Consider the following 72,089-nt stretch of genomic DNA (forward strand, 5'->3'; position numbering starts at 1 on the left):
GGATTTCTCACTGGAGAACTGTGTCTCCAAGACTGTGACAGGTGGGTACAAGCTGTGCTGGGCCGTGTGACTCCATGAGTTGGGGCTCTGCACCCCTGAAGTGGGGGTGGGGGCTTGTGTGCAGCCAGTCTAGGGGTTCTGAGCCCCAGGTCTGATGGAAGCTGGCACAAGGTGCCTCTTTTCAAGGTAGCCTTTGGGTTGACATGGCTTCTCTCAAGTCCTAGATTGAGGAAGTTTTGGGTGGTAAGGAGGGAAGTGTTGGGGTGCCATGTACTCACATGGTTCCTCTGCCTATCCCATGTGATGGGACAGTGGGAAGCAAGGGGACCAAGGGCTGGAAAAGGCTCCAATAGGGGTCTGAGGTCAATTTTACCCTGGTCCTGTGGGTGGGCAGGGAGTGTGGGGACAGATGTTGCTGGTGGACTGTGTGAGACTTATGCATTTGTGCGTGGATGTTTGTCCTCGATAGCAATTTGAGAGCAAGTGATAAATTGTGATTATTTATTCCCATATTACAAGGCATGCACAAAATTATACATACCATGCATTTCACATACATTTCCTAGGAATATTGGTCAGTTGGTTCGATCAGACCTCAGGTAAACTCAGCTTGGATTCATGACCCTGGGGTGGAGGGAGCAGCTCCTGAGGCCTCGCTCTAGATCCTGTCTGCTGGTCCATGCTACTGCCAGCCCTCCTGGGCACACCCCAGACCGTGTGTCTGTGCTTGGGTAATGACCTTCCCCTGAGCTGGGCTGAGATGCCCCCAACATGAGGACTTCATAGACCCTGACACTGACCATTTCCTTACCACCACATGATAGGAGAAATGTGACCATTGTCCCTTTCATAGAGGGTCATTTCCTCCATTGTCCATCGTCCAGGTGCAGAATTCCAGCTCAGCAATATATGAAGATTTACAAAGTTTCAGGGCTCCAAAGAAACTCCAGAAGATAGTCTGGCCAACTCCAGATTTCATCTCAGAGAAAAGGATTTCTTGCAGAGACCAAATTTCAAACAAAATGTGTAACATTGGGAGTCTGCCATGGGAAGAACTACAGTTCAGGAACCTGCAATGACCCCAGCCCAAACTTCCATGTTGTTCTTCCTGTGTCATCTGTGGTACTCAACACAAAATCCTAGAAGAAAATATAAAAATACAAGGTTTCTCAAGAGAAGCCATCTGCATTTTGGCCTTTGCTGAGGGACAGAGAAAGATCTTGAGACTTTCCCTCAAATTAAACCTGACCTTGAGAGCCCCATTCTGTGTCTCAGACCCTGACTCTCTGAGGAGGAAGTCTGGAGGATCAGCATCCCTGTCATCTCCTCATCCGGCATAGCTGCCTCCCCCTCAGTTTTCTGTCAGATTCAGGATGTGGTTGTCACACTGTGTCTCTCGCACAGTAATACACAGCCGTGTCCTCAGTGCTCAACCTGCTCAGTTCTATGTAGGCTGTCTTTGGACTTGTCTGCAGTGAGTTTGAGTCTGCCCTGGAACTTTGATATGTAGTATGTACTACCACTGTTAGGGTGTATCCTTCCCATCCACTCGAGCCCTTGTCCCGGGGCCTGCCGCACCCAGCTCATATCGTAGTTACTGAAGGTATATCGGGACGCCTTGCAGGAGGACTTCACTGATGTCCCAGGTTTTCCCACCTCAGCCCCTGACTACACCAGCTGTACCTGGGAGTTGACACCTGTGGAAAGTAGACAGGAGTGGGTGGACTACACTTGACTGGCCCCGTTCCCTCAGCCCAAGGAATGGGGATGCTTACCTGCAGCCACTGCCACGAGGATGAGTATTTTCCAGGTCCAGTCCATGGTGGGGACCGTGCACTCACGGGCTTCTGAAGGTGTGGGTGTGCTTGCTGTGTGGGGTTGTCAGGACACAGACACATCTGTATTTAACTCAGTGTCCCTCGTGTAATTTGCATATTCATGAGGAGGTAGAATTCATAGCTGAAGGCCTGGTCCAACCTGAGAAGGGGCTGCTGGAGGCCACCGGGCCCATCCTCAACGGGAGGGAAGAGGTCCACGTTCAGATCTTTGTTTGAGGAGATGAGACCTGCCCTGTCCCTGGATTCTGTGCAAACAGAGCTCCCCTTCCGGAGGGCCAAGCCCTTTCAGAATCTTCCTGTCAGGGCCCCCAACATCTGTATGGCCTGGACACATCTGGACACATCAGGGCTCTGAGGTATCAACTCCCAGATACTACAATGAGACTACGAAACCATCCTAATGCCCTAGTGGTTTCCATTGGAGATATTAAGAAGTCCAGAAACACCAACCACATACAGGTTTTATGGCTTATCAATGAATAAATATTCTTCTCTAAATGATAAGTGTGCCCAATTTAACCTTCTGTGTCCTGTACATATTTTAATGTTGGTTTTCTTGATAAATCAAAATTTAGTTTTATTGAAGAAGAAAACCCATTCTGAGGAGATTTCTGCCTCTCTGTACCTTTTTCTCCCATCTCTGCGCCCCTTCTGACATCTAGATGCTCTTGGGACTTGGCGCCCCCTGCAGCCAGATCTCCACCCTGCAGGGAGAGCCTCTGGGCTCTCAGGGGTTTTAACCTCTTGGCGACTCTAATACAGGATTGAATCCTGGGACTTCACTTCAGAAGCCTTGTTTACGAGTCATATTCTCTTATGGGACTTTTGATTTGGTTTTTAGCCACACCCAACATTTCTGAGGGCTTTTTCCTGACTCTGTGTTCAGGAATTGTTCAGGTAGATGCATCCTAGGAAAATATTGGCAAATCAAGTAGTTATATATATATATATTTATTTATACATATTTATACATATATAATAATTAAAAGGTGACACTGAGTTTTCTTTGCTAAGATTATGTAAAAGTAATACAATAAAAAATTAATTCTCTCAAAAAATAGTAAAAACCGTCAAATTCAAAGAGGATTTAAGTCTTTAAGATTGTAACATAAAAGTATATTATATTTGTTAAATTAACAAAGTCATTTATTTAAAAATTAATTTTTAGTTTTTTAAACAAAACTGTTCACAATAAAAATATATCAGTGCTTATTATTATTAGTGGAATTAAAACCCATTGTTGCAAACCATGATTAATTCACTCACTGTGCAAACATTAATTGAACTTACCTACTGTGTGTTAGTAAAGTTCTATATACAGGAAACAAAGGATAAATAAAATAATTTCTATCCGGTAAAAAATTACAAACTACTGATTTAAGCATTTGTGCGTCTATCTAGCCATGTAAACTGTCCATGAATAGTAATTGAGGGCAGTAGTAGAAGAGAAAATGGTGTGGATTGACTTATTAAAAGTCAATTCAACAACCTAGAATGCCTATCTCATAAAATTTTGAGACAACAACTTTGTTGCAGAAAGTAATTCTGAAAGAAGAGTGAAGGTGGGTTGTGAGTGAGCTGGAGAGTAAGACTACGCAGCAACAACAACAATGTCAAAGAGGCCATCAGTGTAGCAAACAGGATCTCTGAAATTTGCATGTAATGCTTCCAGAGATACTTACTTAAAAGAAATGGAGGCTGGGGCATCTTTTTTCCTAAGTCCAGTTTGCTTTTGATTGAAAGGTGCCTCTGAGCTCTATTCTGGACCCCCTTCTTCTCAAACCAATGTAGATTTATTAAGCTGTCCTAGCACTGAAATAGACCTGGACAGACACAGTACAGGAGCTAAGGCACTTGCCTTGCATCACGCAAACCACAGTTTGAATCCCTGGCACCACAAATGGCCTCAGGAATATAACTAAGGTTCACTCCTGACCATAGGGCTAGGAATAGACCCCGCGTACCAACAAGTGTGGCCAAACGAAAGCAAAATGAAATGAATTGGAGGATTCCTCACTGGAGTTGCCCATATTCCAGCTGGAAAGAATTTAATTTTTCTCTTTCATATTTCCTTAAACAAAACTATTTACCTAAAAGAAAAAAAAGACTGTAGGGGCTGTGCTATGTGAGTAGGGCATTTGCCTTGCATGGGGCCTACCCGGGTTCAATTCCCAGCAACCCATATGGTCCCCTGAGCACCGCCAGGAGTAATTCCTGAGTGCAAAGCCGAAAGTAAACCCTGTGCATCTCTGGGTGTGATGTAATCATTCAATAAATCAACAAAGAAAAATAAGACTTTAGATTTTTGTTTTTATTTTTAGTGCCACACCCCACAGTGCCCATAAAATATTCTAACACCAATCTCACATCCCTCAACTTCCCACCACCGTTATTTCAAATTTTCCCACCCCCATCCAAGCCTGCCCTGATGGCAGATCCTGAATAATTTATTTATTTATTCATTCATTTAATAAATTTTCCCCAGTTCTCCACTCAGCCAGGAGCAGCGGGGCAAGGGGCAGCGGGCTGTGGGAAGCGTTAGCAGGGTGAGTCCGTGGGCCAGCTGAGAGAAGCCTGACTCCACGATGCCCACCTGCGTTTCTGAGAACGGGTCCGGTCCCCAATTGCAGTCAACCAGCACAGAAGCACAGCCGATTCTTTTTGTCTGTTTGTTTTTGGTTTGGGGCCAAACCTGGCAGTGCTCAGGGCTCACTCCTATCTCTGTGCTCAAGGGCCACTTCAGGTGGGCCCTGGATTGATCAAACCTAGTTCAGCTGTGTGCAAGGCAAGGGTCTGAATGCCTGAGCTACATGCTAGCCCCGTAATGGTCATAGAGGGGGTCTTGGTCACACTCACTCTCCCTGGTGCACTACTCTGGCCTGACACGAGACACTCTGGGTGTTACTCTGAAGCCAGACAGACAGAGAAGGGTAGATAAGGGGAAGTATTTAATGCAGAGCCAGCCCTTCCTCTCTGAAATGTTTGCTCACAAGGAACAACTGATTAGGACTAGGCCTCTTCCACCCAGATCCCCCATTTTCTAGTAGCTAAGCAGTCACACCTAGAAACTGCCCCTGGCACCTGCCATGTAATCCCATCAACAGCCAACATTCAGAGACTATGAAACCAAACATTTGAGGCCCCTTGACATCTTATAGCCTAGTTCTCCCTCTCAGAGAACCTGGCAAGCTACCAAGAGTTTACTGCCTGCACGTGAGAGCCTGGCAGGCTCTCCATAGCATATTCATATTCCAAATACAGTAACAATGATGGGACTCATTCCCCTGACCCCGAAGAGTCTCTAATGTGCCACCGTTGGGAAGGATGAGTGAAGAGAGGCTGCTAAAATCTCAGGGCTAGAATGAATGGAGACCTCACTGGGCCCACTCAAGCAAATTGACAATCAACGGGATGACAGTGACAGTGAAATTAATAGAGTTTTTAAAAAACTAGGTATGAGTCCAACACAGCTGCTAACAAGTGTATTATATAACTGCAGTAGTAGGGTGACTATAAGTAAGTCAGAAATGTCACTTGTCACTTGTCACTTGTCACTTCACCTCAGGATTTCCTCTTGGCCCATGTTATTTCTCCTTCCACACCTCACCCCGCACACAGGCTCCCAGAGTGCATCCTGTGTGTTTGGTTCAGAGGAGACTGACCCTCAGTGGGCTTCCCTCTATGGAGGAATTTTTCTGTTTGTTTATTCATGCCCGGAGGGGGGAGTCTTGGATTAACTTCAGCCCAGAACTTTAACAAATAAGGTCACGCTAGCATTGTAGAAGGGTAGAACCGAGTAAAAGTTGCTCTAGAATTTTACAGAAATCAGAACGAGAAGAAAGCTAGAAACTGAAAAGTTTCGATGAACCTTCAACCCATCAGGAAGTTGGAGTCCTGGGCTTCCCTCAACACTGAAACATGGCAAGTCAGGGCCTGGGTGAGTTTCCAAGTTCCTGACTTTGTTGTCAGGAAAGGCTGAAGCTGAGTCCACACTCTCCGTCCTCCCTGTCCTCCTGCAGCTGTTTCAGGGTGTCACACAACCTAGAGGACAGTGACGGGGTCGTGTGGAGGGACTGAGCCAGCAACTCAGGGAGCCTGAGCCTGAGTCTCTGAAGGTTTCAGGTGACTTTTCCTCAGGGAATCCATCCTCCCAGCAAGAATGACAGGCCAGCTCAGATGTAATGTTGTTACAGACCCCTGAGCCATCAGAGACACACACCGGGCAAAGCGGCAATTATAGCTAATGGAAAGTAGCCTGACTCGGGGAGTGAGCACCATCCAGCAGAGTCTCATCTGGGATGCAAGGGAAGGGCCTGTTCTATCACTCAGGGAATAAGTTTGAAGCTCCTATAGGAGCCCTTGAGCCCCTCAGAGTGTGGCCCTGATGGGAGGCACTTCCTGTGTCTCCCAGAGGAGCAGGGAAGGGGCTGGTTCCTGGAGGGGCTACAGAGACTTTCCCTCAGCACCACTTCTGCCCTAGCCCACAGTCCATCATCCCCAACAGGGAAGGGATGAACGCCCTCGGCAGTGCAGAGGCCTATCCAGGTCCACCCAGGCTACGACATTTCTCAGGAAAAAGCAACTAATTTTTCTATGAGTCTATAATGTGCGGTTTGTTGAGGGCAAATGTCCCATGGCAATAACTCAAGTATGGTCCCACAATCTGCCTGAGAAGAGAAGACTCTGTCGAGTTCTTAGAGTTCCCTTCCCTCAGACAGGGATGGATTTAGGGTGGACAGGAGAACTGCTGTGCGCTGAGCAAAGCTTTGTAATTTCAAGATCATAGTATCATGACCAAGAGAATGAGACCCTGTGTCGGATTCAGGGATCTTGGAAAGTGCAAATCGTTCAGGATCTTGAGCTTGAAAGTTGCAGCCAATTCTTACAGGCCAATTAAACAGAGCCCCACAATATTAATAGACAAACTAAAAACCATCCTCTATGACAGGAAATACAGCATCATGTGAGAACCCAGGCCACCCCCTGCTGGACCCAAGGGAAGGGAAAGGCTGTGGGACAGCCCCACAGGAGGAGTCCCAGAGGGGAAGGACCCTGAGGCACTTGTATCTGGATAGTTTCCCTGACATCACACTCTCCTGCCGAGCCATGGAGGGATCTCACTTTACACACAGGAACGTTACCTGACTGGGCCTCACTGAAACCTGAGCTGAAGGAACTCGGGTGAAAGCAGAGATTCCTGAACCATAATGAAGACCAAGGATGGTGCAGTGCGGGGGATGTGATGGAAAGAACAGAAAGGGGCATGTATGGAGAAAAAACAGAGACACAGAAACAGCTCAAGAAGTGATGGGCTGAGTTTGTGTGGTGGACGGACAGATGAGCTGGAGCGTGTGGGTCAGTGAAGGACAGAGGCAGCTGCATGAACCAGCTCTGAGAGGGTCTGATGGGGGGTGAGTGTTGGGGGAAGAGAGTCGGGGGCTGAGATGTGAGGGTGTCACTGAACATGGAGCCGCTCTGAGGGAGCGATGGGGAAGGGTCCTGGTACAGACGCTGGATCCAGCCTGACTCATTAAGGCTGGGTGGTAACAGGTTGTAGGAAGTGTGAGAAGCTTGAACAAAGTTGGCACAATGATCCTTGCAGGGGGGGTGCAAATGGACCTGCGCAAAGACTGAGTGATGGCAGGGCAGGGACCCGAGGTCACTCTGAATACAGCACGGATTAGTTATTATGGTATTCTGATTCTCCTGGTGGACTTTACCTCCTCCTAGTCCCCGTGCCCCTTTCAGTCCTGAGCGCCCTCTGGTGGCCCTGGAGATCCCGGCAGGCCAGTCTGTCTCCGCAGGTTTGTGTCTGGTCTCACCCGGCCTTCCCCCTCACTATGTCTCTCCACCACCAATGATCCCAGTATCCCTCCCACCATCCCCACCCCATCCCTCACCCCACCCCGCCTCTGTGGCAGGGCATTCCCTTTTGCTCTCTCTCTCCTTTTCTGTGTTGTGGTTTGCAATAAAGGTATTGTGTGGCCATCGTGTTCGGTCTGTTGTCTACTTTCAGCACTCATCTTCCATCCCAAGTGGATCCTCCAAGCACCCCTTGCTTGGTGTTACCTTCTCTATCTGGGCTGCCTTTCCCCCAGCATGTGAGGCCGGCTTCCAAGCCACGGAGCAAACCTCCTGGTATTTATCTCAACTATTCTTTCATGTTAGTCTCCCATTCTGTTAATTTATATTCCAGAGATGAGTGCAGTCATTCTATGCCTGTCTCTCTCTTTCTGACTCATTTCACTTAGCATGATACTGTTCATGTTGATCCACTTGTATTCAAATTTAATAACTTTATCTTCTCTAACCGCTGCATAGTATTCCATTGTGTATATGTATCAAAGTTTCTTTAACCAGTCATCTGTTCTCAGGCGCTTGGGTTTTTTCCAGATTCGGCTATTGTAAACAGTGCTAAAATGAACATATAAGCACAGGTGTCATTTCGACTGTATTGTTTTGCCTCTTTGGGATATATTTCCAGAAGTGGTATTGCTGGGTCAAATAGGAGCTCAATTTCTAATTTTTCTGAGCAGCATCCATATTGTTTTCCAAAAGGACTGGACAAGTCGGCATTCCCACCAGCAGTGAAGGAGAGTCCCTTTTTCTCCACATCCATGCCAACAGCGGTTGCTTTTGTTTTTTGGATGTGTGTCAATCTCTGTGGTGTGAGGTGATATCTCATAGTTGTTTTGATCTGTAATTCCCTGATGGTTAGTGATGAAGAGCAATTTTTCATGTGCCTTTTGGCCATTCGGATATCTTCCTTGAGTAAGTGTCTGCTCATTTCATCGCCCCATTTTCTGATGGGGTTGGATCTTTTCTTCTTGTAGAGTTCAATCAGTGCCTTATATACCCTTGATATCAACCCCTTTATCAGATGGGTATTGGTTGAATATCCTTTCCCATTTTTTAGATTGTTTTTGTATTCTGGTCTCTATATCTTTTGTGGTGCAGAAGCTTCTTAGTTTAATATAGTCCCATTTGGTTATCTCTGTTTCCACTTGGTTGGTCAGTGGCATTTCATCTTTGAAGATACATTTAGCTTCAATATAGTGGAGAGTTTTGCCGACCTTGTCTTCAATGTACCTAGTGGATTCTGGTCTGATGTTGAGTTCTTTAATCCATTTTGATTTCTAACTCTTGTGCATGGTGCCTGTGCCTTAGGTGGCCTGGCCCAGAGCCACCTCCCCACCTCCCCAGGCCTCCCCACACAAGGGGGAGAGGGGAGTGCACAGCCAGATGTTGAAAATAGTACATTCAATGCAGAGTTGTTAGCATACTTACAGAACATCTGTCTGAAGTAGGGTTGAGGTAAGGACATAGGTGTGACAGATCATTTACATAGATAAACATTGGACAGAGGAAATTATCTTGGGAGATTAACTCAAGAAGACACTCTGTCTCCCAGGGACATCTACATTGCTTTTATCTCTCCCTCTAGCTGCATATGTTATCAATACTTGCAGATGTTTGGATAAGCACAGTAAGAGACAAAGATCCTAATACTTAGTTCTCTAGGCCCTGAGAACAAGCAAGCCTTTTACTATAAGTACGAGAATAAGTCTTCAGGCCAGTTCATCTTGTCCTTCCCCATGGGGGGCCTGTCTCTTAAGTTTTATTAGTTTGCATCAAGGCCATGCATTTTTGATTTCTAGAGTGTCCTGTTTTGATACCAAGGTAGCTTTGCCACTCACCCGGGCCCATCCCAGTCCCAAGGTGGGACCTCCCTTTTGGGGTGTTAGGAAACACAGCAACTAAAGTTTGAGTCAAGTAAATATCACCGCATAATTATGCCTAGAAGTAGATATATTTCGAATTCAATCAACTCCCAAATATTAGGAGCATATCATTAATGGTCTTTCTGTGTTTAACCAAAGAACATTGCTCTATAGTAAAATATAAAATGATATAGGGGAAATAGAAAAACAGGTACAAATACACAGCACATCAAATACAAAGCAGTACAAATACAGTGTTCAGAATTAACAGAAAGCTTTGCCTCATAAGTAATCAAGAGTAACTTGGGGAACTGAGACAAAGATAGGTCAATTAAAGGAAAGGTTAAAGATAAATTTTAACCGAATCAGGGATGCTAGCAAGCTTCTCAAGGAGGAGGAAAGGGGCAATTCACCAATGAAGCCTAAAACACAACACTTAGGAGAGTTCCATAGCTTAAGAGCAGGACTCGGATATTCACACAGCTCTGGTCCTGGGGTGATCACTCAACCAGCAATCACATTTAAAGCATAACTGCCATGATGGTAATTTCCTACTCTCTTCTTGCCTGGAGCACAGCCCTGAGAGTTTTCTAATCTTACTTGCTTTAGAATCCTTTTAGTTAGTCCTATAATACTCAGAGAACCACCCCAACTTTGGGCTCATTATTAAGGGGGCAGTGTCCCACTGGATACCTGGAGGTGTTGCAGTTCTCCCTGGCACAGCCCCTTGGCCACTAGAGGACATTGGACTTGTAGAGAGTTCCCCAGGCCCCAACTTGTGACATTTCTAAGAATAACATAGATTAATTGGCCTTGATTTGCTGGTGCCCAATTTTGTAAACACACGCAAAAAAGAGGGCAGCATGGGGCACACGGGAAGTGGCACTCTATCTCTCCCGCCACCTGCTTTCAGTAGTCTCCAGCCGCTTCCCCCATCCCAGGGAGGTTGATGGCAATGATAAAGCAGGCAAAGGAATGAGGGCTAGGCTGGTTGGTCTCAGTTGCAGTTTATTCCAATCTCCTCTCTATACACTCCTGTCTCTCTCTCTGCTTCTTCTTCCCCCATGCTACTTCATTCTCCTCCTCTGGATCTGGATCTGGATCTGGCTTCTCCAGATCTGCCTCCGTCATTTGCCCCTGAGCCCACTCTTACAGCCAAGTTAAATCACCAAGAATGAGAGGTCGGGGCTTACACATAGGTGTGGTCACAATCAATAGGGGTAAAATTCTTTCCCTCAGTGGATGCTTCTTCTAGGACAGAGTCTCTTTCAGCAGGATGACCCGCCCAAGAGCAGAGTCCCATGGGTGTGTTTCTCCTCTCCTTGTCCAACTAACATATATAAGCATTCATAATATTAATCATTGTGTATGGACACAGCAAGAGATGCATTAAACTTATAGAAATGTTCTCCTGGGATCATGTCAATCTCAGACTACAATGCTCAGGCCTGATTAGTTTTTCTTCTCCCTAGCAGGGTCCTAGTCTCGTCATTGCTTTTGGATCATGACAGCATTTGTCCATGATCAAGCTCTTAACTTATAGTTAAGCATTAGGCACTTTGGCCAGGCCCTTTTCGATGCCAGGGTAGCACATAACTCACTGCTTGCCCTGGGTCTGTCCCGTCCCTCGTCGGGACTCTGCCTTTGGGGTGCTAGGAACTAAAGGCAACTGAGGCTTAAGTCGAGAAAGCAGATGCCCAGGAATGAATAATATTCAAAGCCAATTGAATCCCAAGTTATAAAAGCATATTAACAACTGTCTTTCTTTGCCCATACAACAAGGACATTGCTTTTAAGTAAGCTATTAAAAAGACACAAGGAGAGGAGAAAAGCAATATTAACTTACAATACAAGTTCAGTATCCTTGAAAGAGCTGACCTTACAAATTAACAGAGTCTGATTAGGGGGAAAAACTGATTAACTGGTTGGGGAAGAGAGCAGAGAGAAGTGGTTACAGATAGACAAAGGAATGACAGTGACTCGGGAGCACTTTGATGGGTTTGACCCGATAAACCTAAGTTCCTTGTGGTGAGGGGAACAGGACATACCAATGTTGTCTAAAAATGTCTACAGAATATTACCAGATAAACCCAAACTCTTTGTAACAAGGGAGAAAGGACAAACCAATGATATAATATACCCAATGGCTTAAGACTTGGGAAACAGACAACTTTGACGTCAGCAAAACTTCAACCTCACCTCTGCATTTGAGTGTCAAGGCCAGTGCTCCAGCAGCTTCTTAAAGTCAAAACAATACTCTCCTTCTCTCTGCCACCTGCTCCTTAGTGCACTCAGGCATTCTCCATCAGCCTCTATAGACCATTGTTCTCCTAATAAACTCTGTCACATGACGAAGGGTCTATGACTCATGTGGGTGGCTATGTCCCGGCCATGCTTCACTCATAAATCTTTGAGCATCTACTGCCAAAGACAGACGAACCATCTCCTTGTTCGCAGAGTCCCTGTGGTTATGAATAACCACATGCAGGGAGACAGGGGTCCAAGCATTTGATCAATGGCCTCTGCAAAGGGGACGTTTCCCCAGTCCCACGGTGATGCTCCTCACTTCATGCTGAAAACTCATCAGGGAAGACAGGGCATGGATCGAACTATCTGGTATTTTTTGACTCAAAACCTTTGAAAGGAGAGAATTTTCCTGAGAATCAAGGAAGGGCACAATACATGTCCCCAGCGTCAGTCAAAACATTTCCTTTCTTCCCATCATTTCCAATGTCACCTGAGGGTCTTCTGCAGAGATGCTGAACACAGGAGCTTGTGTGCCTTGGGCCTCCCCAGAACAGGAAACTGAAAGTCTCCTCAGGGACAGAGTGAGGGGAACTGAGTTTCCTGTCTGTTCAGGACAGAGGAGGATCTTTAGACCTGTGTCAGGCTAGGAACTTCCCACACTTCTACTCACCAGGGAGCAATTCCTGCCCCAGTGCCCTCTCTGTGTGCAGCTGGGACAGTCATTTTGTGCACCTGGCACATGGTGCAGGGCCTTGGAGATTGAAACAGGTTCAAGACTTGGAGTTCAGGGAATAGAATGCTGTGAGGGTTCAGAGGTTGAAGTCAGGGTTAAAGCCCATACCCCCCAAAACATTCAACTGTGTGGATCAGTTCTCCTATTGTGCTGCTCTTGTTGCTACCTTGCTGTGTATCCTTTAAGCCCCATATGATGAGACAGATATCTGTATAATTCCCTTTCATGTGGACTGATTCACTCAGCATGATATCCTCTAGTTTTTTCTGTATTGCAGAAAGTTGAGTGATTTTCAACTCAGGAAGCACAGTAAGGCCCACAGAGAATAGACAGGATTAGGACTCTCTGTAGGGTTCTTCATGTATGTGAAATTTATGAGTAAGATGCCTCAGGGCAATGCCCCGGACTTTCTATTCAGTTGGACATGTGTAACACTAGGAGAGTGATATGAGAAGTGATATTGATATGAGAAGGTGGCATTCCTAGGTGTCACTTGGAGTTGTCACTATACAAGTAGGACAGTGGGGAGACTGAGAACAGTCTGACCTCTCCAGACTGTAGGTAGCAGTTCAGTCCCCAAGAAGTCCTATCTTGGCGCCTTCTCTGTGCAGAGGCAGGACAGGTGCATTGAGAACAATCCTCAAGTTCTGATTTCTGGACTGCCCTGTCCCAGGAATCAGTCAGTGCCTTTCTGCTCTACCACATTGACAATCCAGGCTGGCCTTCAGGTCGGGCCCCTGCTTCTGAGTTCTGCATTAATCTTGGTTGGAACTTTCACCCATATTGTGCTCATTGTGCCTTCAGAGACTGAAGGGTCATCCTTATTCATGTATGTTCAATGATCTCCTAGGGGAGGGAAAGAAAATACTCTCACATCAGATATGAGAAATTTCCCTGTCATTTTTGGGAAAGGTTTTGTTCCCTTTTTGTAAATTGACCATTTGATAAATTTGGTAACATATTTCAAAGTGAAAGTATGATTATTGGATTCTGCATAAGAAGTAAAAGTAAAGTTCAACTACTGGATCATGTATATTCTCAGTAATACTGTGTTCTGCATGACTGATCACCATCACATAGTTATACTATCTGAGGCTTCTCTAGTATGTGCATTTGTGAATGGATACAGGTCCTCAATATCAATTGAGAGAAAGTGATATATTTTAAACATTTTTTCCCAGATTGCAAGTCATGCACAGGATTAATGTCTCACTCAATACCATATATTTCCCAGGAATATTGGTCAGCTGTTCAATCATGTCATCCTGCATAGGATTGACAGAACACTAGACGAAGGACAACCATGCAAGCAAGCAAGGTTCCTAAAAGGAATCAGCATGATCTACCAAATCCACACAGTGACAAAGCTCATTGAGTTTTCTCAACAGTTCAAGATGCCACTCAGTCTAATGTTCATTGATTTAAAGAAGGCCTTCGATTTTGTTGAGACTGAAGCGGTCATCGAAGCCCTAGACAAATAGGGCACTCAAATCCAGTACATCAGGATTCTCCATGAGCTGTATTATGGATTCACTACCAGAATCTCACCATTCTACAAGGAAGTGATCATCAACTTTAAGAGAGGGTTTGAAAAAAAAAAACAGAGGGTTTTGGCAGGGTAATACCATTTCACCAAAACTCTTCAGTGCCACCCTTGAGAACATCATGTGACAATTTGAATGAAAGGGAATGGGAGTGAAGATAGATGATCGCCAACGACACCACCTCCACAACACTGATGAAATTGATCTAATAACACCATAAATCATCCAAGCGGCAAGAACACTGGCTGACTTTGACCGCGAGCATGGAAAGGTTGGACTGCAGCTGAGTCTCCCAGACAATGTTTATGAAAAATGGTCTACTTCCTGATGTTCCATTTGTTCTCAACGGAATGATCATCTCCAAATGCAGCAGTTATGTGTGCCTAGGTGAAGAACTCAACATTAAGAACGACCTGGCACCTGAGTTATGTAGGAGGAACAGAGTGGTGTGGAATGCCTTAAAGAACGAAGAAGAAATAGCTAAGAGGATGAAGAACTTCCAGCACCAGGCACATCTCTTTGACTCCACCATTCTTCCTGCACTAACATACTCCTCAGAGACCTGGGCCCTATGAAAACAGGATGAGAACGCTGTTCGGGTCTCCCAAAGAGGAATTGAAATAGCTATGCTTGGAGTATCACGTGTCACTCAAGTGAGAGAAGGAATCTAAAGTTCTGACCTCAGTCGATGATTAAGAATCAGAGATGCTGTCTCATTTGCCAAGGAGTCAAAAATCAGATGGGCCAGAAACGTAATGCAATTTGGAGATGACCGCTGAATTAGAGCCATTACTGACTGGATTCTATGGGACGTCAAAGGAACATGTGGCTGCCCAACTACAAGATGGTCAGACATCTTTGTCAAGACCCTGAAAAAATGATTTTGTACTCTTCGTGTTCCTGGAGTGAGCAGAAGACATTGGGCTACACTGGCACTGGACAGGGATGAACGGAGATGTTAATGGCACTCGCTCAAGCAAATAGATGATCAAGTGATATCAAGTGATCAAGTGATTGGTCAATTGTTGAGATCAGACCCCAGGTAAACTCAACTTGGATGCATGACCCTGAGGTGGAGGGAGCAGCACCAGAGGTCTCCCTCTAGATCCTGTCTGCTGGTCCATGCTACTGCCAGCCCTCCAGGGCACACCCCAGACCGTGTGTCTGTGCTTGGGTAACGACCCTCCCCTGAGCTGGGCTGAGATGCCCCAACATCAAGACTGCACAGACCCTGACACTGACCATTTTCTTACTACCACATTGCCAAAAACCAATGCCTGGGAACCGCCAGGAATCAAATCCAGGAAACCAATATGTCGGTACAGCCTGACCTGTAACTAAGGAACAACCATTTCTTGGGGAAAATATCAAAGTACCTTTTGAAGGTTGCAGAACAATGCCCAGAGGAATTGCCATCAGGGCTCACATCCAGTTTCATTAAATTTTGCATTCTTTGCTATTCCCCCATTCTGCCCTCTTCCTCATATAATCAACTATAAAAAGCTATCTTAAGAGAATCCAAATAAGAGATTGCTCCCATTCTTCTTCTGTCTGTCTCATTCTTCTTCTGTCTATCTACTTTTCACTCTCGCACCCTCTCCAGGCCACCCACGTAGACCAATTTCCACGGGACTGGACACAACATGATAGGAGAAATGTGACTGTGGTCCCTTTCATAGAGGGTCCTCTCATCCACTGTCCCTTGAACAATGGCAGGATTTCAGTTCAGGACTATGGAGATACAAACATGCACAGAGGGGCAGGGCTCCAAAAAACTCCAGAAAGGGGTCTGGACCACACCAGGATTTCAGCTCAGAGAAAAGGATTTCTTGCAGAGACACAGAATTTCAAACAAAATGTGAAACATTGTGAGTCTGCCATGGGTAGACCTTCAGTTCAGGAAACTGCAATGACACCAACCCAAACTTCTACGTGATTCTTCCTGTACCATCTGTGGTGCTCCACACAAAATGCTAGAAGAAAATATGAGTGACACCAGGTGTTCTAGAGAGAGGTGGCCTTCGTCTTGCCTGTTTATGACAGACAAAGAGAGATCCTGAGTCTTTCCCTCAAATGAAGCCTGGCCCTGTGAGCCCCATTTTGTGTCTCAGACCCTGACTCTCTGAGGAGGAAGTCAGGAAGATCAGCGTCCCGGTCATCTCCTCACCCGGCACAGCTGCCTCTCCCTCAGTTTTCTGACACACTCAGGATGTTGTTGTCACACTGTGCCTCTCGCACAGTAATACACGGCCGTGTCCTCAGTGCTCAGTCTGCTCAGTTCCATGTAGGCTGTGTCCTTGGACTTGTCTGCAGTGAGTGTGAGTCTGCCCTGGAACTTCTGTGCGTAGTTTGTATTATCATTGTAAGGGCTTACCCTTCCCATCCACTCGAGCCCTTGTTCCGGGACCTGCAGCACACAGTGCATATAGTAGCTGGTGAAGGTGTATCCGGACGCCTTGCAGGACATCTTCACTGATGTCCCAGGTTTTCCCACCTCAGCCCCTGACTGCACCAGCTGTACCTGGGAGTTCACACCTGTGGACAGCAGACAGGAGTGGGTGGACTCCACTTGACTGGCCCCGTTCCCTCAGCCCAAGGAATTGGGACGCTTACCTGCAGCCACTGCCACCAGGAAGAGAATTCTCCAGGCCCAGTCCATGGTGGGGACCGTCACTCAGGGGCTTCTGAAGGTGTGGGTGTGGCTGCTGTGTGGGGTTGTCAGGACACAGACACATCTGTATTTAACTCAGTGTCCCTCGTGTAATTTGCATATTCATGAGGAGGTAGAATTCATAGCTGAAGACCTGGTCCAACCTGAGACGGGGCTGGTAGAAGCCACTGGGTCCATCCTTAAGGGGAGTGAAGAAGTCCATGATCTCATCCTTGTTTGAGGAGATGGCACCTGCCCTGTCCCAAGACTCTGTGCACACAGAGCTTCCCCTGCAGAGGGCCAAGCCCTTTCAGGACCTTCCCCTGAGGGCCCCCACATCTGTATGGCCTGGACACATCTGGACATACCTGGGCTCTGAGGTTATTTCTGAGATCCTGGAACTCCCCAAGGGATACTACAGGGAGACTACAAAACCACCCTAATGCTCCAGTGATTTTCATCGGAGATATTAAGTCCAAAAGCACCACCTGAATACAGGTTTAACTACTTATCAATTAATAAATGTTCCTCCCCAAAAGATAAGTGTGCACAATTTAACTTTCTGTGTCCTGTACTTAATTTAATTCTGTTTTTGCAAGAGTGCAAACTTTAGGTTTTTCTAAAATTTATTATTATTATTATTATTATTATTATTGAATCACTGTGAGATGCAACCTTACAAAACTGTTCATGATTCGATTTCAGTCATAGTTTCTGAAGAAAAATCCCTCTCACCTCTGAACCCACTTCAGGCCTGCAAGTCTCTGATCCTGGGACTTGGCGCCCCCTGCAGCCCGTTCCCACCCTGCAGGGAGAGCCTCTGGGCTCTCAGGGGCTTTAACCTCTTGGTGTCTCAAATACAGGATTGAATCCTGGGACTTCCCTTCAGAAGCCTTGTTCACGAGTCATATTCTTTTATGGGCCTTTTGTTCTTGTTTTGAGCCACACCTGGCAGTTCTGAGGACTTACTCCTAGCTCTGTGCTCAGGAATCGCTCAGGTCCATGCATCCTAGGAAAACATTGGAAAATAAAATAGTTATATATATATATATATATATATATGTACACACACATATATAACAATTACAAGGTGACACTGCGTGTTCTTTGATGAAATTATGTAAAAGGAATACAATCAATATTTCTCTCAAAAATGATAAACTCTCAATCTAATAGAGGATTTAACTATGTAACTACAGACTTAAAATATATCATATTAAATTTGCTAAAAAATTGGAGATTTCAAAAACCTTGCATGAGTCAAACACTGCTGCCAACATATTTATTACATATCAGCATCATTTTAACAAATATAAGTAAACACAAAATGAGTAGAATAAAATAAATAAAGCTTTATGGCACGTATTACTTGAACTCTACTTTTTTCAGTGATGCAAAGATTGCAAATATTTAAAGAAATTTACTCAGAAAAATGCAAGTGCAGAGAAAGAGTGAGCCGTGTTCCTGAGAATACATGGGCTTCTCCAAATGGGAAAAATACTTGAGTTCTGATTTCTGGTCAGACATGTTAGAAATCTGGAAACATCTTTCCAACCAGCACAAGTGAAAACCTGAGCAACTGAAACTCAGAGATTCACTTTCAGTCTCTCTGTGAATAATAGAAAAAGGGATATGGAGAAAGAAGGAAAATAGTATCACTTGTATCACTTGTCATCTGGTTGATCTTCGATTTGCTTGATCGGTCACTTGTAATGTCTCCATTCGTCCCTGTCACGTGCTAATATAGCCCAGTGATATCTGCTTGCTCCAGGAATACAAAGAGCCTCAAACCGTTCATTCAGGGATTTGATGAAGAAGTCTGACCATCTCGTAGGTGGGCGGCCACGCAGTCTTTTGATGTCCCATGGAATCCAGTCTGTAACAGCTCTAGTCCATAGGTCATCTCTGAATTGAATTACATGTGCAGCCCATCTGGTTTTTGATGCCTTGGCAAACAAGACAGCGTCCCTGATTCTTGATCGTTGATGGAGGTCGGAACTCTGGTTTCCTTCTCTCACTTGAGTGAAACATGATACTCCAAGCAAAGCTCTTTCAATTCCTCTTTGGGATACCCAAATAACGTTCTCATCCTGTTTTTCTAGGGCCCAGTTCTCTGAGGCATATGTTAATGCAGGAAGAATGGTGGAGACGAAAAGATGTGCCCAGAGCCAGAGGTTTTTTGTCCTCTTAACCACTTCTACAACGCTCTTGAAGGCATTCCACACTTCTCTCTTCCCCCTGCTCAGTTGTGGTGCCAAGTGGTTCTTCATGTTGAGTTCTCTACCCAGGTACACATAGCTGCTGCATTTGGAGATGTTTGTTCCATTGAGAGCAAATGGAAAATAGATAAAATAGTATTATCTAAATAAATTTACTTAGAGAAATGCAAGCAGAGAGAGATAAAGATAGAGATAGAGATAGAGAGAGATAGAGAGAAAGAGAGAGAGAGAGAGAGAGAGAGAGATGCAATCCTGTCACAGGATTGTGAGAGGAAGGACAGTCCAAACACAGAATCTGGTCATCATCACTTGAGCCATCTTCTCCTTTATTGAACCCTAGGGTCCTCTATGGGTCCTCTCTCTCTCTCTCTCTCTCTCTCTCTCCTCTTTATATTGCAATAAGACACCGAAAGGTTATCATGTATATCCTTTTTACTACTATCAAAACTCAGTTCTTGTCCTGAGTGATCATATCTAACTATTCCTGTCATACTGTTCCTTCTCTGTCCTTCACCCCCCACACAATTGTAGCAAGCTTAAAATTATTGACCTGTCCTTCTCGCACCCACGTTTCCTGGCATTGAATATTAATCTCATAAAAAAAGTTTAAATCCCACAGGACAGTAAAATTATTCTATCTGTCCCTCTCCTTCTGACTCTTTTCACTCACCCTGATATTCTCCATATCCCTTCATTTGTATGTGAATTTCATGATATAATTTTTTCTAGTGGCTACATGGTATCCCATCGTGTATACTCCATTCCAGTTATCTGTTCTCAGATACTCAAGTTGTTTCAGATTTGGCTATTGTGAATACAATATTGTGATGCATTAAACATGGGCATACACATATATTTCCAAATTAGTATTTTGTGTCCATTGGGGTCAATGCCAAGAGTGGAATTTCTGTGTCATGTGGAACCCTCAATTCTTAGTATATTGTCTAGTAGCCAAGTCTTTTTTGAAAGAGGTCAATCTGTTTGATATTCCCACCAGCAGAGAATGAGGATTGAATGTCCCTCACATCTAGGCTAACACAGAATATTTTGGTTCTTTGTGAGATGTGACTTTTTCCCTGGTAGGAGGTGATATATCATTATTGTTTAAATTTGCATTTCTCTGTAAGTGACAGGGATAATTTGTTCCAACATTTCTTTGTCTCACAGTTGCCTTTAAGGATGTATCTTTTCCAAACCCCCATTTCAGATGGGGTATATATTTTTTGTTGTTAAATTATACAAGTGTTTTATATTGTATATGATTTATTAATCCTGCATCAGATGAAGGACAGGCAGATATTTTCCTGCAGTTTTTTTGCTTGTATTTTGATTCTGGTCAACATTTCATTTACATTGATTAGGCCATTTAAAACAGAGAGACTGACAAAGTATGAAATGGGCGAAAATTTTGGCTCCACTTTGATCCCAAAATAATTAGTTAATGGGAGGGAAATTGAAACAAGATGACAAAGAACTATGTAGTTAAACTCAGCTAAGAGTAACCACTTGTTGTTCATACAAAACGTTTGTCACGGGCTGACCACAATTACAAACACAAATTCACCTTCAATGTGGGATGCACAATCAGCCAAGAGAGTCGGTGAGTCCTCAGGTGGAATTGTGACCAATGTGGGTGGTCATTGCAGGTTCAGAGTTGGGACACACTTCAAGTGTCTTCACAGCACAGGGTCTCACTCAGGTCTCACTCAGCCTCTGTGCACACAGCAAGGTCCTAGGATGTAGTTCCTCCTTCCACAAGCACCGGGTGAAACAAACTACTCTGGCCTCACTCCCACTGCCTTCTCAGAGAGTCACCAGGGCTCAGCACTTCCCCTTCAGACTAAGATGAGCCTCGGGCACTTACTGTGTCTCCTGGAAAACCAAATGCATTCACTAGTGGAGATGATCATAGTCGTGTTCACGGCAGCACCAAGTGCAGTAGCCAAGATGCACACATAACACACAATTGCAGCATTCAGTTCTGTCTGTTTCGTCATTCAGCCATGGAGGCCATTCTTTCTCTCCTTCGGTTCTGTTTGAAGGACAGTGATCATTGTTCCCTTCCTTCTCTCACTGAGATTCCTGAGTCTCCCTGTCAGTGTTTTCTTCAGGTCAGACAACACCGAGAGGATTGTTGCTCTCCGCACATGCACAGAGCATTGGATGTTCTGATGTTTTGACCTGGATTCATATTCACTGAAACAAGAGAATCATTTTTTTCATTGTTCTTTTTGTGCAAACAGTGTGAGTGCCCTGTGGTCTGAGCATGGATTTGGTGAAGTTTCTCACTCTATTCAGCTAGGTCTGTGGCTCTAGTAACTTCTGGCAGCCACAAAGCCTGTGCTGTTTTCTCAGTGGGACTGGGAGAGCCAGAGGTCGGTGGCAGGAATAACTGTGGATTCTGGTGTTGACGGGGCCTCACTGAGACCAGGGATGTCCCTTGGGGATAGAATTTAAATAATACCATGAAGCTATAGAAATTAAACCATGAGTTTCAGGAATATAAACGCTCTGTCCAACTGCATAGAAATGGAAGCCCAGAATAAATCCTTAGATTTTTTATGGTGAAGCTTTGGAAAAGGATTCCAGCCTATGGAGTGAAGCAAGGAAAATCTCTTCAACAAATGTGTTGGGAAAGCAACACCACATACAAAAACAACAATAGAAGATAGAATCAAATCCATATATCACACCAGATACAGAATATAATTAAAAGTGGACTTATGGTCCAGCGTTGACATCAGAATCCTTAAAATACACAGAGAAAAATCTTGGCCAGTCTCTCCATGACACTGATCTTAGAGGGATCATTTCACTCCATTGTCAGAGATAAGATAAACTAAAATAAATAAACGGGACTAAATCAGTTAAAAGATTTTAATGGTAATGTAAACAACAATAAAATTATGATGCCCTAATTAATGGGAGAAAATGTGTACCCACTGAAGCTCAGATCTAAGCTGAGCTTAGATACAACACATCAAACCTTAGCTCTAAGATAATCATAGAACTCACAAAACTCAGCATCAGAACAAATCACTCATCATTATATGGTGTGGGAAATAAACAGATTCTTTCCTACTGCAACATTCCAATGGGCTGTAGGCATATGAAAAGGTGTTTATCAACACTTACTATGAGGGAAATGTTAATATAAAGGACAATGGAACCATCTCTCCCCAGTGAGAATGGCTTATATGAAAAATACTGGAAACAAGCAGTGTTGGAACATTGTCAAAGGAAAAATGTTTTCTATGTTTGTGGGAACTTATCTATGGAAAACACTGTGATATTTCTCTAAAATGTGAAAATTGAATCTCCAAGTTACAATTGATTCTATTTTTGGTGACTTCAACCTAGCGTGAAAACAGTCATTTGAGAAGACAGTTGTAAGCATATGTTCATTGCAGCACTTAGAATAGTTGCCAGGGCATGGAAACAATCCTAATACTTCATGACAATTTTGTGGATAAGGAATTGTGGTGTTTATACACAGTGGGACACTGTGCAGTTATAAGAAAAGACGTAAGATCAATGTTTTCTGCACCATGAATGGAACTAGAGAATATTTGTGAAGTTTGACAGAGGGAGAAGGCCGATTCACAGGATGTCATTCATCCATTGTACGCAGAGAACAGTGTCAGGATGGACAGGATCCAATGATAATGGCCCCTGCATCTTAACCAGACTATGAGGTCCCCGAGAGGAGTCTGGTGGGGGCTCAGATGACTGGGAAGGAGAGGCCCAACATAGGGGCCACAGCAGAGTGTGGGGGTCTGTGGGGATTTGGTGCTGGGAGAAGCGCATGGATTTTGTGATCCACAAGCATCAACACTCATACGATTGTCATCGTGTTCCCTCAGTGACAATAAGAAGGGATTGTCACTTCTTATTGACAATAAGATTTTAATATTGACTAAAATTAAAATTAATTTTTAATTTTATTTATTATATTAGTAATTTAAAAACGAGATAAATTTCTCCTTTTTGTATAAAGGGATGATCTTTATGAAGAAAAAAATCGACCACACCTTACCTAGCAGCACATAACAGTCCCTAGTAGATTCAGAAAGGAAGAGACATAAGCAAATTTCTAATAGGAGAAAAAGTAATTATTAAAATGTATATAGGTAACATATTGAAGTTTGTTCATAAATTTCAACTAGAGTAAAGAAAGCGCCCGCTTCACAGCTTCTCTCCCCTGCCCCTGGAGCAGAGCACTGGAATCCCTGCATCACAGCGCCCCCTGGTGGTCACTCGCACCCCTGCAGCTCCCCTGTCTCCCTCAGCAGGTTTGTGTCTGGGATCACAGGGACTTGCCCTGTGTCTCTTGCACAATAATACACGGCTGTGCCCTCAGTTACTGAGTTGCTCAGTTTTAGGTAACTCCAACAGGGTCATTTTAATTCTACAGGAGAATAATGTGCCTCAGGCCCCAGGGAAGTAACATGGTCCTGTCACTGGAAACTTTTCATCAGAAAAGAGAGAGTGTGATAAAGTCATTACTGCCCGCAGTGGGGATGGAGGACTCAGCCACAACCCACAAGGAGGGTTGCTGTCATCTGAGAGCTGAGTGTCAGGCCAGTCCTGCTTTCCACAGAAACACGATTCATCTGGTCATGAGCAACATTTCCTCGGGGGCGAGTCCTCATAGTCTCCTGGGGGCCTGCGGCCCTGAAGCTCACCCTGCTTCCTCCTGCAGGTGGTTTGTGTCTGGACCCACAGGGCCTTCCCCTCACTGTGTCTCCCGCACAGTAGTACAGGGCCCTGTCCTCCTCCCTCAGGCTGTTCATTTTCAGAGAGAGCGTGTTCTTGCTGTTCTCTCTGGAGATGGTGAATCGGCCCTTCACAGAGTCGGCATACCTGGTAATACTACTATCACTACTTATGCATGAGACCCACTCTAGGCCCTTCCCTGGAGCCTGGCGGACCCGGTTCATCCAGTAGTCACTGAAGGTGAATCCAGAGGCTGCACAGGAGATTTTCAGGGACCCCCCGGGCTGCACCAAGTCTCCCCCAGACTCCACCAGCTGCACCTCACACTGGACCCCTGCAAACACAAAGACATCCTGGTCAGGAAACTCTCCTCACACAGAGGATCTGCCTCTCCATCTCTCCCATGCTCTGTGTCTCTGTCGCCCATGAGTTACCTCCTAACACAGCCACCAAGAGAAGCCAGCTCAGCCCACAGGCCATGTTGGTTCCGTCTGACAGAATCCCTGAGTTCCTCTCCCAGAGCCGAGGTTGGGCTCTTTACATCATCACAGGGAGCGGCTCATTTGCATGTCTTCTTTCTGTATATAAAGTTTTGGTTGAGCTTGGAGACAGCTTGTAGGACTCAGAGCAGGTGTGGTGATATGGAGATGCTTTGACTTGAAAAGATTAGGAACTGAGATGTCACAGCATTCAGTTATTACATACAATAAATTATGCGACATTGTTGCATTTTTGGATATCATTCACTTTTTTGTGCATAGTGTTACTTTTATTTTGATATATAAACTGACAAAATAAAGCTGAAAATATTTTTATAATGTGCTCCTATCTTGTACAAGTTGGTCCCAGCATCTAAACAAAGGTAATCCACTGATTCACTCACAGTTTAACTGTGATGGGCATTAAATGTTTATTTTTAAAAAAGTTTTATTGGCTCACCGTGAGATACAGTTACAAACTTGCATGACTATGTTTCAGTCACACAATGCTCGAGCACCCATTCCTCCACCAGTGCACATTTTCCACCACCATTGTTCCCAGTCTCCCACCCACCACCCCCACACCACCCCTTCCCTGCCTCTATGACAGATACAATTCTTTCTTTCTCTCTAATTTGGGGCGTTATAATTTGCAATACAGATACTAAGAGGTCATCTTGTTTGGTCCTTGGTCTATTTTCAGCTCACATCTCCCATCCCGGGTGATCCCTTCAACCATCATTTACTTAGAAGTTCCTTCTCCAACCCAACTGCCCTTTCCCCCAGCATATGGGGCCAACTTTTAAACTATGACATGATCCTCCTGACCCTTCTTTCTACTGTAATTGGTGTTAGCCTCATGTTATGATACTTTATATTCCACAAAAGAGTGCAGTCGTTCTGTGTCTGTCTCTATATTTCTGACTAATTTCGCTTAGCATGATTCTCTCCTTCTCCGTCCACTTGTATGTGAATGTTATGACTTCATCTCTTCTAACAGTTGCATAGTATTTCAGTTGTATAGATGTACTAGAGTTTCTTGAACCAGTCATTTATTCTCAGACACTCAGGTTTTTTCCAGATTCTGGCTATTGTAAACTGTGTTACAATAAACATACAGGTGCAAATGTCATTTCACTGTATTTTATTGCATCTCTCATATATATTTCCAGGAGTGGTATTGCTGGTGTATAAGGAAGCTCAATTTCTAGTTTTGGGAGGAAGGTCCATATTGTTTTCCAAAAAGCCTGGACCAGTCGGCATTCCCACCAACAGTGAATGAGAGTCCCTTTATTCTCAGATATCATATGTTTAGATAGAAAAATGAGAAAGGCCAGATTTCAGGACCCTGAGATGTGGAAAACCACTGAGGCAGACTCCTGTGTTTGCCTGTCTCTTCTCTTTCTCTCAGAGGAAACATCTCCTGTGTTAAAGATGTTTGTCCCCGTGTACTAAGGTCCTAAGATGTGTAAAAGCTTAGCCCAGACAGACAGCGTTAGCAAGTGACCTAAATGAGTTATTCTTCTGATGATTCCCTATTATAAATGATGATTATGAATGTGTTGGCATTCAAGCTCTCTGTGCATGAGGGTGGCAGGCCCCTGTCCCCCACGCCTTTCCTTTCTTGTCTCTGTTGTCATTGTCATCCGTAGCATCCCTTTCTGTATTCCCATTCCCCAGGATTGGTCCAAGCAAAAGAAGGAGGAAGCAACAGCCCAGACATAAGGTGCTCTCCTGCATGCAGCTGATCAGGCTCTATCCTCAGCATGGCTTATGGTTACCCAAGGCCCCAGAATGAGGGATCCCTGAGCACAGAGGCAGGAGTATGGACTGGGGATACCTGATGTGGCACAAACAACCAAAACAATCAAAATAGGAACCAATGAGATATCGTGAATATCTCCCCTGAAATAAGAACAAGTGTGTTTATCCTGAACGTTTTGTGGACCTGGAGCATGTTGGAGCCCAGGGTGCAGGAGGGGCGTGGAGTGTGACTCTTCACATCAGCTCTGGCTCCTTTTTGCCTTCTAAACCTGGAAGGGTTGAGCAGTAACAAAGTTCACATCAGGCCACGCCCTGGGTGAGGGAGATTACTTCCAACTGCACATTTCAGAGCAAGATGTGGTGTTTAAAGACTGTTCTCTATGAGTTTACATGCAGGGCTAAGTATGGACTGTTTTAGGTACAACCAACTAAATACCGGACACATAAAGAATTACAGGCCAGCTCAGAAGTAATGTTGTTACATACCCCTGAGCCATTAGAGACACATCAGGAAACGTGACAGTTGTAGCAAAAGGGAAGTGGCCTGACTCAGGGAGCGAGCACCATCCATCAGAGTGAGCAACATCCAACATCTGGGACGTGAGGGAAGGGCCTGTTCCACCGCTCAGGGCACAGGTTTGAAGCCCTTGATGGAGCTCCTGAACCCCTCAGAGTGTGGCCCTGGTGGGAGGCACTTCCTGTGTCTCCCAGAGGGGCAGGGAAGGGGCTGGTTCCTGGAGGGGCTGCAGAGCCTTCTCCTCAGCACCACTTCTGCCCCAGGCCACAGTCCATCATCCCAGACAGGGAAGGGATGGACGCGCTCGGGCAGTGCAGAGGCCTGTCCAGGTCCTCCCACGCTATCACATTTCTCAGGAAAAAGCAGCCAGTTTTGCTATGAATCTATAAAGTACGGTGTGTTGAGGGCAAATGTCCCATGGCAGTAACTCGAGTAGGGCCCCACAATCTGCCTGAGAAGACTCTGTCGAGTTCGTTGAGTTCCCTTTCCTCAGACCGGGATGGACTTGGAATGGGCAGGAGCACTGGTGAGCGCTGAGAAAAGCTTTGCAATTTCAAGATCAGAGTATCAGGACTAAGGGAATGTGACCCAGTGTTGGATTCAGGGATTTGGAAAGTGCAAATACGTCAGGGTCCTGAGCTTGAAAATTACAGTCAATACTTACGAGCCAATTAAACGGAGCCCCACAATACAAATAGACAAACTAAAAACCATCCTCTATATCAGGAAATGGAACATCATATGTGAACCCAGGCTGACCCTGATGGACCCAAGAGAAGGGATAGGTCATGGGACAGCCCCACCAGGAGGAGTCCCAGAGGGGAAGGACCCTGAGGCATTTGTATCTGGATAGTTTCCCTGACATCACACTCTCCTGCAGAGCCGTGGAGGGATCTCACTTTACACACAGGAACGTTACCTGACTGGGCCTCACTGAGACCTGAGCTGAAGGAACTCAGGTGAAAGCGGAGATTCCTGAACCATAATGAAGACCAAGGATGGCGCAGTGCAGGAGATGTGATGGAAAGAACAGAAAGGGGCAAGTATGGAGATAAAAGCAGAGAGACAGAAACAGCTCTAGAACTGCCGGGCTGAGTTTGTGTGGTGGACGGATGGATGAGCTGAGTTTGTGGGTCTGTGAGGGACAGAGGCAGCTGGAAGAACCAATTACTGGGAGGGTCTAATGATGGAGGGGGGTGTTCAGGGAAGAGAGTCGGGGACTGTGATGTGAGGGTGTCACTGAAAATGAAGCCGCTTTGAGGGAGTAATAGGGAAGGGTCCTGGTACAGACTCTGGACCCGGACCTGACTCATTAAGGTTGGGTGGCAACAGGTTGTAGGAAATGTGAGAAGCTTGATCAAAGTTTGTACAATGATGCTTACCCGGGGTCTGTGAATGGACCTTCCCAAAGACTGAGAGATGGCAGGACAGGGACCCAAGGTCACTCCATCTACAACATGGATTAGTTATTGTGGTGTTCTGATTCTCATGGTGTACCTTGCCCCTCCTGGTCCTTGTGACCCTTTCAGTCCTGAGCACCATCTGGTGGCCCTGGAGACCCCTGCAGCCCAGCCTGTCTCAGCAGGTTTGCATCTGGGCTTGCCCTGGCTTCCCCTCACAGTGTCTCTCACACAGTAATACACAGCTGTGTCCTCGGGGGTCACTGAGCTCAGCTGTAGGGAGAACTGGTTCTTGTTCGTGTCTCTGGTGATGGAGATGCGGCCCTTGAGGGACGGGCTGTAGTTGGTGTGTCCATTATAACAAATGAGTCCCAACCAGAGCAGGCCCTTCCCTGGGGGCTGGCGGATCCAGTGCCAGCAGGAACCACTGGTTGTGATGGAGAATCCAGAGACAGAGCAGATGAGGGACAGGGTCTGGGAGGGGGCCACCAGTCCTGGGCCCGACTCCTGCAGCTGCACCTGGGACAGGACACCTGGGTACAAGGAGAATCAGTCACTGTCAGTCCCTGCAGTCACACCCTCCTCTAGACCCGTTTACATCTGGGACACTCACCCGGGGGGGCTGTCACCAGACAAAGGAGAAGACCCCACAGTCTCATCTACTTCTTGACTGCAACTATACCTTCCCCAGAGACTCAACCCTGAGTGAGGAGACAGCTGTGAGCTCCACAGCCCAGGATGAATTTGACCCCAGAGCCTGAGAGGGATTTGCATGAGGTGACCTCCTCTGTTATTAGTGGAGACCTCTGACCTCAGGTCCCCTTTGTCCCAATGGGACGCTGAACTCACACACCCTGTCTGGAGGAATGAGCACTGGTCAATGGGGCACTCTGAAACAGGTCATAGGAGAGTCCTGACTTACTGAACTTCGCAATCAGAGAAGATGAAAGAATCAATATTCCCTCAATATGACAGGTCTTTCATATATACATAAAATAGTTCAAATTTTCCCCTTTGTGTCTCTTGCAACTTGAAAATTAAATCCCGTTTCCTTTAAACATTGCTGTTCGCAAAGTTGTTCCTAACGCAGATGCAATGGGTTTTTGATATTCTCACATCAATCCCATCTCCTACTGACCTTCCTTCCTCATTGTCCCCATTTCCCCAACCAGTTTTGCAAGCTTGCCCTTTTATTATTATTATTATTATTATTATTATTATTATTATTATTTTGCTTTTTGTGTCACACCCAGCGATGCACAGGGGTTACTCCTGGCTCTGCACTCAGGAATTACCCCTGCCAGTGCTCAGGGGACCATATGAGATACTGGGAATTGAACCCGAGCCGGCGGCGTGCAAGGCAAACGCCCTACCCATAGTGCTATTGCTCCAGACACATGATTTGTTCTATGTTACTTGTTTCAATCAAGTGGCTAAAGAATTTATCAAAATTACTTCAGTAAAAGAACATCTGTGAAATTGCTTCATCTGATCTCAGGGTTGTGGAGTCCTTGAGAATTTACTAAGCTGTTGGTCTCTGGTTGAGCCTTCTATATATTCTTTTTATTTTTTGAGTTTAGTTGGCTTCTACATTACTTTCTCATCTAGTTTAGTGGCTCCAAGTGGAATTTCAGTTCTGAGGAATGAGGAGGTATTGTTTAGTCCAGAAACTTAAGGTCTGGGATGTAGGACTGGGATGAGTCTGAGGAAACTCTCAGTGCAGCCCTGGAGTTAGGCCTTGAGCAGTAGGTGTGGTGGGTCAGTGTGGGGTGAGTGCGGCTACTGGGCCTTCAGCAGGGCAGGGACCGGGCTTGTGCCTCTCTAGAGTTCCCCATAATGCTCAGACAGGGTCAGTGTGTCAGTGAATTCCAGCTGCTGGGCTGCCCCTCCTGGGAGACTCAGGTGGAATCTGAGGAGCAGGGCCGGTGGGTGAATGGGCAGGAGGCGGCTGTGGGGGTGGGCGCGGCTGCCCTAATATTCATATCTAAGACTTGATTAAAACTCTCCTCCTGTCTAAGATGCCAGGACAGACCCAAAGGACAGACGTGTTCCTCTCAGCCCCCGCTGCTTTCTAGGACAGAACTACGGCGGCTTCTGACTAGCCTTGAGACAAAGTGTATGGAGGGTTCAAACCCTGACTCTGGAATTGGTGATTTAGAGTTGGGGCCTGTCGGGCTTTGTCCTGGAGCAGACAGTCATTATAGACTATATTTAAACTAATACCAACTTGTATTTTATTATTTTATATTATTTTCTTTATTTTTTTAGTTGATTCACCGTGAGGTACAATAACAAAACTTTCATGTTTGAGCTTCGATCATCCAGTGATCAAACACCCATCCCTTCACCAGTGCATGTTTGCCACCACCAAAATCCCCAGTAACCCCCCTCCCATTCCACACCTCTCCCTCCCTGTGTGGCAGTCAATTTGCAGAATATTCTCTTTCTCTATTTTAGTCATCTTCGATATTTCAAGAAAAGTCCCACTACCACTCATACCTTCCGAAAAGGCATGCTAGGCAATGTGTTTTATATTGCTTGTTATGGATACAATATAATGTCATGTGGCCGCAAGAGCAGTCACGCTCTAGGAATTCTAAAATTTGAATTATTAGGTCTGAAGAGATCGCTGCAGCAAGTTGCTCAGGTTCGGAATTCGTTAGTGTGTCTCTGGATCGTGGCTGTGCTGCAGAGATGGCCCTGGACTTTGCAATAGACCATTTCTACTGGACTGCTGCAGACTGGGGAGGTGCCTTCCCTCCGCCTGCACTCTAGGAGCCCCGGCAGCCACCGTTTCCTGGACATCAGTGACAAGATCTGGATATGAGTGACAGTGGCAGCAAATGCCAGACTTCACAGGACAGGGGAAGAGTGGGCCCTTCTCTTTTGCTCCTGCCCCGATAGGACTCTGAGATGATGAGACATCCAGCCACCATCTACTTAAGCTCCCAACTTATGTTTTAAAATCTCTCTGCAGTCTCTAGTATTCTTTAATTTTCTTAATCACACAAACAAAGTCAGACATCAAAACTTCGACTGAAAATCGGTGTGTTTCTGTGCAGGTCTTTTCCTTCTGTCTATCATGTTACCCTGTATTATCCGTGCCTGAGTGTCCCGCTGTGCTCACCCTTGTCACATCCGTAATGCCACAGTCTGTAGCTGTTCCTCCATCAACTGCCTCTGACAAAGTGTCAAAGTCTTTGTGGTATCTGAGGTGTATAGAGGAAATATCAAAAAGGAATTCTCTGGCTTGTAGATGGCCCCTGACCTCACACCCTCCCAGAGTCAGAGAAAATCCTCCATGAGTGTGTCCAGTTTCCTCAGGACGGTACTGCATTCCTCTGAATGGCTGATCCTCAGCAGGACGCAGAAACTGTGAGCTAGGAAACAGGGGGTGAGACTCAGTGTGCACCCCTCCTCCTGTAGGGTCCCCAGTGGGAAGGGGGAAGTTCCCACAGCCCCGAGCTTTCCTATGAGGGTGAGAGGGATCAGTCACCCTCACAAAGCCCCAACCCTGGGATCCTGACCAGGTCATGAGCCCCTAAAGATTCTGCCTTTGTCACCCAAACAGGAAACATGCCCATATTCCAGGGGACCGGGGAGCATGGTCAGAGAATCACGAATCCAGATGGTCCCTGAGGAACTCTAGACAAGGAGCCCCTTAATATCCTTCTGCACCTGCAGCTGTGCTGACCCAGAATGCAGGATGGGGTTCAGACACAGGACCCTGCAGACCAGCCCTCTGTCTCTCTGCAGGAAGGTGTGTGTCTGGGATCCCACCCACTCTCCACCCTGGGTCTCATATACACATCTCTGTGTCCTTGTGACCGCTGGGCTCAGGGTACAGAGGACGATGCTCTTGTCTGTGTCTCTGGGATGGGTCACAGTGGAGGTTGTGAATAGTCTGAGCTTGAGCAAGACCAAAGGGACCGTCCACTCCAGCCCTTCCCTGGAGGTTGGGGAATCTGGCCATGCCACAAGCAGAGGGTTTGCTGGGAACCCTGAGGAAGGACAGGTGAGGGTGGTGATCCTCGTGGGCTTCTCTCCTCCTCATCCATCTCTTCCACAACCCTGGGTCAGATTCTGAAGATCCTCTGATCAGGAGGAACAGTGGACACCCCTTCAGACTGGCCCCCTTGTGAATACTTCCTGAAGCCCAAAGATGCTCACAGCTGTCGCTGTCATCGAGAGAAGCTACAGAAGAAATTCTATTTCTGTTGTGCTGAGCTTTGACTCTCAGAGACTATCCCTGAGGGGGGCCCTGCCCTGAGAGCAGAGAGGCTGCGTTTCCCAGGAGCCAGGAGTGAGGAGCAGTGGACACACTATGTGCAGGGAGGGCAGGAATCCATGGCTTGTCCCTCCCCCTCTGGGCTTTTCTGGGAGGAGGCACTGGGTGGATCCTGCTGGACGTGGATTCTGGGATTCCTCCCCATGGGTCTCTCCTCCAGAGCAGGAGAGGACATGAAAGAGCATCCGAGGACATGGGGCTGTGGCCGTCAGCACAGCAGGACTCGTGCTCTCTGGGGTGTTCTATGAGCATTCTGCAGACACGGGTGCGAGCTAACCCTGTAGCGGGGCAGCCTCTCCCTTTCCCCTCTGGGGTTTGAGTCCTAACCCCTCCTGTGCTCCTGCTCAGCTTCTCTCTCTCCCTTTCAGCTCTGGACACTCTGGACTAACCCTGGATCTACAGTTTCTCTTAGACCCAAGATCAGAGTCCTCCTCACTCAGCAAGGACTTGATGTCGCTGGACCCCACCGGTGATACACGTGAATTGGAAGGAGAGGAAGACACTCACCTTCTCCCACTTCGCCTCTGTTACCTGTGACCTGCTGGGAAGTCTAGGACTGGTAAAGTCTGTGATACCTCCTGCTTGGCACGAACCTGAGCCCCACCAGTCCCACCAGATGACCGTCAGGCCACACCTGAAGTCCGCTTGATCTGCCAGGCACGGGAGTTGCTCCCTGCTACCCGGTTTTTCGGGGAGTCACGGACTCAGGCTGGATCGAGGATTTGCTCTTTGCGGGAAAAGAGAGGCCAGTCTCAGGCCTTCCCCAGGGTTTTCGGGGTTCTTGTCTCGCTCATAGAAGAGAATTTCAGGAGTAGACAAGCCGTGAAGTAAAACAGATTTTAATTGCAGAGTTTTAAGGTGTGGAAGGAGAGTGAGTGCAGGAGAAAGAGTAACTCACTCAAGAGAGAATTCGGGCTTCTCCAAGGCATAGAGAACCCCTACACACACCCTAGCATCAGACGTGAAAGTATGAAATTACACATCTCAAGAGTGGAGATGCGGGCGACACGTATGCTCCGGTGACACATATGCATGCACTTCCTTTGTTCAAGGTGGCCTTTATAGGGTTTCTCCAGGTCAAAGTCTGTTGCTAAGGTGGTTACCAGGGGGGTTGGGATTGGTGATGGTCTTCTTTGGGCTGAATTACTAAAGTCGGAGTATTCGAGGAATTTTCTCCTTGGTGAGGGGTCAAACTTCCTCAGGGCCTGCTGAAGGTCTTATCAGGTATTGTTTCCTTCCCAAAATTTTGTTGACCTAAGTTTCAATGCTGAGGGTCTTTCCCTGTCTACCTGCCTACATAAGACTGACCATAGGGCAGGAGCCCAGTTGATAAACAGGAGCTCTCCCACTCTCAGTCATCTATGCTCAGTATTTGAGCTTTCATGCATGGAGAATTGACTTCCAGCTGTAGATGGTTTTACTATTCATGTGTCAGTTGTAAAATTCAAACAGCGTTTGCCATGAATATGTCCCTCAATTGTTCAGTTCTTCCCAGTGAAATCTTCTTACCATGTAATGGTCTGAATGTGTGGATGAGGTTTCTCTTCCAATTGTGATCCCTTCAGCCACTGTAATGAGCTGCACATTAGTCTAGGTCTCAAGTACCATGCTGCTAGCAAGAAAACTGTATGTTTCTCTATTTCTTTTGTTTTCACATTCAATAACCAGTAGGAAACTAATATTCATATTATAAGCCACAGTTCCATTAAAGTATTTTTTTGAAAACTACACTTTGTGTTTATCAGGAGGAAGAAGAGGCTGATTACAAATAATATAGCAGGTGTGGATGGTTCTTGACAATGTGTTGCTAGAAGACAGCACAGTAACTCTGTAAGTCACAGATGGACAGTAAGATAAATATAAGCATATGTATGTCAATTTTAAAAAGTTGAGAATAGAAAAACAAAACTTATTCCTATGAAAAGAATATCTGTTCGGAACACAGCATACAGCATACTTCATAAAATGTGAAGTAGCAGAGTGCTCAAAAAGGGCAGCGGAGCTCTGTCACTCCCGGTGCCTGCATTTGGTAGTTCACGCCACTTTCCCCACCATGGGGAGGCTGATGGAGATTGGCAGGGAAAGAAAGGAATGAGTGCCAGGCTGGTTCGTATCAATTGCAGTTTATTCCAATCCCCATCCCCCTTCCGCTTCTGTCTCTCTGCCCCTCAGACCTTACAGTCTTAGTTTATATAACAATCACATAGGACAGTAACATAAAGGTGGGTCGAACATTAACAAGTCAACAAAATGAGGTAAGACCACTCCTCAAGGACAAAATCTAATCTAAGGATATTACTCCAGATTACTAGGAAATCTGCTCAAGGGTGGGATCCAAACAAGGGTGTGTCGTTTTATTCTCTCCTCAGCTAGTAATCCACTTATTTCTAATATTTCTAGCAATGTCATTCTGTATGAGCACAGTAAGAGATATAAACTTAAAGTTTGGTTCTTCCTGAGGACATCTCATTATACATTCCAGAACACAGTCCTCAGGCCCGGTTAATCTTCCTAAGCCCAGCAGGGTCCTAAACTCGTCGTTACCTTTGGATCATGACATCATCTGCCCATGATCATGCCTTCAACTTATAGTTGAGTATTGTGGCACTTTGGCCTGGCCCATTTCAATACCAGGGTAGCTCACAGTTACCCAAGGTCCTTTCAGTCCCTCATCAGGACCCCGCGTTTGGGGAGCTAGGAATTAAGGGCAACTCAGTCAAGCAAGAAGATGCCCAGGAGTAAATATTATTCGGAGTCAACCAACTCCCAAGTTACAAGAGCATAATATTAACTGTCTTCCTGTATCCATACAGAAAGGACATTGATTGAAGATAAACTACGCAAAGGACACTAACTTACAATACAAGTTCAGAGTACTTATAACAATCTGATTTTACAAGATAACAGAATCTGATTAGGGAATAGGTGATTAACTGGTTGGGAAGGAGGTTACAGAGAAGAATTTACAGATAAAGGAATGGTAGTGACTCTGGAGCACTGTGATAGGAGTAACCAAGTAACCTAAGTTCTCTGTGGGAAGGCTGAAAGGACAAACCCTATGTTATACTAGAGTAATGTTTAAAAAAGTGGGATTAAAAATTTATACTAGAGGTTTAAATAGCATATTGAAGCATACAATTTAATTTTAAAATTTTCTTCATACATTTTGATTTGTCACTTGTATCACTTGTCATCCCATTGATCTTTGATTTGCTCGTGTGGGCACCAGTAACATCTCCATTTGTCCATGTCGTGTGCTAGTGTAGCCCAATGATATCTGCTCACTCCAGGAACAGGAAGAGCGTCAAACCGTTCATTCAGGGTTTTGACAAAGAAGTCTGAACATCTCATTGCTGGGTGGCCACGCAGTCTTTTGACGTCCCAGTCGTGGAATCCAGTCGGTAACAGCTCTAGTCCAGCAGTTGTCTCTGAATCACGTTACATGCATGGCCCATCTATTTTTTGATTTGAAAATAAAAAAACAAGCCCTTTAAAACCTCCCTAGCCCATCCTCTGTAGTCCTTGGAGAGGATTGTCCCTGATGGTGGCACAGACCCCTACAGCTCCCCTGTCAACCTCAGCAGGTTTGTGTCCGGGCTCGCAGGGACTTGACCTCACTGTGTCTCTTGCACTATAATACACAGCTGTGTCATGTCCTCAGTTACTCAGTTTCAGGTAAACTTGGTTCTTGGAGGTGTCCCTGGAGATGCTGAGGCAGGACTGAAAACTTAAGTTAAAGTATGTGTTTCCATCATACTGTATACAACCAATCCAATCCAGCACCTTTTCAGGGGCCTGGAGAACCCAGGTAACAATATGGTCAGTTAGAGAGAATCCAAAGACCAAGCAGGTGAGGGACAGCATCTGCGAGGGCGTCACCAGGCCTGGTCCCGACTCCTGCAGCTGTACCTGGGACAGGACACCTGGGGACAGACACCCACAGTGAGTCACGGGCTCAAGGGCCCCAGGCCCACCTTGGAGCCTCTGTCCAGGGAATACTCACATCTGGGAGCTGCCACCAGATAGAGGAGGAACCAACTCTGATGCACATTCCTGCCCACGAGGTCCATGATCTCAGACACCGTGTCAGGGGGAGAAGGAGCCCGAGTTGCGGTGAGTGTGAAAATGGTTTTAACCCTGGGTCCCGAGTGCAGATTTGCATGGGGGAGCCTCTGTAGAGAAAGGAGGGGACCCGGGGAGGCTGGTGTGTGGGCTCCTGGGGAGGAGGTGCTGACGGTGGCTCAGAGCACTCAGGCCTGTCCCTGGGGCCCTGTCAGAGCCGGGCCTCTTATTCCAGCACAGGAAACTTGCTGAGAAGCTCTCAGGAAACAGGCATTGCTAAGGGGGAAACAGCAGCTGTGGAGGAGAGTCCCTGTGTCTCAGGTCTTTGATGGCCAACTCAGCCTCCCCAGGGCCTCTACCCTTTAAACAGGCCCCTGCCTCTCCATTTCCTTGTATGTTCTCAAATATTCTCCCTCTAGGCTCAAAATTTGGGACAAATAGTCAATTTTATTTGTTCAGGCAATTCAGACAGAGCCTGGTCCAATCCATGGTCAATAATATTCACAGTAGTTTATTCACATACTCACCTTTGATGAAAATTCTTTCACTTGTAATCTTTTCACACTGAAATATGCAAGGTACTTATGGAGTGGATTTGTGCATCCTCCTTGGTGATGAGTCTGTGTTGGGACAAGGAAGAGCTTCTTCCTAGGTGACCTTCTGGTGTGCTTCGCCTGTTCAGGAGCACCTAAACTTGCTCTTTCCTGAAGGTCACTATGAGACTCACAACACTGTTCTGGAGGTCATTACTGAGGAATCTTAACCCTGTCAAGTTCTTGAAAGGGCTCTTGGTGCAGAAGATGGGGGAGAGGTGGGAGGGATCCTCAGCACACAAACTACTGGATGAGTATCCTGTGCTTGGTTCTCAGACGCCCATATTTGACAAGGGTCCCAGGTGAGCAGACAGGGTGTTCCCCTACCTACTCTGCACAAATGAATGGAAGAAAATATGTGTACTGGGTCCAAAAACTTTACGCCTGATACTATGGAGCACCAAAGGACTGAGATAGTTATTGGGTACCAAAAAAATACTCTCTAAAATTTGGTTTTGTCTTAACTTTAGTTTTCTGGATGAAATACTGTGACTTGCAACATTGTTCACGATTAAATTTCATGAATATATGTTCCAAGAACAATCTCTTCACTAATATCCACTTCTACCTACCAGGTCTTCAGACACCCTTAACCCTCCCTCTATGGCAGGAAAATATTTTCTTTTTAGGCATTTTTGGTTTAAGTCCTGATACTGATTTGGCATCACACATGACCCCCCTTTATTTAACTGATCACAGTGAGGAACCCAGTTAAAAAGTTGTTCATGATTGGGTTTTATTCATAATGCTCCAACAACCATACCTTCACCAGTGTGCATTTCCCACTACCAATGTCCCAATATTCCTACTTTCCCTACTCCCTTCACTCCCTGTCTGCCTATACGACAGTTAATTTCTCTCTCTCTCTCTGTCTTTATTTGGGCATTATAATTTGCAATACAGATACTAAAAGGTTATTGTGTATGTTGCTTTACTAATGTTCGACACTCATTGATTGTCCAGAGTGATTATTTCTATCATTTTCATACTGGGCCCATCTCTATCCTAATTGCCCTTTGCCCCTACATACTTGGGGCAAGCTTCCAATCATTGAACAATCTGTCTGGCCTCTATGTTTTCTGGCCTTGTATATTAGTCAATACTATCTTTTAATATCCCACAAATTAATGCAGTAATTCTATGTCTGTCTCTCTACAGCTAACACATTTATTTCAGTATGATACTCTCCAAGTCATCGATTTACAAGAAAATTCAATAACTTCATTTTCCTATCAGATGTGCAGTTTTCCCCTGTGTAGATGTATCCTAGTTTCTTTATCTAGTCGTCTGTTCCCAGGAACTTGGGTTGTTTTCATATTCTGATCATTGTGAATAGTGCTGCAATGAACATAATAGTGCAAATGGTATTTCTACTATGTGTTGTTGGGCTCCCAGAGTATACTCCAAGAAGTGGTATTGCTGGGTCAAATGGGAATTCAATTTCTAATCTTCAGAGGGATGTCCACATTGTTTTCAAATAGGCTGGGCTGGACCATTCAGCATTTCCAAAAACTATGAAGAATATTCCTCCCCCCCATCCAAGCCAGCAATGGTTCTTCCTGTTCTTTTTGATGTATACCAGTCTCTGTGCTGTGAGATGATATCTCCTTTCATTTGAATCTCCCTGATGATTACTGAGGTTGAGTAACTTTTTATGGCCTTTTTGGGCACTTGAATTTCTTTGAGGAAATTTATGTATATTTCTTCTTCACATTTTTGATGGAGTTGGAATTGTTTTCTTGTAAAGTTCTGCCAGTGTTTTATGCATCTTTGTTCTTATCAGATAGGCATTGGGTAAATAATTTTTCCCATTTCTTGGGATGTCTTTGTATCCCGTACACTACTTCTTTTGAGCTGCAGAAGCTTCTTAGTTTGATGTAGATCCATTTGTTTATCTTTGCTTACACATGCTTGGTCTGTGGTGTTGATTTTTGAAGATGCCTGTGGCTTTAATGTTATGGAAAGATTTGCCTATGTTTTCCTCCATGAATCTTATAGATTCAGGTTAAATGTTGAGATCTTTAATCCATTTTGATCTGACATTTATGCATGTTGTTAGACTTCTGAGTTCATTTTAATTACTTTTAATTACTACCACTGTTTAGTACAGTTTGAAGTTGGGGGTATGATATCTTGCATCTCTTTTAGTCTAGAAAATCTTTAGCTATTTGTGGGGATTTATTGCTCCATATGAGTTTCAAGAGTTTTTGATCTATTTTATACAAAATATCATGGGTATCCTTATAGTGACTGCATTGAATATAAATAATGCTTTGGGGAATACTGTCATTTACACATGTTAATCCTCCTCCCAATTCATGAGCAGGGGATGTGCTTCCATTTCCTAGGGTCTTATTTTGTTATTTGATGTTGAGTTTTATAGTTTCCTTTGTATAGATTGCTAACCTCTATAGTTAAGTTTATTTAGAGATATTTGATTTTGCTAGTCACTACTGTGAACAGGATTTTTAAAAAAATTCTCCTTCATTACTTATATATAGGAAATCCATGAACTTTTGTTTATTTATTTTACAACCTGCCACTTTACTGTACAAATAGTTTTTGAGGAGCAGTTTTATAGAGTCTTAAGTATATCTTAAGTATAATATGGTGTCATATGCAGATAATGAGAGCTTGACTTCTTACTTTCCTCGCTGGATTCACTGTTCGCTGCAACATGGATGGAATTGAACAATACCAGATTAAATGAAGTAATCCATCCTTCCAGGGAGAAGGATAAATTCAGACAAACACATTCATCTTGGTACTCAGAGAACTCAGTGTCAGGAAGGACAGGATCCAGTGATAATGGTCCATGCATCCTAACCACACTCTGGGGTTCCTGAGAGGAGTCGAGTGGGGGCTCAGATCACTGGGAAGAAGAGGCCGAGCACAGGGGCCACAGCAGAGTGTGAGGGTCTGTGGGGATTTTGTGCTGGAGAAGCACAGGGAGTGTGTGATCCACCAGAATCAATTCTCAGATTATTTCCTCAGTTAAAATAACAAAGATAGGTTCCCAAGAGGCGACCCTCAATCTAGGTGCCTTGTATACAGGGTCTGCAAGCTAGCGAAGGGGCCACAATGAGCACAGTGACGCAGAACCTGCTGGAGGTCATCAAGGCCCTGAAGGGGGCCCGCGGCTTTGACGGCCTTTTGGAAAAGGTGACTCTTGTCTCTGCTACTCCTGTGAAGGTGGTTTGTGAACTGAAATTAGAAGAGGAGCATGCCAATGAAATGGGGACTCTCCATGGTGGTTTGCCGGCCACCTTAGTGGACAACATATCAACTCTGGCTCTGCTCTGCACAGACCGGGGATTGCCTGGAGTGTGTGGATATGAACATAACGCACATGCCTCCTGCAAAAAATTGGTGAAGGTGTAGTGATTATAGCACATGTTCTGAAGCAAGGACGAACACTTGCATTTGCCTCTGTGGATCTGACCAACAAGGCCAATGGGAAATGGGCCACACAAGGAAGACACACAAAGCACCTGGGAAACTGAGACAAACACCTCCAGTATCCAGTGGCCTACAGAAATCCACTGATGAATGCCAAATTATGCACTTGACTCGAACAGATGTCATTTTTCAAAATAAATCAGAAGTACCAGAAAAAAAAATAACAAAGATAAAAGGGGGAAATCCTCATTTGTTTAAAGGTATTTTTTTGAGAAAGAAAATCAAACATACTTTACACATAAACGAAAGAGTCTCCAGTAGACTGAGAGAATAAACAATTTTGAACTAGAAGATAAAGTAATAACTAAAATTTATATACGTGTATAATGAAATTTTCTTTATATATTCCAAAAAGAGAGGAGTAAGTGAGCCCTTCCAGCCCCTCTCCACCTGCTCTGGAGTGCCTGTAGCAGAGCGCACCCTGGTGGTCACACGCACCCCTGCGACTCCCTGTTTCCCTCAGCAGGTTTGTGTCTGGGCTCACAGGGACTTGCCCTCGCTGTGTCTCCTGCACAATAATACACGGCTGTGTCCTCTGTTACTGAGTTTCTCAGTTTTAGGTAAACTTGGTTCTTGGAGGTGTCCCTGGAGACGCTGAGTCGGGACTGAAGACTTGGGTTTTAGTGTGTATTTCCATTATATGCTATACTACCAATCCAATCCAGCCCCTTTCCAGGGGTCTGGCGGACCCAGTGCACAGCATAGTCGGTCAGAGAGAATCCAGAGCCTGAGCAGGTAAGGGACAGCGTCTGCGAGGGTGTCACCGACTTGATCCCGACTCCTGCAGCTGTATCTGGGACAGGATACGTGGGAACAGAGACCCACAGTGAGTCACAGGCTCAGAGGCTCCATGCCCACCCTGGAGAATCTGTCCAGGGGACACTGACATCCAGGAGCTGCCACCAAAAGGAGGAGGAACCAGCGCTGATGCATGTTCCTGCCCACGAGGTCCATGATCTCAGATGCCGAGTTGGGGTGAGTGTTAAGGTGGTTTTAACCCTGGGTCCGGAGTGCAGATTTGCATGGGGGAGCCTCTGTAGAGAAAGGAGGGGACCCAGAGGAGGCTGGTGTGTGGGATCCCTGGGAGGAGGTGCTGACTGTGCTCAGAGCACTCAGGCCTGTCCCTGGGGCCCTGTCAGAGCCGGGCCTCTTCCTCCAACACAGGAAATGTGCTGTGGAACTCTCAGGAAACAGAAATTACTGAGGGGGAAACAGCAGCTGGGGTGGAGAGTCCCTGTGTCTCAAGTACCTGATGACCAAACCCTGCACCCCAGGGCCTCTACCCCATAGACAGGCCCCTGCTCCTCCATGTCGCTGTGTGGTGGCTCCTGTTCTCCAACTGTGTGTGAAAATCCTGGGCACAAACACAGTGTGCCATTGTCCCAGTGAATTCTCAGTTGACTGGATCCAATCCAAGTCAATCACATAGGTTCGGGCTTGCAGGGTAACAGGCACTTGGTGACCACGGTGTCCAGTAACTCTGTATACTGATCCCATAAACTTTGTCACTTTTTAAACTCTATCACCTGTGTTATATCTAACTTAAAATTTTGTTAGAAATGCCATAAAGTCTGCACATAGATCCCGTTCACAGCACTGGCACTGTACAACCACTGGCACAGAACAGTGTACTGATCACTCACTCCAGGTGCTTTCTGGTGTCCCTGTAATTCCTCATTCCCACCCAATCCAGCCTCCCACATGCTGCCACATCATGCATGTAAATTGGATCGTAAGAGAGACCCTGATTCATTGCTTAGGAGGGATCCACTGTACCAACATAGTGAGCTTGTTTCTCCACACACTGATGTGCATCTGGAATTGGCTCAGTGCCTTCCTAGTCATAAAGACACTCAGCCTCACTCTGTAGATTTGAGAAGAGAAGACATGTGGATACAGTGCAAAAAAAAAAAAAAAACAGAACAGAATAGAGTTAGGAAACAGAGAAGGAAGCAGTATCTCTCACTTTTCAGAGAACTGAAATCATGGTGCCAAACTCAAAGTAGACATGTGAAAGCTCAGATGCTGTTTTAATGTACCACTATAAAGTCAAAGACTTTGGTGTCTTTGTCCTCTGTCCCTCAGGGTCAGTCTCAAAAGAAACAGACTGTGGCATGTCCTGGTTGCAAGCTAGCCTCAACAGCCTTGACCAAGAAAATAGCCTGGAAAGATTTTTTTCCCCTCTGGCATCTTCATTTTTATTCTTCCAAATTTTAAGGAATATATATCATTCCACTTTTTTTATTTTTTTATTTTATTTTAAATTTATTTATTTTTAATTAATGAATCACCATGAGGGTACAGTTGCGGATTTATACACATCTGTGCTTATGCTTCCCCCATACAAAGTTCGGGAACCCATCCCTTCACCAGTGCCTATACTCCACCACCAGTAAACCCAGCATCCCTCCCATCCTCCCCAATCCCATCTCCCCCCACCCCACCCTGTCACTGTGGCAGGGCATTCCCTTCTGTTCTCTCCCTCTAATTAGCTGTTGTGGTTTGCAATAAAGGTGTTGAGTGGCCACTGTGCTCAGTCTCTAGCCCTCATTCAGCCCGCAACTCCCTTCTCCCACATGGCCTTCGACTACATTATAGTTGGTGATCCCGTCTCTGAGTTGCCCTTTCCCCAGAATGTGAGGCCAGCCTCCTAGCCATGGAGTCAACCTCCTGGTAGTTGTTTCTACAATTCTTGGGTGTTAGTCTCCCACTCTGTTATTCTATATGTCATAGATGAGTGCAATCTTTCTATGTCTGTCTCTCTCTCTCTGACTCATTTCACTTAGCATGAAACTTTTCATGCCGATCCACTTAAATAAAAAATTTGTGACCTCCTTTTTTCTAACAGCTGCATAGTATTCCATTGTATAAATGTACCAAAGTTTCCTCAACCAGTCATCCGTTCTAGGGCATTCGGGTTTTTTCCAGATTCTGGCTATTGTAAACAGTGCTGCGATGAACATACATGTGCAGATGCCATTTCGATTATACTTTTTTGCCTCTCTGGGATATATTCCCAGCAGTGGTATTGCTGGGTCAAATGGGAGCTCAATTTCTAATTTTTTGAGAATAGTCCATATTGTTTTCCAGAAGGGCTGAACCAGTCGGCATTCCCACCAGCAGTGTAGAAGGGTCCCTTTCTCCCCACATCCTCTCCAACAGCGGTTGCTTTTGTTCTTTTGGATGTGCGCTAGTCTCTGTGGTGTGAGGTGGTATCTTGTGGTTGTTTTGATCTGCATCTCTCTGATGATTAGTGATGTAGAGCACTTTTTCATGTGCCTTTTGGCCATTAGTATTTCTTCTTTGGTAAAGTTTCTGTTCATTTCTTCGCCCCATTTTTTGATGGGGTTGGATGTTTTCTTCTTGTAGACCTCAACCAGTGCTTTATATACCATTGATATCAACCCCTTATCTGATGGGTATTGTGTAAATATCCTTTCCCATTCTGTGGATAGTCTTTGTATTCTGGTCACTGTATCTTTTGCGGTGCAGAAGCTTTTTAGTTTAATGTAGTCCCATTTGTTGATCTCTGTTTTTACTAGATTGCTTAGTTCTGTGTCACCTTTGAAGATAACTTTATCTTCAATATCGTGGAGGGTTTTGCCGACCTTGTCTTCAATGTACCTTATGGTTTGTGGTCTAATGTTGAGGTCTTTAATCCATTTTGATCTGACTTTTGTGCATGGTGTCAGGTCAAGATCTAAGCCCATTTTTTTGCATGTGGTTGTCCAGTTGTGCCAGCACCATTTGTTAAAGAGGCTTTCCTTGCTCCACTTCACATCTCTTGCTCCCTTATCAAAGATTAGATGATCATACATTTGGGGTTGTGTGTAAGAGTATTCCACCCTGTTCCATTGGTCTACGGCTCTGCCTTTGTTCCAGTACCATGCTGTTTTAATTGTTACTGCTTTGTAGTAAAGATTGAGGTTGGGGAGGGTGATGCCTCCCATCGTCTTTTTCCCAAGAATTGTTTTAGCCAGCCTGGAAAGATTTTTAATTGATTTTTAAAAACTATGCACCATACTTGGTGATGCTCAGGGCTTATTCCTGATGCTGTGCTCAGAGAATCACTCTTGTGGGGCTCAGGTTTTTCTGTGTGGGGTGGGGTTGGCTTGAAAGAAATCATCTCTAGCTTGATCAGGGCAAATGCAAAGCAAGGCCCTGCCCACTATATCGTCTATCTGGCCCCAGTTTGGAATATAAGGTGAGGGCTGCTGCTGTGTGCCTGTGCATTTGGTGGCCTGGCCAAGATCCACCTCCCCACCTCCTCAGGCCTCCCCACATAGGGGTGGGGGGAGGCACAGCCTGATGGTGAAAATGGCCCCTTTAATGCAGAGCTGCTAGCATAGTTATAGAACATCTGAAGGGGGGTTAAGGTAAGGACAGGTGTGATTGGTCATTTACATAGATAAACATTTGACAGAGGAAATTCTCTTGGGGGATTAATTCAAGGAGACACTCTGTTTCCCTGGGACATTTACATTTATTTTTTTAACCTTTATTTATTTTTTTATTGAATCACCATGTGTAAAGTTACAAAGCTTTAAGGCTTAAGTCTCAATTACACAATGTTCGAACACTCATCCCTTCACCCGTGCACATATTCCACCACCTTATCTTTCTAGTTGTATAAGTTATCAATATTTGCAGCTGTTTGGATAAACACAGTAAGAGATAAATCCCAACATTTAGTTCTCTAGGCCCTGACAGTAAGCAAGTCTTTTACATAAATCTCAGACTAATTCCTCAGCCCAGTTTAGCTTGTCCTTCACAATGGTGGTCCTGTCTCTTAAGTTGTATCAACTTGCATCAAGACCATGCATTTATGCTTTCTAGAATGTTATGTTTTGTAAAAAACTAATGCACGCCGTCAGGCGCGTGCACTCACGGGCTCTCTGGGTGGCTCTGTCTCACAGCCCGAGTTCAGTGTCCCTGAACCGCTGTGTGTACTGTTGGTCAAGGGCAGGCTACGGAAGGAAGAAGGCCAAACTGGTTGCTCGATCAGTTTATTTCATTCTCTCTCTCTGCTTCTCTCCTGGCTCTGGATCTCTCTCTGGATCTGTGGATCTGGCCCCCAACCCACTCTTACAGCCTAGTTAAATCTCCCAAGCATGAGGGGGTTGGGGTGTACACATAGGTGTGGCCACCATCAATAGGGTTGAGGTTCCTTTCCCTCAGAGGATGCTTCTCCTAGGACTTTCAGCAGGAGGATCCACCCAAGGGTGGAGTCCCATGAATGTGTTTCTCCTCTCCTCTGCCAGCAAACATATAAGAATTCATAATATTAATCATTTTGTATGGACACAATAAGAAATGCATTAAAGCTTATAGAATTGCTCTCCTGGGACCATCTCAATCTCAGACTACAGTGCTCAGGCCAGAACAGTCTTTCCTATCCCTAGCAGGGTCCTAGTCTCATCATTACTTTTGGATCATGACAGCATTTGTCTATGATCAAGCTCTTAACTTATAGTAAAGAATTAGGCGCTTTGGCCAGGCCCATCTCGATGCCAGGGTAGCACATAACTCACCTCTTGCCCTGGATCCATCCAGTCCCTCGTCGGGACCCTGCTTTTGGGGTGCTAGGAACTGAGGGCAACTGAGGCTTAAGTGGAGAAAGCAGATGCCCGAGAGGGAATAATATTCGAAGCCAATTAATCCCCAGGTTACAAAAACATAATATTGTTTTCTTGTGTCTCTACAAAAAAAGACATTGCTTTAAAATAAATTATTCAAAAGGCATAAAGAGGGGAGAAAGGCAATGTTATAATATTCAGTGTCATAGGAAGTGACCTTACAAATTAGCAGAGTCAGATTAAGGGAAAGCCTCAGATTAACTGTTTTGGGGAAGAGAGCATAGAGAAGTAATTATAGCTAAACAAAGGGATGGGAGAGATTCAGGAACACCTTGATGGGTGAGACTGGGGTAAGCCTAAACTCCAGGAAAAACCGGGACAAGCTACTTATGGCAAGGGGGGAGAGGACAAAGTAATGTCATCCTACACTGTTTTGATGCCAGAGTAGTTTTGCCACTTGCCCTGGGTCCATCCCAGTCCCAAGGTGGGATCTCCTTTTGGTGTTAGGAAATACAGCACCTAAAGCCTGAGTCAAGTAATTGTGCCCAGAAATAGATAGATTTCAGATTCAATCAACTCCAAAATATTAGGAGCATAGCATTAACGGTCTTTTTGCATTTAACCAAAGAACATTGCTCTATAGAAAAATATAAAAAGGCTATAGGGGAAATAGGAAAGCAGGTCCGAATACACAGCAGTTCAACTAGAAAGCAGTACAAACATAGTGTTCAGAATTACCAGAAAGCTTTGCCTCATAAGTAATCAAAAGTAACTTGGGGAACTGAGACAATGAGAGGTAAAATACAAAGGAAAGTTTGAAGATAAACTTTAACTAAATTAGAAATACTAGCAAGCTTCTCAAGGAGGAGGAAAGGGGCAATTCACAGATGAAGCCTAAAACACTTTGGGTTAATATCCAACAAACACTTAGGAGAGTTCCATCCCTTAAGAGCAGGACTGGGATATTCACACAGCTGTGGCCTTAAGGTGATCACACAACCAGCAATCACATTTAAAGCATGACAGAGGGATGGCAATTTCCTACTCTATTCTTGCCTAGAGCACAGCCCTGAGGGTTTTCAAATCTTGCCTGGTGTAGAATTCCCTTAGGTAGTCCCAGGATACTCAGGGGACCACACCTTTAGGCTCATTATTAAGGGACAGTGTCCCACTGGATGTCTGGAGGTGTTGAAGTTCTCCCTGGCACAAACCCTTGGCCACTAGAGGACATTGGATCTGTAGAGAGTTCCCCAAGCCCCAACTTGTGACATTTCTAAGAATAATGTAGATTAAGTGGCCTTGATTTGCTGGTGCCCAGTGGCTCAAGACTTGGGAAACAGACAACTTTGACATCAGCAAAACTTCAACCTTGCCTCTACCTTAAAGCATCAAGGCCAGTGCTCCAGCGGCTTCTTCATTCTCTCTGCCACCTGCTCCTTTGTGCACACAGGCATTATCCTCAGTCTCTATGGACCATTGCCCTCGTAATAAACTCTGTCACATGACTAAGAGTCTAGGGCACATCTGAGTGAGTATGTCTTGGTCACACTGCACTCATAAATCTTTGATTATCTACTGTCCAAGACAGAGGAACCATCTCCTTGTTCCCAGAGTCCTTGTGGTTACGAGATCACTACATGCAGGGAGATGAGCGTCCAACAATTTGATCAATGTTCTCTGCAAGGGGGATGATTCCCCGGTCCCACGGAGGTGCTCCTCACTTCATGCTGAAACCTCATCAGGGAGGATAGGGCATGGATCGAACTATCTGGGATTTTTAGCTCAACACCTTTGAGAGAAGAGGTTTTTCTTGAGAACTAGAAAGGGCAGAAAACATGGTCAGCCAAAACATTCCCTCTCTTCCTGTCATTTCAAAGGTAAGATGAGGATTCAATTTTGGAGTTCAGGGAATAGGATGCTGTGAAGATTCAGAGATTGAAGTCAGGGTTAAAGCCACTTGCCCCAAAACACTCAACTGTGTGGATCAGTTCTCCTATTGCGCTGCTCTTAGCCCTTGTTGCTACCACAATGTGTATCCTTTAAGCCCCATTTTATGAGACAGATCATCTGTATCTCTCCATTTCCTGCTCACTGATTCACTCAGCATGATATCCTCTAGTTTTTTTCTGTATTGCAGGAATTTGAGTAATTTTCAACTTAGTTAACATAGTAAGGCCCACAGAGGGTAGACAGGATTAGGACTCTTTCCAGTGCTCCTGATGTATATGAAATTTATGAGTAAAATATCTTCAGGGCAATGCCCCAGACTTTCTGGATTCAGTTAGAAGTGTGTAGCACTATGAGGGCGGTTGGTGATTTGAGAACGTGGCATTCCCAGTGTCACTTGGAGTTGTAACTACACACAGAGGACAGTGGGGAGATGAGAACAGTCTGACACTCTAGAACTGTAGGTAGCAGTTCAGTCACCAAGGAGCCCTATCTAGGTGCCTGCTCTGTGCAGAGGCAGGAAGGAAGCATTGAGAACCATCCTCAAGGTTTGATTTCTGGACTGCCCTGTCCCAGGAATTTGTCTTCGCCTTTCTACTCTACCACATTGATAATCCAGGCTGGCCTTCTGGTCAGGCCCCTGCTTCTGTGCTCTGCATTGACCTCAATTGGAACTTTTGCCTACAAGTGCCTATTGTGACTTCGAGAATTGAAGGGTCATTTTGATTTATATATTGTCAATTTTCATCTAGGGGAGGGAAAAAATACTCTTATACCAGATATGAGCATTTTTCCTGTCATTGGGAAGGGTTTTGCTAACTTTTTGTAAATTGAAAATTTTGATAAATTTGGTAACAGTTTTCAAAGTGTTGGTATGAGTCTTGGTTTCAGCCTAAGAAGTAAAACTCATAGTCCAACTACGGAAGCACAAATATTCCCAGTAATACTGTGATCTGCGTGACTTTTAGCCCATCATTTAGTCATGCTGTCTGTGGCTTCCCAGTGGACACTAATAAGAGACATATATTTATATGTATAGATACTCATATACATAGAAGTATATATTACATTTTTCCACTCATCTAGTCTAAACATTTGTGCATGGACATATGTCTTCGATACCAATTGAGATAAAATCATAAATTGTGATCATTTATTCCCAGATTGTAAGGCACGCAGTAAAATTACATACTGAATGCCATATATTTCCCAGGAATATTCTCAATTGGTCAAATCAGACCGAGGTAAACTCAGCTGGGATTCATGACCCTGGGGTGGAGGGAGCAGCTCCTGAGGCCTCGCTCTAGATCCTGTCTGCTGTTCCATGCTACTGCCATTCCTTCTGGGCACACCCCAGACCATTCCTCTATGCTAGGGTAACGACCTTCCCCTGAGCTGGGCTGAGATTCCCCAACACCAGGACTTCACAGGCCCTGGCCCTGAACATTTCTTACCACCTCGTTATAGGAAAAGGTGACAACAGTCCCTTTCATAGAGGGTCATGTCCTCCACTCTCCCTTGTCCAGTGGCAGGATTCTACCGAAGCCATATAGAGATACAAAGATGTACAAAGGGGCAGGTCTCCTCAGAAACTCCAGAAGGGGGTCTGGCCAACACCAGGATTTCATCTTAGAGAAAAGGATTTTTTGCAGAGACAGAATTTCAAAGAAAATGTGGAACATTCGAGTCTGCCATGGGTAGACCTAGAGTTCAGGAAGCAGCAATAACACCAGCACAAACTTCCATGTGGTTCTGGGGCTCTCCACACAAAATCCTAGAAGGAAATACGAATAATACCAGGTGTTCTCGAGAGAAGCCATATTCCTCTTGGTGGTTTCCTAAAGACAAAGAGACATCCTGAGCCTTTCTCTCATTTCCAGAGCCTGACCCTGAGAGCCCCAATCTTTGTCTAAGACCCTGACTCTCTGAGGAGGAAGTCAGGAGGATCAGCATCCCTGTCATCTCCTCACCCAGCACAGCTGCCTCCCCATCAGTTTTCTGACACACTCAGGATGTGGTTGTCACACTGTGTTTCTCGCACAGTAATACATGGCCGTGTCCTCAGTGCTCAGCCTGCTCAGTTCCATGTAGGCTGTGTCCTTGGACTTGTCTGCAGTGAGTGTGAGTCTGCCCTGGAACTTCTGTGCGTAGTTTGTACCACTACTACCAGGGTATATCCTTCCCATCCACTCGAGCCCGTGTCCCAGGACCTGCCGCACCCAGTATATATAATAGCTGGTGAAGGTGTATCCAGACGCCTTGCAGGAGATCTTCACTGATGTCCCAGGTTTTCCCACCTCAGCCCCTGACTGCACCAGCTGTACCTGGGAGTTCACACCTGTGGACAGCAGACAGGAGTGGGTGAACTCCACTTGACTGCCCCGTTCCTCATCCCAAGGCATCGGGACACTTACCTGCAGCCACTGCCACCAGGAAGAGAATTCTCCAGGTCCAGTCCATGGTGGGGACTGTGCACTGAGGGGATTCTGAAGGTGTGGGTGTGCCTGCTGTGTGATGTTTTCAGGACACAGACACATCTGTATTTAACTCAGTGTCCCTCATATAATTTGCGTATTCATGAGGATGTAGAATTCATAACTGAAGGCCTGGTCCAACCTGAGAAGTGGCTGGTGGAAGCCACCTGGTCTATCTTCAAGGGTAGTGAAGAGGTCCGAGTTATGATCCTTGTTTGAGGAGATGAGACCCTGCCCTGTCTCAGGAATCTGTGCATACAGAGCTCCCCCTCTGGAGGGCCAAGCCCTTTCAGGACCTTCCCCTCAGGGCCTCCCACATCTGTCTGGCCTGGACACATCTGAACACACCTGACCTCTGAGGTTATTTCTGGGATCCTGTAACTCCCCAAGGGATACTACAATGAGACTCAAAACCATCTAGTGCCCCAGCTGTTTCCAGTGGAGATTTTAAGAAGTCCAGAAACACCACCTGCATACAGGTTTTACTGCCTTATCAATATGATAAATGTTCTTTCCAAATGATAATTACGCACGTATTAACCTTCTGTGTTAGACTGATTTTAATTTTGGTTTTCTTGAGAAAGAAACGTTCAGTTTTATTGGAGAAGAAAATCCATTCTGAGGAGATTTCTGCATCTCTGCACCCATCTCTCCCATCTCTGCACCCTTCTAGCTTTCAACTTGATGCTTTGGGATTTGGCACTTCCTGCAGCCCTGTCCCCATCCTGCAGGGTGAACCTCTGGGCTCTCAGGGGCTTTAACCTCTTGGTGTCTCTAGCACAGGATTAAATCCTGGCACTTCACTTCAGAAGCCTTGTTCAGGAGTCATATTCATTTATGAGATTTTTGATTTGTTTTTGAGCCACACCTGGCAGTTTTTAGGGCGTATTCTTGGCTCTTTATTCAGGAATAATTCAGGTCTATGCATCCTAGAAAAATATTGGCAAATCAAGTAGTTATATATATATAAATTAAAAGGTGACACTGAGTATTCTTTTTGAGTTTGTGTAAAAGCTAAACAGTAAATAAGTCACTCAAATAAAAATAGTAAAACGCATCAAACTAAAGGAGTATTAAAGTCTTTAAATAAACTTTAATATAAAGAAAAATACATTAAATTTGTTAAAATAATGAAGACTTCTTAAAAAACAGGCATAAGTCCAACACAAATGCTAACAGTTTGTTATATAACTCTTGCAGTAGGATTAATATAAATAAATAAGAAATTAGTAGGATAAAATTAATAAAGTTTTATGCCACATATGACTTGAACACTGACTTTTTCAGTCATACACAATAGAATTACTTAAAAAATTATTTAGAGAAATGCAAGGGATGAGAAAGAGAGAGCCATGTTTATGACACACATGGGCTTCTCCAAATGGGAAAAATCCTTGAGCTTTGATTCCCCGTCAGACATGTTAGAAGTCTGGAAACATCTTCCCACCCAGCACACGTGAACACCTGGACAGTTGAAAGTCAGAGATATATTTTCTGCCTGTCTGTAAATATTAGGAAAAGGTAGATGGAGAGAGAAGTGAAATAGTATTATCTAAAGAAATTTACTTACAAAAATGTAAGGAGAGGGGGAGAGAGAGAGAGAGAGAGAGAGAGAGAGAGAGAGAGAGAGAGAGGGAGGGAGGGAGGAGGGTGGGAGGGGAAGAGGGAGAGGGAGAGAGAGATGCACAGGATTGACAGACAAAGACAACCCACATACAGAATGTTGTCCTCATCATGTGAGCCATCCTCCTCTTTATTTATCCCTAGGATACTTTATGGGTTCTCTCTATCTCGATCACTCTCTCTCTCTCTCTCTCTCTCTCTCTCTCTCTCTCTCTCTCTCTCTCTCTCTCTCTCTCTCTCCTCTCACTCCTTCTCTCTCATCTCTGGGGCCTATGGATTGCAATACAGACACTGAAAGGTTATTATGTATATCCGTTTTCCTAGTTTCAACACTCAGTTCTTGTCCAGAGTGATCATATCTAACTACTCCTGTCATACTGGTCCTTCTCTGTCCTTCACCCCACACACACTTGTAGGAAGCTTCCAACCATTGACCAGTTCTACTGGCCCTGTGTTTCCTAGCACAGAATATTAATCTCATACAAAAGTTTAAATCCTACTGTAGAGTGCAATTATTCTATATCTGTCCCTTTCCTTCTGACTCATTTTCTTCAGTCTGATACTCTTCATATTCCTCTATTTATAAGCGAATTTCACGATTTGCTTTTCCTGGTAGTGGCGTAGTATACATTGTGTAGATGTACTCTATTTCATTGAGTTAACTATTCTAACATCCGTGTTGGTTCAGATTTGGCTATTATTCATACAACATTGTGATGCATAAAGATAGGCCTGAAAATATATTTCCAAATTAATGTTTTGGGTTCTTTGGGGTAAATACCAAGAAGGAATTTCTGGGGTATATGGAAACTCAATTCCTAGTATAATAGGCAGTATCCGAGTTATTTTCAAGGATCAATCCTGTTGCTATTCCCAGCATCAGTGAATGAGAATTGAATTTCCTGCACATCTATGCTGACATAGAATGTCTTGATTCTTTGAGATTTGTGCCCTTCTCGCTTTTATGAGGTGATAACTCACAATTGTTTTAACTTGCATTTTTCTGATAAATGACAGGGATAATTTATTTATACAGTTCTCTGCATTTACCTCTAATTCAAGGATGTATCTGTTTAAAATCCTCGTCTTAAATGTGGGTTTTTTTTTCTTGTAAAGTTCTACAAGCACTTTATATAAGTTTCATTAATCCTACATCAGATGAGGTGGGCAGATATTTTCCTCAGTTTTTTTGGTTGCGTTTTAATGCTCATCATTATTTTATTTACATTGACTGAGGAATTTAAAATAGATAGACTGAAAGCTAAAAGCATGAAATGGGTGAAAACTTTGGCTTCACATTTATCCTAAAATAATTAATTAGGTTATGGGAGGGAAATGAAAGGAGAAGACAGAGACCCATGCGTTTGAACTCAGCCAAGTGAAACTGCTTCGTGGCAACATAAAACGTTTGTCCCGGGTTGACCACAATCACAAGCACAAATTCACATTCAATGTTGGGTGCAAAAATAGCGAAGAGAGTCGCTGAGGCCTCAGGTGTAATTGTGATCAATGTGGGTGGGTCATTGCAGGTTCAGAGTCGGGACATACCTCACGTGTCTTCACAGCTCAGGGCCTCACTCAGCCTCTGTGCACACAGCAAGGTCCTAGGATGTGGTTCCTCCTTCCACAAGCACAAAGTGAAACAAAATCAACTCTGGACTCAGTCCCCACTGCCTTCTCAGAGAGACACCAAGGCTCAGCACTTCCCTATCAGACTAAGATGAGCCTCAGGTACTTTCTGTGTCTCCTGGAAACCCCAAAGCATCAATAGTGAAGATGATCATAAGTCATGTTCAGGGCAGCACCAAGTACTGCACTACCGTAATGCACTAAGTACAGTAGGCAGGATGCACACACAACACACAGCCGCTGCATTTAGTTCTGTCTGTGTTTCCTCATTCAGCCATAGAGTCCGTTTTTTCTCTCCTTCAGTTCCTTTTGAAGGATAGTGATCATTGTTTTCTTCCTTCTCTCACTGAGATTCTAGATTCTTCCTGTCAGTGTTTTCTTCAGGTCAGAGAGCACTGAGAGGATTGTTGCTGTCCAAACTCGCACAGAACATTGGATGTTCTGATGTTCTGACCTAGATTCAGTCCATATTCATTAAAATAATAAAATTAAATTGTTATTGTTCCTGGTGCTCTGTGGGAGCTGAGCGTGTAAGTGCCGGCGGTCTGGCATGGATTGAGTCACATTCCTCACTCTGTTCAGCTAGGGCTGAGACTCTAGTAACTTCAGGCAGCCACAAAGCCTGTGGTGTTTTCTCAGTTGGACCTGGAGTGTCAGAGATCGGTTGGCAGGAATAATTATTGGTTGTGGTGCAGAGGAGGCCTCACTGAGACCTGTGACATCTCCTGGGAAACAGGTTCTAAATAATATTATGAATAAAGCTAAAAAATATAACCTGTGAGTTTCGGGAATAGAAAGACTCAGTCCAACTGTATCGAGTTGAGAGCCCAGAATAAATCTTTAGACCTTTTTCGGTGAATCTTTCAGATAGGATCCCATCCTATGGAATGAAGCAAGAAAAATCTATTCAACACATGGTGTTGCAAAAACAGCACCACAACAAAACAATTATAAAAAATAGATTTGAATCAATATCTCACACCAGATACAGAATTTAATGAGAAGTGGATTTATGATTCAACTTTGATAGCAGAATCCTAAAAATACACAGAGAAAAATCTTGGCCAGTATCTTCATGTTACTGATCTTAAAGGGCTCATCTATAGTTTCACTACATTGTCAGAGATGAGATAAACTAAAACAAATAAATTGAACTATATCAATTAAAAGATTTTAATGGAAATATAAACACTGTAGCACTATAGCACTGTCGTCCTGTTCTTCATTGATTTGCTCAAGCTGTACTGGTAATGTCTCCATTGTGAGAGACTTGTTACTGTCTTTGGCATATCGGACATCACATGGGTAGGTTTTCACGCTCTGCCTTGCGGGCGGAATACTCTCCATAGCGTGCTGGGCTCTCTGAGAAGGATGGAGGAATCAACCTCGGGATGGCCACGTGCAAGCAAAGGCCCTACCCACTGTGCTATCACTCCATGATGTGAAGTCATTTACATCATGACAATGCAAATAACATTAAAATTAGAGTACGTACTGACTGGGAGAAATCTAATATCTATCTTAAACCTAATATCTATGATATACATAGCACTCACCAAGATCAACATCAGAACAAATCACCCATCATAATGTGGTTTTGGGAAAAAAAACAGATATTATTCTAAAGCAACATTCCTAGAGCTATAGGCATATGAAAAGTTGTTTGTTCAACATTACTATGAAGGAAATGTCGATATAAAGGTCAATGAAGATCATCTCTCCCCAGTGAGAGTGGCTTACATCAAAAATACTGGAAAGAACCAGTGTTGGGACATTGTGTCAAAGGAAACACTTTCTGTTTGTGTGAACATATCTATGGAAAACACTATGAGGTTTCCATTAAAAAAATTAAATTTCCAAGTTACTTGGGTCACTTGTCATCCTATTGATCTTCGGCTTAATCAAACAGGCAACAGTAACGTCTCCATCTGTCCCTGTCACGTGCTACTATAGCCCAATGATATCTGCTCGCTACAGGAACAGGAAGAACCTCAAATCGTTCATTCAGGGTTTTGTTGAAGAAGTCCGACCATCTCATAGGTGTGGTCTTTTGATGTCCCATGGAATCCAGTCAGTAACAGTTCTAGTCCAGCAGTCATCTCTGAATCAAATTACATGCCTGGCCCATCTGATTTTTGACGCCTTGGCAAAGGAGGCAGCTTCCCTGATACTTGACGGTCGGGTCGACAAAGGTTGGAACTCCAGATTCCTTCTCTCACTTGAGTGAAACATGATACTCCTAGTATAGCTCTTTCCATTCCTCTTTGGGATACCTGAATAGTGTTCTCATCCTGTTTGTGTAGGACTAAGGTATCTGAGGCATATGTAAGTGCAGGAAGAATGGTGGAATCAAAAAGATGTGCCCGGAGCCAAAAGTTCTTCATCCTCTTAACCACTTCTTCGACGATCTTAAAGGTGTTCCACGCTGCTCTCTTCCTCCTGCGCAGTTCTGATGCCAAGTCGTTCCTCATGTTGAGTTTTCGACCCCAGTACATATAGCAGCTGCATTCAGAGATATTTGTTCCATTGAGAATAAATAGAATGTCAAGGACTAGTTTGTTTTTCATGGACATCATTTTCCTGAGATTCAGCTGCAGGGAGTCCGACTTTTCCATTCTCGCGGTAGAAATCGGCCAGCATTTGTGCTACTTGGCTAATGTTTGGTGTTATGACAACGATGTCATCAGAGAAGAGGAGGTAATGTAGGTGAAGACCATCTATCTTCACTCCCATTCCTTCCCATGCCAGTCGTCGCATGATGTTCTCGAGGGTGGCACTGAAAAGTTTCAGTGAGATGGTATTGCCCTGCATAACCCCTCTCTTTTTGTCAATGTTCTCATCCTTGTAGAATGATGAGATCCTTTTGATGAATCTGTAGTACAGCTTGTGGAGGATTCAAGTTACTAGTGATTCTATTTTTGGTACATTCATCTAACCATGAAACCAGTCATTTGAGAAAACATATGTCAACATATGTTCATTGCAGCATTTACTATAGTTGTAAGGGCATGGTAACAAAACTGATGCTTAATGAGTTTCATGGAGAAGTGGCGGTGTATATACACAACAGGATACTGTGCAGTTATATGAAAAGACAAAATATTAACATTTTCTGAACCATGAATGGAACCAAGAGAATATCAGATTAAGAGTAGTTTATCAGAGGGAAAAGGACAAATACAGACAATCTCATTCATCTGTGGTACACAGAGAACAGAGCGTCAGGATGGACAGGACACAATGATAACGGCCCTGCATCCTAGCCACATTCTAGGGTTGCCAAGAAGAGTCGGATGGAGACTCAGATACTTGGGAAGAGGAGGCCAAGCACAGGGGCCACAGAAGAGTGTGGGGCTCTGTGTGGATTTGGTTCTAGGAAAAGCAGAGGGAGTTTGTGATTCACAAGCTCCAACACTCAGACTATTGTCATCGTATTTCTTCAGTACAATAATGAACGTAATGGGGGAAACCACTCCTTTTTGTGAAAGAAGGAATGAACTATGTATAAAGAAAAATCAACCACACCTTACCTAAAGAAATAGAACAGTTTCTAGTGCACTGTGGGACTAGAAGAGGAATAAATAAATTTGTACTAGAAGAGGAAATAACAACTAAAACTTTTTTAAAAAAAATTTAAATTTTATTGAATCACCATGTGGAGGGTTATATAGTTCTCAGGATTATGTCAGTTATACAATACTCAAACACCCTTCCCTTCACCCGTGCCCATATTCCATCACCAACCACCCCATTATACCTCCCGCCCCCTCCCGCCCCCCCAGTCCCCGCCCTTGTAAGTGATGAGTTTCACTTCGTTTACGCTTTATCTTGGTTACAGTCCATGTTTCAACACATAACTCACTATTGTTGCTAGGGTTTCCCCCCAAAAAAGAAAAGACAGTCCCACTGTCAAGGAAGCATTTGATGGCTCTCCATTGCTGAGAATGTAGAGATATTAAGTCCCGCTGTTTGTTACATAACTTTTCTATTTTTTCCCCCCTCGTCCCGCGCCGTTGAGATCACGCCTGTTTAGTAATCACCACGCTGCCTGACAAAGGGAAAACAAACCAAAAAAGATGGTTATTTCCCGTCATCAGCCGGCGTGGGGCTCTGGCTTAGTTGATAGTCTGGTAGAATGTCTGCAAGCAGTTTCTGGAACCAAAAGTAATACGCTGGTATCAGCCCCGGCTCGAGATTCCACCAGCGTCCCGCTGTTCCTAGTACATAATAATTTATTCCCTTGTATCCCATTCCCACGCCACCAGGTCCGTGTCAGCTTAATGGACATCATACTATGGTTAACGCCACGCCGCGTTTCTTCCCGAGAAAGGATATTTCTTCTCAGCCGGCGTGCGGATATGGCTTAGTTCAGTCTATAGAGATGGCTACCACTTTGGTAGCCTTCAATATTTCAGCAAAAGACTTACTATTCTTGTTAGGATTTCCCACCAAAGTCCGACCCGTTAAAATGGAACCATTTCATGTTGGTGATGATTAAATGACAATAGGTTGCGCGGCCATGGCAGCGGCCTCGCGGCTTTGAATTTCTGTATAAAGTCCAGGGAAAGTACAGCCAGAAATTACACGTCGCTACAAACTTTAACCCTATTATGGTCCCCCCAAAGTCCAACCCATTACAAAGGAACCATTTCATATTACTGATGATTAGATGACATTAGGCTGCTGCGGCCGCGCAGTTTTGGGTTTCTATATAAAGTCCAGGGAAAATTCTGCCTAAAATTCTATCGCTACAATCTTTTACCCTTCAACAAAAAACTGAGTACTATTGCTTGGAGTTTCCCCCCACGGTAAGCCCTGCCAAAAAGGAACATTTACACCTTGCTGACAATCAAGAGATATTAGGTCTCTTGATTGTCAGCTATCGCAGCCGTGTGGTTTTGGATTTCTATATGAAGTCCAGGGAAAATTCTTTTGGTAATTGCATCACTCGCTGGCAGCGCCTGGGCCAGAAGCTCCGAGCACACAGTTTGGAGGCATTTTGGGGGCGCCGCTCGTGTCCAAAGTGGTTCAGTTGCCTCCGGGGTCGATCTCGCGCAGGGCCGGAAAGGAGCGTCCCCACATGGCTCTGTGCTTAAATGTCGGCCGGCACAGGGCAGATCCGGAAGTCCCGCCCCATCGGCTTTCCCGGGCTTCCTGCATAGTCTAAAAACCGGCTATTGCCTCGCTGCGTTCAAAAAGAAAGAGTTGAGAGATAAAAGACCATACCCCGCCGGCAGCGCCTGGGCCAGAAGCTCCGAGCACACAATTTGGAGGCATTTTGGGGGCGCCGCTCATGTCCAAAGTGGTTCAGTCGCCTCCGGGGTCGATCTTGCGCGGGGCCGGAAAGACAACTAAAACGTTTTTACTTGCTTTTCAAAATCTAGCTTGCATATTAAAAGAAAAAAGGGAAAAAGTTCATAAGTTTGTAACTGTACATCACGGTGATTCTCTAATAAAAAATTAAAGAAAAAAGAAAATGATTCCCCAAAGGAGGGAAAAAGCATAGTGAACATAATGAAGAATAAAGAAAAGAAAGAGACCCACATACAGCCCCTCTCACACTGCACCTAGGCACCGCCTGTAGGCTTGGAGCAGACCGCTCACTGGTGGTCACACGCAACCCTTCAGATTCCCTCTCTCCTTCAGCAGGTTTGTGTCTGGGCTCACAGGGACTTGCCCTCACTGTGACTTGTAGAATAATACATGGCTGTGTCCGCAGTAATTGAGTTGCTCAGTTTTAGGTAAACTTTGTTCTTGGAGGTGTCCCTGGAGATGCTGACTCGGGACTGAAGACTTAGGTTATAGAATGTTTTTCCATTATATACTATACGACCAATCTACTCCAGCCCCTTTACAGGGGCCTGGTGGACTCAGTGCACAGCATATCTCCTGTTCATTAGAGAGAATCCAGAGACCAAGCAGGTGGGGGACACCGTCTGTGAGGGCGTCACCTGGCTTGGTCCTTACTCCTGCTGTACCTGGAACAGGACACCTGGGGACAGAGACCCACAGTGAGTCACAGGCTCAGAGCCCCCATGCCCACCTTGGAGCCTCTGTCCAGGGAATACTCACATCCGTGAGCTGCCACCAGAAAGAATAGAAACCAGCGCTCATGCACCTTCTTGCCCACGAGGTCCATGATCTCAGACACCGTGTCAGGGGGAGAGGGAACCCGAGTTGGGGTGAAGGTGGTTTTAACCCTGGATCAGATTTCCATGGGGAGTGCAGATTTCCATGGGGGAGCCTCTGTAGAGAAAGGAGGGTGCCCCGGGGAGGCTGGTGTGTGGGCTCCCTGGGAGGATGTGCTGATTTTGGCTCAGAGCACACAGGCCTATCCTTGGGGCCCTGTCAGAGCCGGGCCTCTTCTCCAGCACAAGAAAAGTGCTGAGGTGTCTCAGGAAACAAGAATTTCCTAGGGGGAAATGGCAGCTGGAGAGGAGATTCCCCATGTTTCTGGTCCCTGATGACCAAACCCAGCCCACCCAGGGTCTCTATCCTGTAGACAGGCCCTGCATCTCCACGTCTCTGTGTGGTGGCTCCTGTTCTCCCACTGTGAATGCAAACCCTGGGATCTAACACACAGGGTCATTGTCTCAGTGAAATTCACACAGAGCTGGATCAATCCAAGATCATTTAAATTTTTCAGTATTTGTTCACTTACTTATTTTTTGAGTGAATCTCTGAAATTTAAGGATAGTTGTAAGTGTGGACCTGTTCATTGTCACTGATGGTGCCGAAGCAGTCTTGCAGCAAATACTGAAGGAACCCCCTGGCAAAGAATTGTTGGAACATAATTCAAAAGTGCTTAAAACCCACCTGAGGCCTGAGAAGACTTTGATAAGCACCAGCAGAAACCCTACAGAGAGACGTCCCAGAGTGAACACAAGCCAGGCAAAAAGTATCAAAGGATGACCAGGAAGTCTCAGCTGCGCCTTCTTGACAATGTTAAGCAAAGGTCTCATCCCTGGGTGAAAGTTCCATGTGGGACAGTTAGGAAGATGTGGATATAGACAACATGGGACAGGGAAGAGATCAGGAATGCAGCCAGCCCATTCTGCCCTCAGACAAGCTGCCCAGGTCTCCTCTCTTGAGAAGTGACCCTCAGCTCTCTGCCTCTCCAGAAACCCGATTCTCTGTGTGCGACTCTCTCTCTTTCTCTCTGTCTCTGACTTTCTCTCTCTCTTTATCTCTATCTCTCTGTCTCTCTATCTCTGTCTCTGTCTGTCTGTATGTCTCTCTTTCTCACTGTGTCTCTCCTGTCTCTCTCTCCCCTTCCTCAGATTTACTAAATAAAAGCCAATTTGCGTCACTTCTTTTCTCCTTTTGAAATTCTTCATTTTGAGAAAGACAGAAACCCATAAAGCTCGGGAATGTCTAGGACTACTTTTCCTTCCTGCGAAGAGCAATTCTCTCCAGGTCACAGAGGTGGACAGGAATGCAGTGGATCTTCCTCCCGGCTGCAATGCTGTCTTGCTCTTCCTCCACTTCAGAGTTGTGACCTGGGGCCTCCTCCAGCAACTCATTATTGGGACAAGGAAGATTCTTCTGCCTGTGCCATGGTTCCTGCTGTGGGTGACCTGGTCAAAGGCACTTAATTCTGCTCAATTCCTCAGACAGCTCAGAGTCTAGCTGTTGTCTTGTGCCTCAGGACCCTCCTCATGGGGTGATCGCTGAGGGATACGGACCCTGCAGGAACTCAGGGCAGAGCTAGTGGAGGGTCCTCAGTTCTCAGTATATTAGCTCGGGACCTTGACTCAATGCACAGACTCACACTCTACAGGGTCCTTTACCTGCTCTCCGGGTCACCAGCACTGATTTCTCACTTCAGTGAACAGGTTTTCCACAGCTCTGAAGAGAGACCTGCCAGGTTCCTGTCCTGTCCGTCAGAGAGTCAGCATGCAGGGGGTGGGGGGGTGTGAGTGACCAGCCCTCTGTCCCTGACTGTGTCTCTCCATGGACACCAGCGGGTGACTCCTCGATTCTCCCTATACCATGAGTTGTAGGTTGTTGAGGGCTCCTGCTGAGCAGCCGTGGGTGGCCTCCCTGACCCTAAGTCCCTGTGTGCAGGGCATGTGGGTGAGCAGGGGTGAAGCCTCACCAGCCCAAGTGAGAGTCACATGTCTGCAGGTCCATGGGGGCAGACACCAGTGATGGACATTAGAGACGAATTGAGACTCCAGGAAGAGTGAGCAGGAGTCCAGCCCTTGGACCTCAGGGTCAGCACAGAGTGGGGGAGTATTTAGAAGAGGCAGAGGTTGTGTGGGGTGGGTTCCGACTCACCTGAGGGACGGGTCACAGGAGGGGACAGTGTGGTGGAGACAGCACTGGAAGCTGAAGTCAGGGGTGACCTGCCCCGTGTTCCTCGTGTCCTGTCTGCAGCAGGGCCGGCGTGTGGACACTGAGTGCCCTCTGGGGAGCAGAACCCACTCTGCGAGTCTGCTGGGCTCCTGTGTGGGTGTTCCCCGCATCAGGGACAATCAGAGCCTCAGGCGTGTCTTTGCAGAAAATGGGACACCACATCCAGAAACTTCCTTCACCTCAAGGACCTCTCCCACACTCCTGAGTTCACATGCTGGGGCCCTATTCCCTCTCGACAGTGGCACAGACTCTCTTCATGCTCAAGGCTGAGTGTCAGAATAAAGAACGCCAAAGAGCGTCTTACAAATGATCCAGTTCCACAGGAATAATATTGCCAGAAACTTGTTTCCAGCACTTTAGATACGTTACAACATCTCTCAGGGTGAAACTGTAGCTGAGACTTCATTCATCGTTTCTCTATAAACTGCCCAATAGTGTCCCAAGGTTTCTCTTTGACTTTCTGCTAATCTCCAGCATGACTTCAACTCTGAACCATAAATGCTGCATACAGAAATGTCTGTAGAAGCACAGGGACATAGTGGGTCTCTGGGACTTGTCCACTTGCTCCATCCTTATAGTTTCTTTAGTGTTCTGTCTGAGATTTCCTTTTAGTGCCTTCAGTTGCTGTATCAGTGTCATCCTGGTGAGTATCAAATGATAAATGTTATGCATCGTCGTTATGGGAGTATTTGAGACAAGATATCAAAATCAACAAGCTGTCGGGTTGGTGGGGCTCAAGGGGAAGAACCCACACATTGCACGGATTGGCTTTGACAGCAGAGCTGAGTACTTCCTCAGTGCAGGGAAGCCAGGGAGAGGTCACGGCACGGAGGCAGGAAGAAGTCTGGGGCCGTTCATGCACCAGATGCTAAAAGAGGCCAGCATCAGTGTTATGGATTCAAAGGGGCGTGTTCTCAGCTCAAGAGCCAGGAAGGGGGGCTTCCGCAGTCAAGGGGAGCCAAGGAGATGTGATCACCAAAGGGAAATGGGACAGGTCCATAAGTAAAGTTGAAGACATGATGTGACAACAAACAATTCCACACCCAGCCTCTTCCACGGGTTCAACTCCAAGTTCCACCTGGTACAGTGGGGCTGAGGTGAGAAAACTCAGACCTCAGAGGTCTTGAAGGCTATGAAAGGTGCTATAGAACAAGACAAGGAATATAGAGTAAAAGACACGCAGGAGGGGGTATGAGGAGGGGATATGAGATTCTCCCAGTGTCTGTGACTCCCTGTGAATCTGAGAGGCACCATTAAGTCCCCTCTAGCATCTAGCACCATCTACAGAGCACTGAGTAGTCTGAGGTCTAAGGCCATGGCCCTGAGTGATTTTTGGAGACACAGTGTGAGGAACCCAATGAGAGTCAGACTCAATGAGGAGAGGCAGCTGGTCCCATGGCTCAGGGAGTCTCCCTGTGAGCACTTGAATCCCGTGTCAGGACTCATCCAGGGCTGTCGTGGTGACCACAAGACTTCCTGAGGGTGAGTGGGGGTTCCCATGAGATCTGCCTCTTTTCTCTCTGAGGAGGGGGCAGAGCTGCACATGCCACAGGAAATGGTTTGTCCACTACAATGGCTGAGGGGTGCGGAGGGAAAAAAAAAAGTTGAATATCCATCTGGAGAGTGGATGAGGGAACAAAGGTCAACCCATCCCAGATAGCAGGACTCCCAAGTGTGGGTTACCAGGGCGAGGGTCAGAGGGTAGAAGTCAGTGGGGGAGAGTATGTCTGAGAGCAGAAGGAAGGAGCCCAGCACACAGCTGAGTGGATGCCAAAAATTCACTTTGGGGAAGTGACTCTTCTCACGGGGATGCTGAAAAGTTTTACAAGGTCAATTTAGTTTCTATAAGACCATCATGTGCCCATCACGGCCAAGGGAAGTCATAGTCCCATCATTGGAAACTTCCATCGGGGGCAGAGAGTGTGGAAAACTCCTTCCTGCCTAAAGTGGGGATGGAGGACTCAGAGTCACAACCCACAGAACAAGGTGCCCATCAGGTCATCAGAGAGCTGAGGGACAGGTCAGTCCTGATCTCCACAGAAACATGATTCATCTGGTAATGAGCCACGTTTCCTCAGGGCAAGTCCTCAGAGCCTCCTGGGGGCCTGCACCATGAAGCTCACCCTGCTTCCTCCTGCATGTGGTTTCTGTCTGGGTCCACAGGGCCTTCCCCTCACTGTGCCTCTCGCACAGTAGTACAGGGCCGTGTCCTCCACCCTCAGGCTGCTCATTTGCAGAAAGAGCGTGTTCTTGCTGTTGTCTCTGGAGATGGTGAATCGGCCCTTCACAGAGTCGGCATACCTTGTAGTACCACTATTTGGATTAATGTCTGAGACCCACTCTAGGCCCTTCCCTGGAGCCTGGCGAATCCAGCTCATCCAGTAGTCACTAAAGGTGAATCCAGAGGCTGCACAGGAGAGCCTCAGGGACCCCCCGGGCTGCACTAAGTTTCCCCCAGACTCCACCAGCTGCACGTCACACTGGACCCCTGCAAACACAAAGACATCCTGGTCAGGAAACTTTCCTCACACAGAGGATCTGACTCTCCCATCTCTCCCATGCTCCATGTCTCTGTCATGCATGAGTTACCTCCTAACACAGCCACCAGGAGAAGCCAGCTCAACCCACATGCCATGTTGGTTCTGTGTGAGTCAGGATGGAGCCCCTGGGAACTCTTTAACTGACTCCTCTCCAGGAGCTGGGGCTGGGCTGGGCTGTTTTCATCACAGTGGAGAGAAGCTCATTTGCATATTCTCCTTCTACATAAAATGTTCTGTTTGAACCTAAAGAGTAGGTGTAGGAATCCAGAGCATGATTCGTGTTCTGGTGTTGCCTTGTGACATGGGAAAGATTCTGTCATGCAACTATTATTACAACCAATTTAATTTGTGATATTTTGTCCTTATTTTTGATGATTAACATGTCATATCTATAGTCGTACTTCTGTCTCATGCATCATTTGTCACAGAAAAGCTTAAATACTTTACAGAATATTCTAATAACACATAGTAAGATTTGACCTCATTATTGACACAAAAGTTATCCACTGAATCACTCCCAGTTATAAATAAGTTATCAACCAAGAGTTGAAACATAATCAGGTGTAAGGCACAATGGCCAGATAGCATAGCCTTGATACATGGGATACCTAAGGTAGGATCCTGTGTCTGCTCTGTCTCTGCTGTTCCTCCCAGAGGAAACATATCTGAGGTTAAAGGTGTCTGTTCTTCACAAGGAAATGGAAAGATGTCCTCTGCTCATGGATCAGGAGAATTAACATGGTCAAAATGGCAATACTCCCCAAAGCACTGGAAAAATTCAATGTGATCCCTATAAGGTTACCCATGACATTCTTCAAAGAAATGGACCAAACACTCCTGAAATTCATATGGAACAAAAATCCCCCCCAAAAAGCTAAAGAAATTCTTGGGAAAAAGAAGATGGGAGGCATCACCTTCTCCAACCTCAAACAAAGCGATAATAATTAAAACAGCAAGGTACTGGAAAAAAGGCTCAGCATCAGACCAATGGAACAGGATTGAATATCCTAACACACACCCTCAAATACATGATTATTTAATCTTTGATAAGGGAGCAAGAAATGTAAAGTGTAGGAAGGAAAACCTCTTTAACAAATGATGTTGGCAGAACTGGACAGTTACAAGCAAAAGAATGGGCTCAGACTTCTATCTAACACTATGCATAAAAGTCAGATCAAAATGGATTAAAGACCTCAACATCAGACCAGAATACATCAGGTACATTGAAGACAAGATCGGCAAAACCCTCCATGATACTGAAGCTAAAGATATCTTAATATCATTTTTCTTTTCTTTTGGTGTCACACCTGGCGATGCACAGGGGTCACTCCTGGCTCTGCACTCAGGAAGTACCCCTGGTGGTGCTCAGGCAACCACATGGGATGCTGGGAATCGAACCCGGGTCAGCCGCGTGCAAGGCAAATGCCCTACCTGCTGTGCTATCGCTCTAGCCCCTAAAGATATCTTTAAAGGAGACACACCATTGGCCAAGCGAGTGGAAACAGAGATAAACAAATGGGACTACATTAAACTGAGAAACTTTTGCACCTCAAAAGATACAGTGACCAGAATACAAAGACAATCTACAGAATAGGAAAGAATATTCACCCAACATCCATCTTATATGGAGTAGATATCAAGGATTTACAAGGCACTGATTAAACTCCACAAGAAGAAAACACTCAACCACATCAGAAAATGGGATGATGAAATGAACAGAAATTTTCTCAAAGAAGGTATCTGAATGGCCAAAAGGCACATGAAAAAAATGCTCTTCATAACTAATCATCAGGGAGATGCAGATCAAAACAACAATGAGATATCATCTTACACCATAGAGATTGGCCCACATGCAAAAAAACAAAAGGAACCGGTGTTGGCGTGGTTGTGGGGAGAACAGGACTCTATTTCACTGCTGGGACAATGCCCACTGATTCAGCCCTTTTGGAAAACAGTATGGTCGCTTCTCAAAAATTAGAAATTTGACCATTTGACGCCATTTGACACAGAAATAATACTTCTGGGAATATATCCTGGAGATACAAAAAAGTATAGTAGAAGTGATACCTGCACTTATATGTTCATTGCAGCACTGTTTAAAATAGCCAAAATCTGGGAAAAACCGTAATGCCCAGAATAGATGACTGGTTAAAGAAATTTTGGTACATCTACACAATGAAAAACTCTGCAGCTGTTAGAAAAGAGGAAATAATGAAATTTGCATATAGGTGGATCAACATGGAAAGTATCATGTTAAATGAAATGAGTCAGAAAGAGGGACAGACATAGAAAGATTGCACTCATCTGTGGCATATAAAGTAACAGAATGGGAGAATAGCACCCAAAAATAGTAGAGATAAGTACCAGGAAGATTATTCCACAGCTAGATGTCGGCCTCTCATGCTGGGGCAAAAGATAGCTCAGATAGAGAAGGGACCACCAAGTAAAGGGTGCTAGGAGGGCCCACTTGGGATGGGAGATGTGGGCTGAAAGTAGACTATAGACCTAACATGATGGCCACTTAATACCTCTATTGCAAACCACAACACCCAGAGAGAGAGAGAGAGAGAGAGAGAGAGAGAGAGAGAGAGAGAGAGAGAAAGGGAATGCCCTGCCACAGAGGCGGGGTAGGGTGTTGGGGATGGGGTAGGTGTGGTGGGAGGGATGCTGGGACCACTGGTTGTGGAAAATGGGCACGGGTGGAGGGATGGGTATAATTGAAATACAAGCACAAAAGTTTGTAAGTCTGTAACTGTACCTCACAGTGATTCACTAATACAAATTTAAAAAAAAAAAGATGTTTGTCCTCTTATCAAAGGCTTTTGGATGTGTAAAACCTTAGCTCATATAGTCTAAGTCAGGCAGCTGACCTAACAATGTCCTCCTCATGATTCCTGGTTCTAAGTGATAACTCGCACTGTGTTGGGCATTAGGAGCTCTTGGTTTGCGAGCATGTTAGTCCCCTGACCCTCCACCCCTTCACTCTTTAATCTGTCTTTAAAATACTCACAGCATCCCATGGTTTGTCCCTATTCACTGGGATCATTCCCCAGTAACAAGAGCTGTACAGGTAGCAGAGGGGTAAGCTTCTTTTCTTGCATTCAATGATCAAGTTTCATTCCTTGCACTTCATATGGTTTCCCATGCCCCCACCAGGAGTAACCCCTGAGCACAGAGTCAGCAGTATACCCAGAGTGGTACAACAACACATCCAAACCAACAGGGACTGAAGGATAGCACACTGTTGGGCACTTTTCTTGTACACGGCTGACCCAGGATTGATCTCGAGTATCCCATGTGCTTCCCTCAGCAACTTCAAAAGTAATTACTGAGTTCAAAGTCAGGAGTAATCCCTGAGAAAGCCAAATATATCCCCCAAACCACACAAAAACTCACAAATAACTAACAAGAAAACTAAACAATCCATGGGCTGGCAGTTGCCAAGAACTTCTTTCCTGTAATGAGAACACATTGAATTATTTCTGAATTTTTCGTTAACTTGGAGGATGTTGGAGACTAGCATGCATGGAGGTGCATGGCCTGTGACTCTTCACATCAGCCAAACCCCATGTCTCCTTCTTACCATGTCAATATTTGATTGGCAGTAAACACCACAGGAAGCCATGCCCTACATAGAATACTGACTTGTAGATCATTAATGTTTCATGATCGTGGATATATGGACACATGTACAATGATCATCACACCAAAACAGTGGATGAACTCCTCACCCCAGTGTTTCCCCTAAGCCCATGTTATTCCTCCCCCCACGCCTCACCCCTCCCTTATGCCCTCTGAAGTGCTTCCTGTTTGTGTAAGTGTGTGTAGGGTGTGATGACAGAGATTCACTTGCAATAGCCTTCCACTCTAGGTATATATTGTGGGTTCTTACTCAGGCCTAAGGTGTCTTGGATTACTCTCAGTCCTGGACCTTGAAACTAGGTCACAGAGCTTTCTAGAAGGAGGGAGAAAAATGTGAAATAGCTGTTCTGTATCTTACATGAATAAAGAGAAAGCTATAAAAATAATAGCAAACAGGAAAGTACCAATTAATACTCACCTGCCAGGCGTTGAAGTCCTGGGAGCCTGGTGGGGTGACTGTTGGGGACAGGGAGGACAGACCACAGGGAAAAGGGTGGGAGTGTGAGGGTGTCACTGAAAGTGGAGCTGCTCTGGGAGCGATGTGGAAGGGTCCTGGGCAAGATGCTGGAACTGGGCATGGATGGGAGTGGGTGGGATGATGGGGGCTGAGTGTCTCTGTGTTGTGACAGAATATTGGCACCTGTGGGCTTCTAGCACAGGATGACCCTCTTCCCCCACCCCTCCTGGTGGGGCTGAGTCATTTCCCAGGTGGATCCCTAGTGCCCTCTGGTGGTCGGCAGCGCCCCTGCAGTCCCTCCTGTGGTCTGGGGGGGGGGGGGGGGGTCCTTCAGATTCCCCCAACCCCCTGTATGAATAGACAAGTGTGTCCTCAGCACCATCTAGGACAGGAAGTGTGAATACTGAGAAATGAGCCCAGCCTGATTCACACCAGTTTCCCCAGGGAGGTGTATTCAGAGACAGCCCATGGAGAAGGGAATCCTTCCTGCCTCCAAGTGGAGGTCACTCATGCCTGAGTCCCATCAAAGCCCACAGAGACCTTAGAGTAAGTCTGGTTTACAGAGAAAGGGCCGCATGGGGGAAGTCCTGCAAAGGGAGAGCAAAGGGCCACAGTACAAGATAGAAATGCTGAGAAAGAAAAACATAACTTGTGAAAACAAATGTCCTTCTCAGGATATTACTATGGGTGTCTGATTCATAGGCTGGTAGAATTTCCAAGTCCATTAAGGATCAATATCCTTGAATACAGGCTGGGTATTTGACATCGTGTGAAAATTTGAATGACAAATATCTGTGAACAGAAATACTCCTTGCAGTGTCTCATTTTAAACAAACTCTCATTTGTTTAAAAGTATTTTTTTAAGGAGGAAAATCAGGGCACACATAAAAATTTCGAACCCGAGCAACTTGCTGTAGAGATGGCCCGGGACTTTGCAATAGGCCTTCTCCGCTGGGCCGCTCCAGACGGGGCAGGTGCTTTCCCACCACCTCCCCTCTATTATCTCCACTGGTCGCCATTTCCTAGAAGCCAGCAAGAAGCACCAGCTCCCACGTGGCCATGATCCAGAGACACACACAGGAATGTCAGACACGAGCTACCTGTGGCAGCAATTTCTTCAGACCCTACTTAGTAAAATCTTAGACTTGCTAAAGCGAGAGCGACCGCGTGACATTATATTATATCCATAACAAGCAATACAAAACACATTTTCTAGCAATTGTATTTTTGGCAGAAATAAGGGGAGGTAGGACTGGTCTCGAAATATCGAAGGGAAGTAAAGTAGAGAAAGGATACCTTGTAAATTGTCTGCCACACAGCAGGGGCAGGTATGGAAAGGAAGGGGGGAGTAATAGGGATTTTGGTGGTCGAAAATGTGCACTGGTGAAGAGATGGGTGTTGGACAACTGTATGACTGAAGGGCAAATATGAAATTTTTGTTACTGTATCTCACAGTGAATTAATAAAAAAATTAAAATTTAAAATAAAATAAAATAAATTCTTCTTTTTTAAAAAAAAGGAAATAAAACATATTTTACATAACAATACAGGAGTCTCCAGTAGACAATGAGACAGAGAACAAACAATTTTGAGGTAGAAGAGAAAGTAATGACTAAAACTTCTATAGGTGGATAATGTAATATTCATTATATATTTCAGCAAAAGAGGAAAAATGTAAGCCCTTAAAGCCACTCACCCCCTGCCCAGATTGCCTGTAGCAGAGCGCCCACTGGTGGTCACACTTATCCCTACAGCTCCCCTGTCTCCCTCAAAAGATTTGTGTCTGGGCTCACAGGGACTTACTTGCCCTCACTGTGTGTATCTTGCACAATAATACACGGCTGTGTCCTCAGTCACTTAGTTGCTCAGTCTTAGGTAAACTTGGTTCTTGGAAGTGTCCCTGGAGATGCTGACTCGGGACTGAAGAGTTGGGTTATAGTTTGTGCTTCCATCACTCCGTATACAACCAATCCAATCCAGCCCTTTACCAGGGCCCTGGCACACCCACTGCACAGCATAGCTGCTTAGAGAGAATCCAGACACCGAGCAGGTGAGGGACAGCGTCTGTGAGGGCGTCACCAGGCTTGGTCCCGACTCCTGCAGCTGTCTCTGTGACAAGACACCTGGGGACACAGACTCACAGTGAATCACGGGCTCAGAAGACCCCATGCCCACCTTGGAGCCTCTGTCCAGGGGATACTCACATCCGGAAGCTTCCACCAGAAAGAGGAGGAACCAGCGCTGATGCACGTTCCTGCCCACGAGGTCCATGATCTCAGACACCGTGTCAGGGGGAGAGGGAGCCCGAGTTGGGGTGAGTGTGAACGTGGTTTTAATCCTGGGTCCCGAGTACAGATTTGCATGGGGGAGCCTCTGTAGAGAAAGGAGGGGACCCGGGGGAGGCTGGTGTGTGGGATCCCTGGGAGGAGGTGCTGACTGTGCTCAGAGCACTCAGGCCTGTCCATGGGGCCCTGTCAGAGCCAGGCCTCTTCCTACAGCACAGGAAACATGCTGAGGAGCTCTCAGGAAACTGGAATTGCTGAGGGGAAATGGCAGCTGGGGAGGAGAGTCCCCGTGTCTCAGGTCCCTGATGAGCAAACCCAGTCCCCCCAGAGCCTCTACCCTGTAGAGAGGCCCCTGACTCTCCGTGTCCCTGTGTGGTGGCCTTGTTCTCCCACTGTGAATTTGAATCCTGGGCCTAACAGACAGTGCCATTTTCCCTGTGAATTCTGACTTGGCCTGGTCCAATCCAAGTCCATGAAATTTCACAATTTTTCTGTTTATTTGTTTGTTTTAACTCAGCTCTCGGTGTTCCATGGAATTACGGGCTGAGTTTTTTCACACATTTATTTATTCATGTACATTGGATTAAAAAACCCTTTTCCTTGAGCAGCTTCACTCTGAAATATTCAAGGCAGTTATTTGGATGAATTCATTCATTCTCACTGGTGCCAAGTCTACTTTGGGACAAGGAAGATGCTTTGCCTAGTGACCTTCCTGGTGTGGTTGGCCTGGCCAGGAGCACCTCATCTCTCTCTGTCCTGTATATAACTCATCACCCAGAAGATGACCGTGAACTGCAGGACCCTGTTATTGGGGTCACCACTGAGGATCGAAGACTGATCAGGTGCCTGAAAAGAGTTCATGGAGAGTCCTCAACCCACAAACTATGGGTCCTGGAACCGGGTCTTAGTCCTCAGACTCACACATTTCACAAGGGCACAACTGTGCTGGCCCTGAGGAGCAGGCTGCCCTCTACCCTGTCCCAATGCATGGAACCTAGACACAGGCTGTGTCACATAAGTGTACCCCGTATTTCCATGGAGCACCCGAGGGCTGACTTTAGTGTGAGGGGCCAGAAAATGTGCTCTAAAAGGTGATGTTTAAAATAGTCATCTTTATGGATCAAAAGTATTCTACACACCCAGCAGGGTCTACAAAATTCTACACACAAACACCAACTGATGCACGTGAGGATTGAAGTGGATGATATCACACCTCAGGTACCAGGTGGCTACAGAATTAATAAACACTCTTGTATACAAGCACATCAATCACTGTGTCTGTCCCCAAGTGATCTGTCCCAGAGCCCCTGCTGGGCCGGGATAGTGAA

The 72,089-nt window shown here is 45.4% G+C and overlaps 2 pseudogenes and 5 gene segments (V, D, J or C); 1 reads left to right on the forward strand and 6 right to left on the reverse strand.

Annotated features, from left to right (window-relative positions):
• Positions 1–1,382: 1,382 nt before the first annotated feature.
• On the reverse strand, positions 1,383–1,821 carry LOC105943501 (immunoglobulin heavy variable 1-2-like; annotated as a pseudogene).
• A 14,480-nt stretch (positions 1,822–16,301) lies between these two features.
• Positions 16,302–16,742, reverse strand: LOC101541755 (immunoglobulin heavy variable 1-2-like). The segment is given in 2 exon segments: positions 16,302–16,618; positions 16,697–16,742. Coding segments are annotated over 2 exon segments (363 nt in total).
• Positions 16,743–21,242: 4,500 nt separating this feature from the next.
• On the reverse strand, positions 21,243–24,148 carry LOC101557939 (immunoglobulin heavy variable 3-74-like). The segment is given in 3 exon segments: positions 21,243–21,423; positions 23,681–24,002; positions 24,103–24,148. Coding segments are annotated over 3 exon segments (549 nt in total).
• Positions 24,149–27,131: 2,983 nt separating this feature from the next.
• LOC129399832 (Ig heavy chain V region 1B43-like) lies at positions 27,132–28,487 on the reverse strand. The segment is given in 3 exon segments: positions 27,132–27,212; positions 28,054–28,361; positions 28,442–28,487. Coding segments are annotated over 3 exon segments (435 nt in total).
• Positions 28,488–39,852: 11,365 nt separating this feature from the next.
• LOC101558213 (acyl-coenzyme A thioesterase 13-like) lies at positions 39,853–40,274 on the forward strand (annotated as a pseudogene).
• Positions 40,275–49,774: 9,500 nt separating this feature from the next.
• LOC129399947 (immunoglobulin heavy variable 1-2-like) lies at positions 49,775–50,213 on the reverse strand. The segment is given in 2 exon segments: positions 49,775–50,091; positions 50,168–50,213. Coding segments are annotated over 2 exon segments (363 nt in total).
• A 13,711-nt stretch (positions 50,214–63,924) lies between these two features.
• On the reverse strand, positions 63,925–64,512 carry LOC129399833 (immunoglobulin heavy variable 3-23-like). The segment is given in 2 exon segments: positions 63,925–64,325; positions 64,427–64,512. Coding segments are annotated over 2 exon segments (447 nt in total).
• Between the last annotated feature and the right edge of the window lie 7,577 nt (positions 64,513–72,089).

The sequence above is a fragment of the Sorex araneus genome, chromosome X (genome assembly GCF_027595985.1).
Source record: "Sorex araneus isolate mSorAra2 chromosome X, mSorAra2.pri, whole genome shotgun sequence".
Lineage (NCBI taxonomy): Eukaryota > Metazoa > Chordata > Mammalia > Eulipotyphla > Soricidae > Sorex > Sorex araneus.